Here is a 72,089-nt window from a genome sequence, read left to right as displayed (position 1 = left end):
AACACTTATGTATAACTGCGGCTTACACATGTCATATGCATGTGTAACTTCCTATTACACAAGCCTATGACATATGTAACTGCGACTTACACATGATATATGCATGTGTAACTGCCGATTACATGTAGAACAGTTTGCTTGTGTATGAACTTTTTCTAGGTTTGCTTGATACTACTGCAAGGTTAGTCCAGCATGCCTCAGTCTATATTTTGTTTTCTATTATTCGTTTTCCCGTAAATGTTGAACCTTGAACTCATAGCTTTACCGCAAAAATCAGTGGTTTGAACATTATACACTTGGTAATCATGCTTATGTTCTTGCCTTTATTTATTCGTGTGTTGAATTCCAATATGGATGTGTAACTCCTAGTTACACTAGTCAGTTGCATGGGTAACTACTAGTTTCACTACTCAGATGTATGTGAAATTGAATACACATTGTTTTTAATTTAATCTTATAAAAACTAATTGCTTGTTGTTATATTTTAGGTCTCGCTGGAACTGGAGTTGACGCTGAACACACAAGTCAGACACATGCGTAACTCTCAATTACACTAGATAGATGCATATGTAACTCTCAATTACACTAGACAGATGCGTGTGTAACTTCTAGTTACACATGCTAAGAAATTAATATAAATGAATATTAAAGTAATACGTGTATTTTTTTATGCGTTCTTTTTCATATCTATTTTTTTATATGTAACTTTGCATTACACATGTCATAAGGATGTGTAACTTCTGGATACACATGGCATATGCATGTGTAACTTCTGTTTACACATTCACACTATACTTTAATAATTTTGGGCCTAAATTTAATAATTTTGGGCTTAAATTTAAATTTTATTTAATTTGGGGCTTGACAATATATAAAAGGGCATGAAAGTCTTTTAATAACTCGGGGTCTAGATTTAAACTTCTTTTAATTAGGGGCCTCATATCATGGGTTATCCATGGGTTGGGCCTTAGCCTAATTTTCCCTTTATTTAAAGTTGTTTTTCATTTAAAAAACCCGGCCAAATTCGGGTATACCCAGATTAATTGGGGTATACCTAATGAGACAAAACTTGAGTCATTTTGAAGTAAACAAGCCACCCCTTAATCATGTATTTTCAAAATGGCTAATATACTCTTGTTTAATTAACACTAAAAAATCCGATTAGGTTAATTAATTGAGTGGATTAAAACTTTTATCTCATGAGTTCAATCAACACCTGTTCTGAAAATATGAACAGTCGGCAAGGTCGACGATTGAAGACAATGCCGACTAGCTTTGGCCGGCAAGGTCGGCGAATGAAGAAAATGACGACTAGCTTTGGCCGACAAGGTCTATGAATGAAGAAGATGCCGACTTTATTATTTTTGACACACATGAGACTGTTGTAAATGCTTCACTAGTCGGCATCTTATTGACTTTTGACCTTGCCGGCTACCTTATAGTCGGCAAGGTCGACAAAAAAATACCCTGCCGACTATAAGATTTTTGACATACAGAGAAAGGTGTTGCAAATGCATGATTAGTCGACAATGTATTATTCCATAACCTGCGGACCAAACTATAGTCGGCAAGGTATAAGGATGAATACCGTGATGACCCTGTAAATGCTAATTTCAGAGATGAAAAGTCGTCACAATATTCAACCTAGAAAGATACCGACTAATACCAGTCGGCAAGGTCGACAAAAACTACCCTGCCGACTGATGATAGAAATGTGAAATTATACAGGATTTGAGATTGGATATGATTTTGTACCCAATCTCAAACCGCGTGTGAATTTGTACTCGGTTTATTTATTTATACCCAATCTCAAATCCCGTACCCACATTTATTTATTTTCGTTTTGTTTTGATTTTGGATTTTGGATTTTTTTTAGTTTTGTTTTGATTTTCAATTTCATCACATTGAATTAGAGTTTTGAAGATAGATTTTGAAAATTATTTGGGTGATCAGTCGGCATGGTATTAATAGCAAGGATAATTTAGTCTTTTAACATCTTTCAGACACCCCTTAGCACACTACCTTGGATGGGAACAAAATGGGTATACCCCAATTAATCTGGGTATACCCCAATTTGGCCAGGTTAAGAAACTGTTTCAACTCTCCCTATATTTATTTTTGTTAGAACATAGCTCGGTCGACCTCGCATGCGTTGCTATCTCAAGCATGTTTGTCAATGTTAGTGATCAAAACTATGAGCTTGATTTCTAGCCTACATAGCTAAGTCTCGGACTAGGATAGAAAAGTGTAGTTGAGCTCAAGGACTTCATGGAGATTCATCATACAACGACGAAGATCTATACAAGCAACCGTGGAACTTCATCAACAAAAAGGTATGTGGAGACTTGAACTTATCTATCACTCAAAAGTCAATCTCTTCTATCTCCTACTTCTTATGAGACAAAAGTCGTATGCTATATAAACTAGATCATACACATTTGACATTTCGAGCTGAGCATTCATTGCTTATCTTTTTCTCGAAATCATGTGTTGGTAAAGCGTTTCGCTTTGATCAAGTTTATCTTCACCTAGTGGCGAAAGTCATGAAAAGTTTCAATCACTTTGAGAATTGCTCTGACGTGAATCGGTCTGTGAATAACGGCTACATAGCGTCCTCTGAGAATGTCTCAATGATTGAAATGAGAGTTTAGATTACATAACCATGTATTCCTTGAACCGAAGTTTTCGAACTTTGTTGATCAAGAGAAATCGGAGGGATTATGGAATTGGCTTTCCAAATCCGCGAACCCAGTCCGCAGACTCAGTCCGCGAACTGTTGGAAGTTCTCGACCGAGAATTTCTGCTGGATTTTCCAAAACTCGTTTGTATGCTAAGTCCGCGAACCCAGTCCGCGAACTGGCGGAAGTTCTCTTTCCGATAATTTCTACTGAGTTTGGAAAACTCAACCGGTTTACTTAAGTCCGCGAAATTGTTTGTGAACTTAAGAGGTTATGATCTAAAGATGTGCTCTGAACATGAAACTTAAATTACTAAGGAATGCTTTATGCAAACCGTGGCTATAATGTTCATGAGCCGATTCAATCGAATCGAATCATCTTTGTTTCAATTCTCTCTTGTGTAGTTACATAAGATCTCATAGCAATTGAACAACTCTTTAACTAGTTCATTTGAGTCACTTGAACTAGTTATGGTGAAGGAGAACAAGGTTAATATGAAATGCTCATATGGTTAACCTTTTGGATTACTATGTTGAACCAACATACACGTACACGTTTTGGCAAGGTTTTCACAAACCCAGTAAACGTCTACCCAAGTGTGTGTGACAAGCTAAGTTTTCGATCTAACGGTTGAGAAATATTAGCTTGAATCTAAATCAGGTTTTCATCTAACGGTGAATATGGATTGCTTTGTAACTAAGGCAAAACCCTGATTTGAAGACTATATAAAGGAGACATCTAGCTTTGAGCAAAACTAATCTCTACACGTCTGTGTGATACTAGTGCGCTTGCTAGAGTCGATTCTCCTTTAACCTTTGGTTTTCTTCTCTAAGACCAGGTTAACGATTTAAAGATTTCATTGGGATTGTGAAGCCAGACCGATACTACTTTTATCATAGTTTTGTGATCTAATCTTGCATCTTCTATCGTACGAGTACAATCGATTGATTGGCTTGAGATCGTGAGAGTTCTCCGATAGGCAAGATAAAGAAGTCACAAACATCTTCGTCTCACTGTTTGTGATTCCTCGACAAACCGCCTGTGTAGTCAGGAAGGATTGTAGAGAGGTGATTAATTAATCTAGGCTGTTCTTCGGGAATATAAGACCGGATTATCAATTGGTTCCTGTTCACCTTGATTTTATATCTTAAGACAGAACAAAACCTAGGGTTTATCTGTGAGAGACAGATTTATCCTTTGATAGACTTTTCTGTGTGAGACATATTTGTTTATTATCAAGTCTGCGATTTTGGGTTGCAGCAACTCTTGGGTGTGGGTGAGATCAGCTAAGGGAATCAAGTGCGCAGTATCCTGCTGGGATCAGAGGCGTAGGAGCACAACTGTACCTTGGATCGGTGGGAGACTGATTGGGGTTCAACTATAGTCCATTCTGAAGTCAGCTTGGAGTAGGCTAGTGTCTGTAGCGACTTAATACAGTGTGTATTCAATCTATACTAGGTCCCGGGGTTTTTCTGCATTTGCGGTTTCCTTGTTAACAAAATTTCTGGTGTCTGTGCTATTTCTTTTCCGCATTATATTTTATATAATTGAAATAATACAGGTTGTGCGTTCGTGATCATCAATTGAAAATCCAACCTTTGATTGTTGATTGATATTGATTGATCATTGGACTTGGTCTTTGGTACCGTGCAAGTTATTCCTTGTATTTGATAAAGACTCGCTATTGTTTTTAGCTTGAGTAAAAATCAAATCAAGAGAGAGATATTAACTCCTTGAGAGACTTTTACTTAGATTGAGTCTGACTGCCTAGTTGATTCTCTAACAAAGTATTTCGGAGTTAGTCCATAGAGATTGCTAAGCGAAATATTGGGTGGTGTTGTTAGACACCCGCTGTTTCAATTGGTATCAGAGCTGGAAAACACGTTTAAGACCTAACGAGTCTGTGTTTGTAGCGATCTTACTCTATGGACAGAGGTGTTATCTCTATTAATGTACCACCCGTCTTTGATGGCTCAAACTACTCAGCATGGAAAGTTGCAATGTGTGCTTATCTTCAAGCATGTGATTTTCAAACCTGGGTATGTATTGTTGATGGCTATAATCCTCCGGTTAATACAAAAGACGATGTATCTATACCAAAGGATGTTGGTAGTTATAGTCCTGAAGAATCTCTTGCTGCAATGCAAAATCCTTTGGAGTAAATGCTATCAGACAGGCTGTTACCCCAGATCTTCGGTACTATGTTGCTACTTGCACTAAGTCTAAAGAAGCCTGGATATCTTAGAAACTGTATTTGAAGACAAGAGATAAGTTTCTAAGAAACAAGCCATCAATGGAGGAAACAACCTCAACACTCCTTCCATGAATACCTCTTGTGGACAGGTGACAATTCGTGATCCAAATTCTGGTCAAATCTTTGCTTTCAACGCTGTTTCCGAGACAAGTAAATCCTCTAACTTATCTTGGGATGATGAGTGTTGTTCATCTGGTTATCGGTTCAATAAACCGTTGTTAACAGAAAGGATCAAGGAGTTCATAAAGAGGAGTGTTAGATGTGATAAACATCCACTGTCATCTATTGATTCTAAAGATTCTATGGAAGATAAATCTCCGTGTGTTGACGTCTTGAATATGTCTGTTGAATCTGAAGTTACAGCTCTCGCAGCAGAAACCTCCATACACCCAAAATATGATTCGGAAATTGAGTCTGACACAGAGATTTTCGACTTCTTGAACAAAGAGGTCCTTCAAGAAAATATTCAATTAAAAGCTTTATTGAAGAAACTGGAATCTTTAATCCAAGTGAAAGATCTTGAGATAGATTGTCTTAATGATCAACTCACCAGGACCATTATTCTAAAGAAAAAAGAGATTAATACTCTCAAAAATGATCTTCAACGATTATCTGGAAGTTCTGATAAAATCTCAACAATGTATTTGGTCAGAAATCCTTTGGAAACACCAATGGTTTATGATTTAAGAGCAAGACTGCATGTATCATCAACTATGTTCATAAGTGTCATGGGAAAACAAAGGCTGGCAGTTGTAATAAACAGAAGGCACTTCAACAAGACAAAGGATCGCCGGGTTGTTCGTTTTGTGGAAATGCAAATCATGTTCAAAACACGTGTTGGAGATTCAAGCAGAGGAACAAAAGAATTTCTAAACTTCAAGAGAACATGCAAAAGTTGAATCTGGATAATAAAGGTCGTGTAAAACCAATGCTTCCAAAATTAGAAGAATGAGGAAACCTGTTTTTGCAACAAGCTTTGACAAGCAAGGGGAGCATCTATCTCACTTTGTCTCTAGTTGAGCTCGAAGACGCCTGCATCCTCATTCTTAGCTTGAGAAGATTGAGGCTCTGCATCTTGTGGCTCAAGTATGTATCTTTGTTCATTAAATATCCTGCTAACAATATTGTTTTGTGGATCCTTAAACTATGGAAGACTGTGTCAAGGATTAGGGTTTGACACTTTTAGATCTTCTTCTTTTCTTCTTTCTTCCCATACGTTTTCATGGCTCTTGTAACTAGAGGCACTTCTAAAAGTAATGCAGTAAAAACAGTAAACGTATATCTATGCAAAGGAACTACTTCCTCAAGGATGATTGATGAGTGCCAAATATTGTATATATTTGCACCTTTTTATTGGCATTTAACTCATCATTTGTGCACTAACGCTCCATTTTATCCCATATTCTGTGTTTTCGTTGTTTTCAAGAATAAATACTTTTCTCAATTAATTTTGCATTTTTAGGTACTAAATAAATCCTGGTTACTCACGGAGCAAAAAGATCAAAGAAATGGCAAAGACTCCCGCAGAAAGGCAGCGAAGAATGATGTTTGCAAGAGCCGGATCAACTAGAAGTGGGCTTGAAGAGGAAGAATTGTCCTTAAATAAGATATGGGCTTGGCATACCCAAGGCCCAAAACCCTTACCCAAATCCATTTCCAATATCCATACCCATTTCCATGAGAGCCGTCAGATTGGATCCATCACATCATCCAACTTTCGCCTCATCACCGAGCATCAAATCTTGAAGCTCCTGTCAAACATCATAGTACCTAACTTCAATCTAAGCCGTCAGAATTGTTGTATCACGCATCCAATGGTCACTGCAAGCTTGTTCCATATTAGCCGTTCGATTCAATCCAGATGTGATCATCCAACGTATCATCTTCGCTGGACATCGAATTTGCTACAACCGCTCAACACTACAACACCTAACACCTATACCCAAACACTCCCTAACCCATTCTCCATCGGGTTCTTCTCCCCAAATTCCTCTCTTCCATCACCCGCAACTCCTTCACCACCATATCCTGCCACCATCTCCATCAAATCATTCCAAACATCTCCACCATCTCCCTAGCCTAGTTCTTTTACTCATCTCACAACCACTAAACCCTAGGTTTGGGGTGAATAAAACAACTCGAGTTAGGGAACAATTAGAGCATCATAGGCATCAATTGGAGCAGGGGGAGAGCAGAAAAAGCATGGTTCAAAGTGATAGAGCAGTTATCTAGCATGGGTGGTACGAATTGGTTAGGTAATTTTCGAAACCCTAGTTGTGGAAATTAGGGATTTTTTTTAGAACTCATTGTAACTATAAATTGAGTGTGTGGGTGTGAGTAGGATTCATGCCCGGATTATCCGGTGCACCAAGCAGTAGTTCATGTTTGATTTCATTATCTCCATGATGTTCTAATTTCATAGTTAGGGTTTAGATGAAACCATTAATCCATTGCTACATTTGGTTCGTGTATTGATATTGTTCTTGTTGTGCTATAATGTTTTGGATAAATATAATCTAAGCCTTCAGCATTTTGCTCTCACAATGTATGCCATGTATCCATTGTAGTTAGAGTAACACTATGTTGATTGTGCTACAACTCATGCTTAATTGATTGTTGTTCGATCCTTTGACTAGTTGTGCCCTGAAAAGACAGTTAGTACTTTGGAGAAATACCTTAGTTGCGATTAGAATATCCATATCAGGGTTGTTTAATTATCTAAGTGATTGATCTGCAGTTAGTTTGTCTTGTGAGAGGGCAGCTAATACTAGGGTTAGGAATCATCTTAGTGACACTAAACTATCCTCCTGAAACTGCCCTGGATAGGCGGAATACCACCGGTATCCATTATAAGGGACTAGAACATTGTTGAGATTGAATTGGATTGGTGTGGTTAAGAGATGGATTCGACTTCCCTAGCATCATATTTATCTGCTTGTTAGATTACTTTTGTTTTCGTTTTTGTTATCTCTGTTAATACCATCATCTCCGTCGTATCGACAAAACAAAACCCCCTTTTGTGCTACTCTTGTTTCGAATCAGTTATAGTTAAAACCATAGTTTCAAATATACACCCACCTTGTCCCTGTGGATCGGCCTGTGCTTGCCCTGTGTTACATTGTGACACTGTGCACTTGCAGTTAGACATAGTCGTAGGTACTCTTTCAAGTCCTACCAAGTTTTTGGCGCCGCTGCCGGGGACTCGGTAGCGGTGTGATTGTTTCTTTTCTTCCACTTTACTGATTTTGAATATACTGCTTGTATATATGTGTTAGATTTTTGGTTTTTCTGTTGTTAATAGTGTTAGATGTAACTAGTTTATTTGATCTGCCATTTTGTAATAGTTTAATAACATCATCATTCCACTTCATCTTAGCTGTAGTTTATCTGCCATTTTGTAGTTGTTAACTTAGCATCACTGCATTTTCATTTTCACTGCACTTTCATTTTCCCTGCATTCCACTTCATCTTGGCTTACTGTTTGTATATATATGTTATCTTAGCATGCCATGTGTTATCTTAGTATGCCATGTAACATAGTCTGCCTCATTTGCATACTTAGCAAACAATAACCTTGTGTATATATGTGTTAGCTTTCTCTTTGTTCTGTCACCTGCATACCTGCAAAGCATCACTGCATCCGTGGCTTTGCTCATTATCTGTGGCTTTGCTCATTTTGTCATTGTCTGTAGCTTTGCCCTTCCCTGTAACTGCCTGCTTCCCAGTCTTGGCCTTGCCACAACTGCATCTGTTACTGCATTTTCTTGGAGTACTTGAGCATTAAGTCTGCATATTGACCATTGGGTCATTTTTGGTTCTATAACAAGTGCAACTGTGAAGTTTAACATACTATGAATGCTTGAATGTGTTGTTGTCATCTTGAATGCCTGAAATCTGTAGCTGTGAATGTGGTGTGGTGCTGTCAACTGTGAAATTTGCTGAAATTTAATGTTGTGAATGCCTGAGTTGTATGCTGAGTTAGCAGTATCATCTTGAATGCATGAAATTTGCTGATGTGAGAACTAATTCTCTCTTTTGAAAACCACCAGGTACCTGCAACTGCTGTGCAAAACAAGGAGAAGGAGAAGCAGAACAAAACTGTTCTAGTGCCTCAAACAGGTGGTGTGGTGCTGTGAAGAAAAGAGCTGAAGAAATTCTGAATTGTGGTGCTGCATTGGTTTGCCAAAGACAAAGACCCAACTGGTTTGTGCAATGGCTAAAAAGGGGTAAGCCTAAACTTTGGGCTCAACTTCAGCCAAACTAAAGTGTAAACCCAACTGAATTGTAAACTGTGGGCTTGTTTAAATTGTATCATGGGCTTGTAATTTTGATTTAAACTGAACTGTGGGCTCTAAAACTGAATTTTGGGCATGTCCTAAACTGAATTGTGGGCCTCAAAACCCAACTAAAACTTCTCTGCTGGGCTTCGTCCAAACTGCCTAGTGGGCTGTGCATTCTCCCACCAATGTGGGCTTGCTCCTAATTTTAAAACCAAAGTTTTTCTCCCAATATTTTAAAAAAACCAAGTTTTCTCCCTCTTTAAAACCAAAAATTGCTTCCATTTAAACCAAAATTTTGCTCCCATTTTGAAACCAAATTTTAAAACCCAGTTAAACCAAAAATTCTCAAATAGGCTTTACCTTTAGAGTCTAAAACCAAAATTTTGAAACCCATAACTAAAAAGTGTGGGCCTTATTTCTCTTTTTGAATTGTGTGATTGTATGATAAACATAACATGTCTGGATTTTGGTCTGCTTCTGGGGATGAAAACAATGCTAAATGATTTTATGGCGGTTGCATACAAGCATGTATATATATTGAATCATGCTTTGGCTAGGGCTAAGTACTTTGAAATCAAATGTTTTTGTTTATATGAATAAAGGCTAGGCGGGGAGCATGTTTCATTTGGTAAAGTGATTCAAGGGATGGATACAGTATATGCAATAAAGGGTGGATCTGGGACTTACAACGGTAAACTCAGGAAGAAGGTTGTGATTGCAGACTCAGGAGAGATACCTATGAGAAAGTGGGATGAAGAAACAAGAACAGATCTGACTCTTACTACGTTACAAATGATTTGAATGTGCATGGCATTAGTGTTTAATCATCTAGCATGTGTTTCTAAATGATATGTTTAATCATCTAGCATGTGTTTCTAAATGATCTGATTTGCCTTTGTTTTCTCCAACTGCTCGTTTGGAGCGTGCATTTAATTTGTGCACTAGCACGTTAGCTGCTTACAATGTTACACAATACAGATACACTCTCGGTAGTAGTCTTGTAGATTAAACTTATCATTTTTGCATCTGCCTAATGAGAATTTACTGATTACTTTAACTATTCGCCTCTAACCAGAGATCCCAAGAATTAAAAACAAGAGGATCTGAAATCCAACTTAATCTCGTGTCAACAAAACAACCACCACCTTGCTCACCACCATCACCGCCAAGGAGACCATTCATTTGCGCTGAGAAAAAAATGGCCGGAACTACTCAGTTCCGGCAACAGGATATAATTGTACTTGCCTTCTGATAATTTGTAAGTGCCTTCTGATAAAGTTCCCTTATATTCTCAGAAGCTGTGCCATCCTATGTAGTCGATTTCGGTCATTTCGGCCGAAATTTCGGCGAAATTCCTGATTTCGGTCCAAGAAGACACGATTTTGTTAATTTCGGTCGGACGAAATCTTTGCGAAAATTTCGGCCGGAAACGCGTTTTTCGATCGGAATTGATTTGTCTTGGCCGGATTTTTTTTTTCTTTTTAAATTGAGTGGACTAATCTCACGTACAAAAATTAAAAAGATTAATTCACTCACTAGTATTATTGCTTGTTGCTGTGTTTGAATTTCTTGAGCTCAAATTATTATTTGGTGTTGATGATGAGGAAGGTGAATAACCAGATTTACTAATACTATGTTTCTTTTAAGTGATTATCGATACGAGGATATAAAATATGAAACCGAGATTTTAAAACGGAATTTCCCCGAGACAAAGTTGTACCAGTATCTCGCTGTCGACCGAGATAATCCGAAATCCGAAATTGACTACCTTGGTGCCACCTTTATTTGGCGGGATTTAATCGCGTAATTCAGTTTACTACAATCTGCAGTGTTAGTTTAAAGGTTAAATTGATAAAGAAATTTGAAGTAAATTTGTTGAGTAGAGGTGAGGGCATAAGCTTCTCTCTACCTCTTCTACTCAATCTTTCATTCATTTGGATTACTTTCTCTTTCTTTCTTTCTTTTTTATACTACGCATACATAAGAACTAATACAAAGCATGTGGAACACTCATGTGGACTCATTAAATTACTACTAATCTTAATTAGCTAAGTAAATTCACATTAACTAACAATCTCCTCCTCAATGTGATATTCTACAATTCCTAGTAATTCTCTAAAAATTTGAAACTTGCCTTTGGGAAGTGCCTTGGTGAATATGTCCGCCAATTGGTCTTCCATCTTGCAATACTTGAGTTCTATCTCGCCATCTTCAACCGCTTCTCGAATGAAGTGATACTTGAGTTTGATGTGCCTTGCTCTACAATGCTCCACCGAATTTTTGGACATAGCAATTGCCAATTTGTTGTCACAAAAGATTACGGTGCTTTCTTGTTGCTTCTCTTGAATGTCTTCCATGATTCTTCTTAGCCATACAACATGATATGTAGCTATTAATGCCGAGATGTACTCCGCTTCCGTCGTGGATTGAGCTACAGTTTCTTGCTTCTTTGATGCCCATGTAAATATTCCCGAACCAAGAGAAAAATCATACCCCGATGTACTCTTCATGTCATCAAGACATCCTCCCAAGTCGCTATCACAATAGCCAACTAATTTGACATCCAAATTTCTAGAATACATGATTCCAAAATTCAATGTTCCTTGTATGTACCTCAACAACCTCTTTGCCGCGCCAAGATGTAGATGACTAGGTTAACTCATGAACCTAGAAAGCATACTTGAAGCAAACATGATGTCGGGTCTTGTATGTGTAAGATAACAAGTTTCCAATAAGACCTCTATAGTAAGTCTCATCAACTTTTCTTCCTCCATCATCTTTCTTGAGTTTCTCATTCACTACAAGTGGTGTAGATGTGGGGTTACAACCAAGCATACGAAATTTCTTCAACACCTTTTGGGCATACTTGCTTTGAGAAATGAACACTCCATCTTCACTTTGATGAACTTCTATACTAAGGAAGTACTTGAGCAAACCCATGTCACTCATCTCAAATTTCATCATCATTTCTCCTCCTTAATCAGAACTCAAAGTGCGCAAATGCTAGACATTTTCACTTCAGTTTGATATAATTAAATCAAACTCATGTTCCAAATAGAAGATTTTGTAGATCTAATTCGATCATTGCAGTAGCGAAATGGAAAAAAAATAAGTGGCAACATAGGTTTCCAAAGAAGAAGATCCATCAAATTCGAAATTTCAAAAAACGTCAACTCGTTTTTTAGTGAAGGGGTACTTACCAGGAGTGAAAATACTGCAAATATTACGTAAATCAGGTAAATTTGTGAGTTCAAATCTTCCATTAACAAAAATAAATAAATAGAGCTCTTCAAATCATGCAGGCCAACTAACCGTTACCAGTTATCTCTTCACTTCTTACATCGATAAGTTAGCACCCAAAAAGATTTTTTCGTCTGTATTTTAAACTAAATAGAGAAGATGGAGCCATGGATCGTGAGCTGCGGAGATAACGAGAGATTATACACTAGAAGAAAAAGATAGGTACTATTGAGCGACAAAATTATGAGTACATCCTTTCCACTTTACATCTTTGGATGGCATGTAATGGGTGGGCATGCACGTGGGCACCATCTACGGATGTCAAGCTTCAACATTTTAATGCATCGTGGACCCACTATGTGAGGTTATGGACTATGAAGTATGAACTCCTAAGATGAGGGCATATCCAAGATTTTAGATTTTTTTTTGTTTTTCTTACGTAAGTCTAGGTCCAATCGTATTATATTATCACGTCTTTACTTAAACCTAGGTCCAACCGTATTATATTATCATGTTTTTACTTAAGTGTGTCTTTTAGTCGGCCTCCGGGATGACGTCATCAAGAAAGTTGGAAACTACAAATGAAGGATAATGATTGGATAAGATGAGTTTGAGGAGCTGGTGCTGTTCGTTGGAAAGCTACAAATATATTGGTGTTGTTGTTGGTCATAATGGTTGAATAATTTGTTATGCAACTATGGAATTGGTTGCATAACCTGTTATGCATCTACAAAAATTGTTGCACAACTTGTTATGCAGTCCAGATAATGGTTGTGTTACACGTTATGCATAAAATTATTTGTTAGTATTGAAAGCAGCAGTAAAAAAAGACTGCATAACTTTTCATGCACCTACAATAATATCTGCATAACATGTTATGCAGTCGCGAAAATAGAGCCATAACCTGTTATGCATCCGAAAATACGGTTGCATAATGCATTATGCATCGAAAAAATTGTTGAACAATTTTTTATGCATCGAGAAAATAGATGCATAATGCATTATGCGTCTATTTTTTATGCATCGAGAAAATACAATGGCTACATAACTTGTTATAGATGCATAACTTTGTTATGCAGATGTATAATTTGTTACGCAGTGGAGAAAATGGTTGCATAATTCGTTATGCGTCTGCATAATGCGTTATGCATCCTTTTTGGTAGTTGCATAATGGTTATGCACTCCCTCCATTCTTTTTTAATAGGGTGGTTTTGTTTTTAGAGAAAATTAAGGAAATTAAGAGAACTAATCATTGAAAGTGGTCCTCATCACACTTGTCAATAAAAGAAGTGAAGTAAAATGGTTCCCATGATACTTGTCAGCAAAAGAAGTAAATGAAATGGTCCACATGACACTTGTCATCAAAAGAAGTTAAGAGAAAAGTGGTCCCAGAAAACTAAAGTAACATTTGACTTTCCCAATTAGGAAACCAACCTATTTTTTTGAAACATCTATTTATAGAAACCAGCCTACATATTAAAAAAGAACGGAGGGAGTATCAAGTTTTCGAAAAAATTTCCTAAAATGATGACCACCTCCAATTTTTTTCGTGAGTAACAAAAATTTGATATTGTTGTTTGTACTCGTTGTGTAGCTCTCTTGAAAAGATTTCCAACGATATAAAATTTGTAAAATTCCAAGACGCAATTCTTTAGATATGTTATATCCAAGTTGCGTTGTCAATTATACCCCTGATACATAACCTGTTATGCAGACGTTTTTCAAAATTTCATATAATTATTGGTGTCACGGTACCTAAAATTAATTGTGGGCCTGAATAAAAATATTAATTGCTTGGGCCTGCGCTTAAATTTCTCATATATCAAGCCCAAGGTATCCGTGGATCTTAAAAGTTTTATGCGGTGAAACGAATGCTCCACGTACACCAGATTATAGCTTCACAGTCACGCACGAATCGAGATAATATAAAGAAGGCAGTCGCCAGTAGCCGCGATACTCGACTAAAAAGAAATTACAGTGAAGAAAGCGATCAAAGCAAACAAGTCGGAAAGAAGATGGGAATCGAGAAGGAACTATTGAGAGCAGGCAATGGTCCAAAACCCGTCGCTGGTCAGACTGTCACTGTACACTGCACTGGATTTGGTAGCATTACTAAACCCTAATTCTATCTCTTTGTTTTGTTTGTTTCTGGTTCAGATAGATTTTGATTAATTCGTACTCGGACTGTGTAGTTGTTATGGTTATTGTTTATTTGTTTGGATCCAGTTGAAATTTGTGGGATATGATCTTATTTTAGGGTTTTAAACTGTTTATGTGTCAATCGCTAGAAATCTAAAACTCAGGATTGAGAAAGGAATATGGATTTGAGGATGAAGGTGGTGTTTGTGTGTTTATGTTTTGGGTAATTAATGAATTGGGCAACATTGAAAACTAGATTGCTGAATTGAGCTCTACCCTTTGCAGCGATGCTTCGAGTATGCTGTCAAAGGTTTTTTCTGCATGCCACATTTTTAAGTTACCATGATGTCCCATCTCATATTTCCTATACCTTACATTGAGCTGATTGATGTGATCTGGGGAGAGTTTGATTTAGACATGTATGTCATGAATGGTGTATAAACCGTGGCAATCCACGATGTGCATGAGTCATTGTAAAACAGTGGTAAAGTTACTGGATGATGATACCAGTGACCTGAGTTTGAAACTCGCCAGCACCAAATATTTAAAAGAAACAAAAAAAAATCCACGATGTGCATGCATTCAACTAGTTTAGTCAATGGAGTTAATTGTTGTTGAGTTATTATCCTTTTAGGTTTGTGTTGTCTTTATGTGTGAGGCTGATTCAGGTTTTAGGGGTACTTTAACTGTTAAACCTCTTAGAGCTATCTAGTGCCAAAGGATTTATGGTCTTTATTAAGGTGGGAAAATAAATTCCACTAAAGCATCGATAGGAAAAAGCTTGGAGAAGAAGGGTTTAGTTTCTTGTAATAATCAGAAGACTCGGATGTCAAAGAGTTAGTGCATATCTGATCTTTTATTATCAAAGTCTTTCTGGTAGTAATATCCGAGGATTTAATTTCCGGTTTAGGGTCCTTGGCATCTTAATCTAAAGCATTTTTACTCCTTTTAGCTTTCTTTTTCTTTTCTGTTAGATAGCGTTTAGGCTTCTCCTTGATCGATGAATATAAAAGCATTATTGGAGCATAAAAATTATTTGCAGTAATGGGTTGTTGGGTGTTGGCTTCAGTCTCCTGCATGATGATTTTGGTCTGACAAATTGATAAGTGATTAATTAAGGGATGTGGAATTGTGGATTGAGAGTCTCTAAGAAAATCATGACATGTATGTGTATTGTGTTTTTTGGGTTTGTTAAAGCTTAACCTGTGAGGACATTTTTGGTTTCCCACCCATCTTTACTGTATGAAATGCGAGTCTTATTTTTTTTTATCTATTGCAGGTAAGAACCGCGATATGAGTGCAAAATTTTGGAGGTTAGAATTGCTACCTTTCCTGGTTTTAACTAAAGATTCATTAAGTTCTATGATATCTTTGATTTCCTAATATGACTTGGTTACTTCTTTTTATTAGCACAAAAGATCCTGGGCAAACTCCTTTCACATTTAAGATTGGCCATGGTTTGGTTATAAAAGGTAACTTTACTCTATATGTCACTTTTTTATTTTTATTTGTTTTGACATGCTAGAAAAGTGGCACATATTACTTACTGCATTCGACATACTTCATTCATTGTGCTCTGTCTGTTTCTTAATGATATCTGGTGTAGCATAGCTTTTCACATCTTGATTCTCTTTTCAGCAAACTTATATTTTTCTCAATATACTTGAATGGGTGTGAAGTGTTATTTTTTTTCAAGTTCATATGCTTGCAAATTTGCATATGCACAGTGAATCTGTTAAGATGTTTAGTTTCTCAACAAAAACAAAGTATGTCATGTTTACTTATGATGTCCACGAATTAATAAGCATTTGATTTTTTTTTACTGATAAACCTGCTGCATTTACTGTCAATGGCTATGATGATAAAAAAATGTTTGAAGGCATAAAAGATTAAGTAGGTCATTTGTTTGTGACAATGGTAGTCAAATGCAGATGAATTGGATTCTTGCGCGCATGTGTTTTGTCCCAAACCCTATTAACTGAATAATTTGCACTTTGCATGCAAAATTATTGAATAGTAGTGTTTGTCCTGGGTTATATGGCCAAGTTGGAGAATGTTAGTTGCCGGCCACAATCCATGGCCCAAATCCTACATTGTAAGTTTGTGGAACAAAAATATGAGGCGGTGGAGAGTTGAACTGGCTATATCTCTACAGTTCAATCCTGTTGGGTCATGGTCCTTGGACCAAATCTAACATTCTCCCACTATGGACAAACATCCAAACCTTTTCAAATTGGATGATTAAACTCATTAAATGGTTGTGACAAAACATGCATATCCACATTCTTTACTAACAGTCCAGTTCGCTGATGTTCCAGCATAATGTCATAATTAGGCAATTTACTAGTGAGTAGAGTGGTTGTATGAAATGGGATTGTTGAGTAATGTTAACTTTATGTGGGTGAAATCTTTATGGTAGCAGTTGTGTGTTATGGTTATAGGTAAACAGATGTTGTCATCGTATAAAAGCTGAATTGAAGTCAATATAGAAAAGAAGGAACCCTTTAGACTAATACCTAAAACAACAGTTGATGAGCTTTATGTCTTCTTCTCGACGTAACATACTGAATACTGTGATGAAACTATGGATATTCGATGGTCAGGCCCAAAGAAAATCCAAAAGCCCAACTAGGCTATCCATTACAAACTGAACACTGGAACCCAGAAAATGAACCACAATTATGTTGAAGATGGATTTTGTAAAACTGATGACACTTGATTACCTAAAAGGGAATCTCTCTATCGAGGCTTAAAAATTCGTGTGCATCGTTGATGTTATGGGATACTTAATTTTTGCGTTGAACTCTATTATTTTGATGTGTTTGGCATGCCGAAATGCTGTGTTCTTGTAGATATGTATTATGGTGTGTAAAAACAAATACTGTATGCTTGGATGCATCCATTAAAGTTGGCTCTTGTCTTCCAATGTAGGGTGGGATGAAGGTGTTATGGGTATGCAAGTAGGAGAAGTTGCTCGTCTCCAGGTAACAATTTCTGGTTTCATGCTTTTGTGAGGGAAATTTTCTCTTTGTAATTGTTTAACCAATGCCTTCTTAAATTTCCCCTGACGAGTGAATGCATGGATTTGCTTATTTCAGTGCACTCCTGATTATGCTTATGGTGCAAGTGGATTTCCAGCATGGGGAATCGAAGCCAACTCACCCCTGATTTTTGAGATTGAAGTTTTAAGCGTAAAGTAAAAGATGGGGTTGAATGTTGGTAAACGGTAACTATCCACAAAAATATTTTCGTACAATCTTAATTACAACAGTATCTTGGTAGTTTGTGGTTAAATGGTGTTTGGCTTCAGTTTTATGCTTGAAATTATGTTTCTGCCTTGGGATTTGTTGGGTGAAGCAGGATTCTGAGCTCTACAATTACACTATATAATTATCTTATTTAGTACTTGTGTTTTTCTCAGTCAGGTATGTGGTTTTTGAAACAAGGACCTTCCATTTCTTGTAGTTTGGTGGGGATGGCTGAACTTAATGTGCCCATATACACATATTTTGGCGGAACTTGATGTGCAACGTACACATTATTTTTTACGGTGATAGAACTTTATGCCTAATTTTGCACAACGTAACATTCTCTTTAAAGTGCTGCAATTAAGCTGGCCGAACCACCAAGTAGGCAAGACAATTCAAAAGAGGTAACGCTACCTAAGTTGGATGTGGATGCGGGAGCTGCATAGGACTGTAAACTAGTACTGACAACTCATTCCATTCCAAACTCAAGTGCTTCAATTCCCAACAAAAAATTTGCATCCACAAAATCTGGTGCTTAAACTACCTCAGTAATACGAAAAGCATAATTTGGTTAAAGTACACATTGTAATTTCTTGGATTTTTTTTTTAGAGGCACGCCAATATTTGAAAAATTAGTAGGAAAGACTTGGTAGCCAAAGAGTTCAAGGCTTTTTGATCAGCTGCCAAGAGGATAATTTCTAGCCAAGTTATAGGAATCATGTCCATACTTGACTAGGTTGTGTAAGGGAATGTTAACTTACAAACTTTAGAATCAACCTATTCTTTTGAATTTTGGCTAATGAAAATTTCATTTTGTTTAGATACTGGCATATTGAATAAGTCGTTTCCGTTGACTAATGACATTTCAAGGTTGACTATTTGGATGACCAAAATTAAGTCGAACTAGAATGTAGATGATTGAACTGTATAAACTATTAAGGTTACTAGAGGGGGAAAAGGGAGATCATGTGATTTTTAGCCTTCAATTTAAAGGTTGCCAACTTGGTTTTTAGCCTTCAATTTAAAGCTCGCCAACTTGGACTATTTTAAATCCCATACGACTTTGTATATGGTCAAGTTGAACTAAAGACCGAGTCAATAAAAACCCACCTTTCTCAATCCGACATGTTACTATTACCGCAGTAGCTGTGAACCTGCACCATATGCCAACTTTAGTGAGTAATTGCCAAGTTGTCAAGTGACTCAAGTTGATGAAATAAGACTACGGCTGGCAGTTTCGTCGTGTAGGAACCAAATTAGTTCCCATTATTTTAGTTAGAAACTTAGCAGTTATCCCAACCAATAGTTAACCTCTTTCTTATAAGTCGCAGCCAACCCCTGCTTTAAAAACCAAAATCCTTCCGATCTTACCCCTACAAATTGCTACAATACGATTAGTGACTTGGGGTCCCGACTCCCGACTTTGTTAACGTTAGCAATTTTAGCCCTAAAGTTAGATATTCAAGCATTTGTTAACCCACGTTAATAGTGCATGTATGAGTGTGATTTGTATTTTGTTTTTCCGAAAGAGAAGTATATATTAAAAAGAAAAAATAGAGCCAAGGATCAAACCAAGGTCTACAAATTACATACACATTAGAGTTTTCCAATTACTCCAAATAAGACTAGGATCAACATACTTGAAAGTATCACTATCGCATGACCATGAAACTATCAATTGTTTAACCAAATCAATACTTTCTTGCACACCCTTGTGACGACCTCCAAAGACTCTCCCATTCCTTTCCTTCCACAAAACCCAACAAATCGCATAGTGCAATATTTCCCAGACATGTCTTCCTTTACCACGCAATACATTAATTGTCCAAGTTTCAAATAATTAAAGCAACGTACTTGGTATAGGCCAAGCAATTCTAAAGGCTGTAATGAAATACTTCCAAATATCAAGCAATTTGTATTGATTCTATGATCTTAGTATGTATTTTGAGTGATTCTAAACTAATCGAGCAATACCCTGAATAAAATTTTAAGAGAGAATCCAATGATGTTTTGAGAAGGTGTTTTATCATTGAGTTATGTGATGTGTTAAAGTGGGATCCAATTCTCTCACACTAGAGTTTGCTCGACAAACAACATACAAACCCCTAACTTCTCGGTGTACATCTGGTTCAACAGAAGAAAACAGTGATAATATTACGTTGTCTGAGCCAGCGATGGAGCCAAAAATTAAGATTAAGGAGGGTTAGATTAAAATTTTATAAAAAAGTTGGACCTAGAGAACTAAATACTAAACACAAAGTGGACTAAATGCGGAATATAATATGAATTTTTGGGGGTTCTGATAAAACTATAAGGATTTTAGGGAGGACTAGAGCCACGATTAGTCAACCCTTCGTTCAGCCCCTGGTCTGAGCCTCTTATTACGAAGAATATTCTTTAGTTATGGGAAGGCTACATTCTTTGCTATCCTTTTGTTAGTTTCTTCTACTTGTATGTTTTGTTTGTGTTGTTTGGTTCTTCGGTAATATATCAATCTAATTGGCACAATGAAAAAAGAAAAAAAAAGGATTGAGGTTCTTCAAGTGTATCATGTGCAGAAAACTCCGAGATGCAACTTCTCCAATGATTGGTATATGTGTTTCCTAGATGGCAACACTAATAAGACATCCTCATTCACAGTAAAAAAAAATCGGGGGCAAAATATATTCATCTTCAATCGTGTTGTTTGTGAATTTTTTTTAATTAAATATGCATTTTATTTTTAATAATTTTAAGATTTATTATAGTCAAAAATAGTTATTTAATATGTTTGTGTTTGCGTCCAGAAATTACTCATGGTATAAACAATTTGAATTAATTTTAGTTAAGAAAAAGCTTACTACGATGGGTTGATTTCTTGAATGTGAATGCCTAGAACTAGACATTCACATCGAGAATGTCTACCAATAATTAATCCATGTTATCTTCACACTGATTTAAGAAATTGGGATTAGAGCAAGTCTTATGGTGGAAGAGTTTCATCTTCCATCTTCTACGCCACCTCAACATTTGGAATTGTGGATGAAAGCGCAAGTGTAGTGGTGGAACAACAAAAGTGCTAATCTTAATAGCGTTGAGCGCTAGTCAGAATAGCGCTCAAAAACGCTATTATGATTAGTGCGTTTTTTTCTCGGCCATTAGATTTTCAATGGCTCATTGTAAATCTACGGATAAAAAAAAACGCTATTCTGAATAGCGTTGAGTGCTATTTTGATTAGCGCTTTTCGTCTTCTAGTGTGCTAATCCGATTAGCGCTTTCCGTCTTCTAGTGCGCTATTCTGAATAACGTTTTACGCTAATCTGATTAGCACTATCATGGATTTCACGGACCACCCCACGAAATCATGGAACACTGCTTGGATTTTCTGTGGAATACCCCAAGTTGGAAACCACTAGACTAGACATTCCACAGTTTTTCCACATTTGGAATGGCTTGGATTCCACCATAAGATTTACTCTTAGAGCAAGGGCTATGGAATGAGTGTGTTTTGCACTCATTCACTGCCAAATCCAGTGAGAGACTGGGTGAAAGAGTGGTTTTTGCACTGTGAAATGAATAGAAAATAGGCTAAGAGGCCAATCATTAGCCGCTCAAGAAGAAGAAAATTACTCGGCATATCTTTAACCGTTTTGGGTACATTTAGAGTTTTTTATTAATAAAATTCATGTGGAACCCATTTTTTAGAGTTTTAAATAAACAAAAAAACTAAAAGAATGCTTGGGAAGGCAAATCTGTAGCCGCTCAAGGTCTTTTTTCCCAAACGGCTAAACTTCAACCGCTTAGTGAAGACTTTAGACTACTCACTTGTTTCAGTGAGTGCGTGAGTGATTTTTTTGAATGAGTGGATGTTCTCACTCCATAACAACACCTAATTTAATCAAATACAGTGAAACTCATTCATATTGAATGTGAACCCTCACTCCATAGCCCTTACTCTCACATAAATTGGATGTTTGTTTATTTTTCGTACACTTCCCATTGGAAAAGCTGTTTGCACCCATGTAACATGGATTATCAATGTGGCAGTTTTGACTGATACACGTTTAAACGTAGGTCAATAGCATCATCAGAAGTTGACCCAAACATCAGCAACTGGTCTTTAGTCAAATACTGTACACTAGAAGCCCCCAAAGACGCGTACAGTCTAGTCTAGGTTGGCTGGTTCTATGGAATCTATACACCCACTTTCCTCCGAGCGGCACTTCCCTAGTAAAACCTAAGGTCCTGTTTGGTATAGTTTTCAAAAACAGTTTTCTGTTTTTAAAAACAGAGAAAACAGAAAACAGGAGAAAACGCGTTTGGTAAGGACATTTTCAGAAAATGTTTTCTATCTGTTTTCTCTTTTTAAAAACAAAAAAATGAAAACAACAAATTATTGTTTTCTGTGTTTTCTCTTTTTTTCTTTTCTTTATTCTTTTCTTCTTTTTAGAACAAAGTAAGAGATGGGGAATGACTGCAAGTGAGTCATGGCTAATATCACTATCTCTTAGACGAATCTTTACATTTGATCTGATTTAGTTGGTTTTCCTTGTTTTCAAAAACAGTTTACCAAACAATTTTTAGAAAATGAAAACAAGGAAAAAAGGGTATGTTTTTAAAACAGTGGAAAACTATTTTTGAAAACTGTTTTTCAAAACTGTACCAAACAGGCCCTAAAATTCCACATTTCCGTTTCTTTCCTTTTCTTCTCTTCTTCTCCCACTATAAATTCGCTTCCGCTTCAACACTTCTGCAACACCACCAAAACCCTAACTTTACATGTCTCAGAGATCCAACGTTCCCCACTCTTCTTCCATAGCTTGTAATCTCCATTCTCATCTCTTGTTTTCCACCGAAATCGACGAACCCTAATTCGATTTCAGATTTTCGAATTTTCCCTTCAAATCGAAAGAAAATCAAGAATGGGTGCGAAAGGATTTGTTGAAGGAGGCATTGCTTCCATCATTGCTGGATGTTCAACTCACCCACTCGACCTAATCAAAGTCCGAATGCAGCTTCAAGGCGAATCTATCGTCCCAACAGCAACATCCCAAATCCAAGCTGCTCATCTCCGTCCAGCTTTTGCTCTGAATGCTTCATCCGCCGCCGCAACAACCGCCGTGCACGCTCCATTACCACCACCACCAGCACTCGTGGGACCCATCTCTGTAGGAATCAAAATCTTCCAGACTGAAGGAATTCCGGCACTATTCTCAGGTGTATCAGCCACGGTACTCCGCCAAACGCTCTATTCCACTACCAGAATGGGTTTGTACGACATTCTCAAACAGAAATGGACCGACCCGAATTCTGGCAACATGCCACTTTTGCGGAAAATTTCAGCCGGACTTATTGCTGGTGGAATTGGCGCGGCTGTGGGGAACCCTGCGGATGTCGCTATGGTTCGTATGCAAGCTGATGGCCGACTTCCTTTGGCTCAGCGCCGAAACTACAAAAGTGCAGTTGACGCGATAACTCAAATGACGAAACAAGAGGGAATTACTAGCTTATGGAGAGGGTCATCATTGACAGTGAATCGAGCAATGGTAGTAACAGCATCACAATTAGCATCGTATGATCAATTTAAAGAATTGATATTAGAAAAGGGTATAATGAAAGATGGACTTGGTACACATATTACAGCTAGTTTCAGTGCTGGTTTTGTTGCTGCAGTTGCATCAAATCCAATTGATGTCATTAAAACAAGGGTTATGAATATGAGAGTTGAACCTGGAGTTGCCCCTCCTTATACAGGAGCATTAGATTGTGCTGTGAAAACTATCAAGGCTGAAGGACCCATGGCTCTTTATAAGGGATTTATTCCTACTATCTCCAGACAAGGTCCATTTACTGTTGTTCTTTTTGTTACACTTGAACAAGTTCGTAAAATTCTCAAGGATTTTTGAGGATTGGTGATGATGATGATGATATTGATGCATTAGAAGAAGAATTTAGTTACTTACTGACGCATAATTACTAAAGAAGCAGATGATAATTTTATTTTTGGATAAATTTTGAAACTTTATTTTTTGGGTCTAGTTTTTAATTATTATGTGTAACACCAAATGGAGTTTTAATGTATTGAGAGAAGTAAAACAGAGGATTTCTGTTGAAAGATCCGGGGAGTTTGTGATCGGTCTTGTGGTTGACACAAACTGTGTTTTGTTTGCTTGTGTCTCTAGTTTGATTGTTGTGCGTATGGGTCCAGATTCTTATACCAAAAATCAGAATGTCGCGCTATTAAAAATGGGAGCATTCAATGAAGCATCTTTGAAAATGCGGAAGAGCAAACGAGTTGACAATCGGCTGGGGTTTTTGTGATCCGTGTGATTTTTGTAAGCGCTGAATTAAGATCACTTTTTAAACGCTAAACCATTCAGCACTTCAATCTCGCTGCTAGTTGGACTGCGAGCACATGCTAGGAAAGAGAATTAGTGTTAACTTTTAGGCCACATTTTTTTTGAATTGCAACACTTAACTGCCAATCTAGCAGCTCAATCTAGCCCATAGGACTTATCCTTAGTGGCAAATGGTGCAGTCTCATCCGTCAATGTATCTCCCCCACCAATCTAGTTGTCTCAGTGAATGGCTATCCTGGGAACTTCTTCAAACTTTCAAGGGGTCTAAGATAAGGAGATCCGCTATCTCCATCTTTTTCTCTTTTGCTTGGAAACTCTCTCGAGGAGTTTGAAACAAGTGTGAGAAATGGAAAATTTTTGAACTTTATAAAACACCATTTGAAACAAGTAAGTGGCACAATAATGCAGATCAACAACATAGGGGGATTTCATGTCTCAACTATATTCCTGAACTACGGTTTGATCTCTTTTAGTTTAGATAATCTTTTCATGTTTTAATCATTCTTCTCTAATTTTAAATCTAATGAAGATGCTATCTTCGGTTTCTTAAATTTTGGATATTGTGGAATTATCCATTTTTTTCTTTCTTTTAGAGCCAGTAGGTTCTCATACTCTTTAGTTCTTAAATACTATGTTAGTTTATAAATCTTAAAATTTTTCTAAATTTTTATTTCTTTTTCTTTTCTCTTCTCATAAATCTAATCATTTTTTTCTTCACGAGGTGGTAGCTCTCTTATGTGCAGATCTCCATCTTCGTCATTTATGGGTAATCCAGTGGTACGGAATTCGGAATGCTTGTTTCTAAACAGAAATCAGTGGTATGGAAAGCAGTGGTGCAAATCATCCTTGTTGTGATGATCTTTACTAGTAGAATAGTGATATCCAATGTCACAAGAAAAATTAATATATCCAAATATGAAGATTCTCTTGTTCATCAGGAAGAGCATCTCAAGTTTCCAAATTTCAAATTTCAAAATCATAAACTCCCTCCTATGGCAATGTCTTGTCCGTAACTTCAGCACCAATCAGTTATGTCAAACTTTCTGTTATTACTCCCACCAATCACTACCTTCTACAACAATTTCAATAAATATTCTTCCAATTACCCGCTCCAATTATATCAACAATCGGAATTACGCTTGTATCATAAATGAGAATCATACCCATGCAGATTCTAGTTATGATTTCCGTTTTTCTATCCTTTCTTACGTACACAAAATGATTTTCAGAATTATATTAGGGATTATGAACTGTCTAAAATATTCATAAACCAGTATATATACATCATTACTAGCAATATCAACTATATCCCTAGAAACTCAGTTGGGTAGAGAAAGCTAATATTTACAATGGCGTTTGGTTCCAACAGTCGAGCTAACAAAATCAATCAGCTGTCGAGACAACTTAGAAATTCGTCTTTGGATATTCCACGAGAAAGGAAAACTATAGGTACGAATCAGACAATCACTGCTGCTGTTGAGGAATAGTCTTATACTATTTTGGGAAAACTACTCTTTAAGGAGAAGATAGAAATGAAAATCATCAAGGAAGATATCAAGTCTTTATGGAGAAGATACATAAACAAACAGATCCGCATTATGGGGCATAATCTTATGTTGGTAAGATTAAACAATGAAGCAGAGCAAGATGAAGTTACTGAAAACGGTACATGGATCGTCGGTGAAGCCTTATTTGCTGTGAAGAAATTCGTTCCTGGTACAAGGGCACTGGATTATACTTTCACTCACCAAATATTTACCGTACATTTCAAGTATCTTAATCTTGAACATCTTAACAGGGAGGTTGTTGAAGAAGCTATTGGTTTTATGGGCAGGAAAATTAATGTTGTTCCTGAGAATTGTAAACCTAGATATGGTAATACAGTGAAAGCTAGGATTGAGATGGATCTCAAAAAGGCACTCCATCGAGGTGGTTGGTGGAAGACTATTTCTGGAGATGAAGTTTAGATTCGCTATCATTGGGAGCTCCAACCTAAGAACATCTGTGATAGATGTTATGTCATTGATCACCAACAAGAGAAGTGTGCTCACTGGGAGTACCTTTTATATCTAGATTGTTTGAATTCTGCAGAATATCAAGCTTTTTTTCAAGAAGAAAGTGAGAGCAAAGAAGGAAATGATGATCGTAATCAACCAAATTCTATGGTGGAAGATATGAAAGAATAAGAGAATGTCATAGATGAAGAGGATGAAAACCCTGATGCTTCTAGAAATTCCAAGAGGATGAGAAATTCAGTTCTTAATAATGAGCCACAGATGAATCCACATAATATTCATGTCAATGCTCCTAAATATTTGGATACTGATGCTTATACTAGTATGATCGACAGTCCAACTTTTGAGAGGATAAACAACAATATGGAGACAATGCAAAAATTGAACCCATAAATGATGCTCACGGGGAGACTGCCCAGGTATATCCTCATTTCCATCTCAGTTTTTCCTATTCAAGCAATTCCCTTAACTCTAAGTTCCCTTACTCTCAAAATTCTTGTTTTTCTCTTCATATTCATTGTTTTAGAATGAAGATTGTAGCTTCGAACTGTCAAGGGTTTAATGACAAAAAAACTAGAAACCATATCAAAAATCTGTCAAAAACACATAATCCTGACATTATTTTTTAGAAGAAACCAAAATAAACTCTGATAAGATTCTCAAACTCTCTAAATGTTTAGACTTCTCTAATACATTTTATGAACCTTCTATAGGTCTTTCTAGGGGTTTACTGCTCCTTTGTAAAGATGGTTTTATGCTAGATATAGTTTACACTTCAAAAAACATGATACATTGTTTAGTCAAGCATGATCCCTCTAAGACAGAGTGGCTACTCTCTTGTGTGTATGGTTCTTGTAAACCAAATGAGAAGAATGCACAATGGGATTTTATTAGAGATCTAGGCCTTGAAATCAATCAACCATGGGTGTTGATTGGTGATTTAAATGTTACTCTGGATCCTAAAGATAAAGTAGGGAGTAGTAGTACTTCTAGATCAACCTCTAAAACTGCATTGATGAAGCTGGTCTTATTGACTTAAGTTATAATGGTAAGTCCTTTACTTGGTCTAATAACAAGCATGGCACTGGAAAAATAAAAAGCATGTTAGATAGAGCTCTAACAAATGATGACTGGCTTATTAATTTCCCGGACTCAAATTTTTCCCTTTTAACTCATCTTGCTTCTGATCATACTCCTATTTGTTTAAATATGTACAAGACTGATAATGTTTCTGGTAGAAATTAGAAGTTTTTTAGTGTTTGGTTGAAAGACAGTTCATGTAAGGAACAAATCGTGAAAGCATGGAGCTATAATATTCAAGGTAGTGCTGCTCACAATATCAACCACAAGTTAAATCTTACAAGGAAGCTTCTCGGGGTTTGGAATAGAACTACCTTCGGCAATATTGATTCTAATATCAAAGATCTTTATTCTAAGATTGATAAACTTCATAATGTCGTGAGTCTTGTGGACAACTCTTCTGAAATACGTGAGATAGAAAGAGATATTGATAAATGGGAAGAAATCAAAAAGGAGTTTTGGATGCAGAAAAACTTAGAAAAATTCTTTAAGGAAGTTGACAACAACACTAAGTTTCATCATGCCAATGCTAACAGGCGTAGATCAAGGAACATGATTGATGCTCTGAAGGATATTAACGGAACTTGGTGCACTGATAAAGAAGCCTTATCACAACTACTTACAGACCACTTTCAAAGTATCAACACCACCTCTTCCCCCATACAAGACGAAGACTTTCTCCAGCATATTCAGTTTTTTATTACTCCAGAAGATAATGCAAGACTCATGGCTATTCCATTTGAAGATGAGATTCTTGACACCTTAAAGAGCATGGAACCTTGGAATGCACCGGGTCCAGACGGTTTTTTACCCGGTTTTTATCTCTCTCAATGGGATATTGTCAAAGATGATCTAGTTAGAATGATTCAAATTTTCTTCAGAAGTGGATACATCTGTAAACGTTTAAATCAAACAAGACTGATGTTAGTTCCTAAGATAAAAACACCAAATACTCCGGCTGATTATCGTCCAACAGCTCTCTGCAATACTTCATACAAGATGATTTCTAAAGTTATGGCTACAAGAATGAAGTTGATTCTTCATAAAGTTATATCTCCTCTTCAATCTGCCTATGTTCCTGGAAGACTCATTTCAGACAACATATTTCTAGCTCATGAGATTATTCATACTTTGAAAAGGAAAAGAAAAGGTGACAGTTTCTTAGCTCTAAAAATAAATATGTCGAAGGTGTTTGATCGACTAGAATAGACTTTTCTTATTGAAGTTATGAAGCGAATGGGTTTCGGAGAAGAATGGTGTTCTCTTATTTATCAATGTATCTCAACTACAAAAATCTTTGTATTATTGAATGGATCCCCTTGTAATCCATTTAAACCTACTCGTGGCATACGACAGGGAGATCCTATTTCTTCCTACCTTTTCATAATAGCAATGGAAGCGTTTTCGAGAGCTATGGTGGCTTCCGAATTTTCTAAAAGTATTAGAGGTATCAAGATTGCAAGGAGAGCCCCTCCCATTTCACATCTACTGTTCGCAGATGACTGCCTTATTTTTGTTAAGGATGATTATGAGAATATAAGAAGCCTACAAGACATTCTAGAAGCGTTCAATTCAAGATCAGGCCAGTTGTTGAATTACCAAAAATCCAGTATTACGTTCAGCAAAAATCTCTCTCCATCTATAGCTGCTTCTTTTACAAGCTTGCTTAATGTTAAAAAGATGGACCCTGAGGATAAATATCTAGGTATACCACTTTTTCTCAACAAGAGGGAAAAAATTTCTTTCAACAACCTAAAAACTAATATGGAAAGAAGGTTATCGAAGTGGAGAGGATCTACTCAATCTCAAGCTGGTAGAAGCATAATGGTAAGGAATGTCCTCAGCACTATACCCCTTCACCAGATGAGCTCTTTTAAGATCCCATAAGAAACAATAAAGAAGATGAACTCAATCCAAATGCGTTTCAGGTGGAATAAATCAGATAAGAAAGGCCTTTTTCTTACTTCTTTCTCAGGTATGTGCAAGACTGTGGATGATGGAGGTCTTAACTTTAGAGACTTACGCTGCTTTAACCATGCTTTATTGGCAAAAGAAGCTTGGAGAATATGTACTACAGATGACAGACTTCTCGTAAGTTCTATTAAATCAAAATATTTTAAAAACTCTCACCCTATTCATTCCCCTAAAAAGGCGGAATCTACTTGGTCCTGGAAGAGTATTGGTTCAGAGTTTGATTTCATAAAAAGATATAGATGCTGGTCAGTTGGTGATTTTAAGCATATTCTCATATGGAAAGATAATTGGATTCTGCATCTTGATCATCCTCCTTATCCCTCTAGTTCTGCAAGTAATACTTCATCTTTCAAATATGTTTCTGAGTTAATCGATGAAGACACTAAAAGATGGAAGATTCAGCTTATTAATCATTTGTTTGATACGAAAACTGCTCAGCAAATTCTCAGAATGTGGATATCTCAACTGTGAAGACAAGTTATGTTGGACCCTGACCAGTAATGGCAATTTTACAGTCAAGTCAGCTTATTATGCTCTTTACAATTTGAAGAATCACAATAATCAAGCCTTCTATAGACCAGAGCGAAATAACATTTGGAGGAAAGTTTGGAATATGAATTCCATTCCCAGAATCAGACTTTTCATATGGAAATGCGTTAAAGATATTGTTCCATCCAAGGAAAGACTGAATAGGAGAATGACTCAAGAAGATATTACTTGTGGAAGATGTAAATCTGCAACTGAAACTCCTCTACATATTTTATCTGAGTATTCCTATGTTAGAGCAGTCTAGTTCAGTGCTGGGTATAGACTAGACGATATTCAGTGGTCTTCTACTAAGGATTGGATTTCTTCTTGGTTTTCAGAGTTGGACAGCTCCACCATTACTAAAATGGCTACTATCTGCTGGTTCTTATGGAAAGAGAGATGTTCGTTGGTTTTTGAGAACAAATCTCAAAATCCTCTTCAGTTGGCGCGATTCATCTCCAGATTTACCCTAAATGCAGTTGAAGTCCAAAATTCCAGTACTAATATTGTTAGAACATAGTGCTGCATAAATGGCACCCTCCTGACATCAATAATATAAAACTGAATACTGATGCATTTTATTATAAAACTACAAAAACTGGTGGAGTGGGGCTAATTTTTCGTGATTTTGCAGGTACCCATGTAGCTTCGATGTGCAGGAACTTAAATGATGCATTGGGAGTTGATTACTTGGAGAGCCGATGTTTTGGAAGGACTTAAATGGGCGATACAGTTGGGATTCAGGAACATCATAATTGAGTCAGATCTTCAAAGACTTGCTCAAACTATCCAAGGAAAAGCTGTTGATACTTCATGGGAGTTAAGGAGAATAGTTGCAGACATTATATATCTTTCAGCTTCGTTTTCTATTTTCTCTTGTAAGCACATAAACAGATTAGCAAATAAATGTGTTGATAAATTAGCCAAGTATGCACGCAAAGAAAGAGTGTGTAATAGTTGGGAATGGGATCCTCCATCTTTCATGTTGAACTTTATTATGTACGATAACACTTAAATCAATAAATTTCTTTTTTGAAGAAAAAAAAAATCTCTCTAGGAGTTTGATAAATGCTAAGCAAATGGGTTTGATTTATGGTACCATACTTTGCTCCCAAGCACCTTCCATCAGCCATCTTCTGTTTGCTGATGATTGTATGGTCTTCTGCAAAGCTAACATGGATGAATGCAAGAATCTAGTTTACATCTTCAGTGATTTTAGCAACTTTTTAGGAAAAATGATAAAATTTTCTGAATCAGGGATCTTCTTCAGCAAAAATACTGCTCCAGACACTACTGCCATCATCAGTAACTTCATGCAGGTGCAAAAAATTAACATCAAGCATAAATACTTAGGTTCACCTCTCTTCACCAAAAAGAGTAAAATCCAAGCTTTCAAGCTCTGCATAGACAAGCTCAAGTTCAAATTGGCTAGGTGGAAAATTCTCTAGAACTGTTGGGAAAGCTAGTACTGTAAACTCTATCACCTTTACTTCCAACACCTATCAGATGAATTACTTCAAACTTCCCAAATCCACTTGCAAAATTCAGATTGACAAAATTCAAATGGACTTCTTATGGAGTAAGGACCCTGAAAAACCAAAAAGTCTCTACTACATTGCTTGGATTCTATCTGCAAGCCAAAAGATCTAGGTGGTTTGGAATTAAAAAATATGGATTATTTTAGTAATGCAATGGCAACTAAAATAACTTGGGTACTTATTTTTGAAAAAGACTATCTTTGATCCTTTGCCATGAAAGCTACTCATTTTAAAAAACAATAGGTGATTAGAATGAGTACTAAGACACTACTGGCTCTTGGATATGGAAAGGCATCCTAGAAGGAACGGCCAACATCCAAAAATACTGAAGATGAAAAGTAGAAAATTGGAAGAAAATTCATATATGGTGGGATCAATGAATATGCAACAAAGACAGTATTCTAGTGAACCCCCTCATATGTCATATTGATCTCATCACAACCAGTCATCTCCTAACTCCTAGCGGTGAATGGGTTAACAACTCTCTAGCTTTATGGTTCTCTCCTGAAGATCAAATAGCTATTCATGATACTCACTTCAAAAATTAATGATGAAGACACCATCCGATGGAGTGTAAATAACAAAGGGGAACTTGAAGTGAAATCTCTATACGACAAGCCAACTATCAGAAAAAATATGAAGGAAAGATTGTCAACATAACTTGGAAAAAATCTGGAATTTGGATACTTAGCTATTCATTTGTTTATTTGCAAATGTGCCCGTGTAATCCTTCCTACTAATTCCAAGAATGTCAGTATCCTACTAATGGAATTTCGGATATCAAATTTGAAGCAAGAATCTCCATGGAAAAAATATACCCATTGACAAAATATACCCATCTCCCAAAAGGTGCATTTTGGCCCAACATCCATCATGGTATTTCAGAAAATGCCATGTAAATCAAAATTTTCTTAACTCCCTTAAAGGTGCATCATTATAAAGTGAAATAAGAATACTAATATATGCAACTTCAAGAATTAAACAACCGTTTCACTGAGACGAACAAACAATTACTTATGGCATTTTAAATTTCTATTGACAATTCCCTACTTCAGCAAAGATAAACTGATTCGTTTTGCTCAGTTTTACCAAAGATTTTTTTTTCCTATTGAACTTGTATTAGTTTAGGATCAAATAATAAATTATACTCTGATGTATTTAGAACGAGTTCATAGAACTGAAAGGAATTTTAATGTATTGACATAAAAATTGATATGACTAAAGATTTTGGCAGAGTTGACTGGAGTTTTCTGATGGCTATCATGAACCAAATGGGATTCAATGGAAAATGGTGTTGTCTCATCCGTCAATGTATATCCACCACCAATATAGTTGTCTTAGTGAATTGCTATTCTGTCTTGTGTTAGAGCATTGCTCGGTCGAACTCACAAGTGTTGATATCACAAGCTTGTTGCCAAATTTAGTTGTCAAAACTATATCTTTATTTATGTTTTACTATTAGTTAAGTCTCGGATTATGATAGAAGTGTAGTTGAGAAACGGACATCACAACAATCATCATTGTGTTCTATAGTTTGAAGGCAAAGATCAACCGAAGATTTTGGAGAACTTCTTCACCAAAAGGTATATTCACATTTCTATCTTTGAGAAGTTGTCGTGAAACTAATTAGACTAACCTAAGCATATCGAATTTAGAGAACTAAACCTCTTGAAATATATATATGACTAAGCTTAATGAACATTTGTTCATACTTGATGAATTTCGGTTAAGAACAATTTATTGTTCGCAATCAAAATGATGATTCAAGATTATCATTTGAAAATAGCCCGGAACAGTGATAAGTGTCATTGATGTTATTCGGAAATGTTTCAAATCGATTTAGAGATAAATATATAAGTATTGTAAATTCGGATATAAGACAGTGTACATACCAGTCTTATAAACTAGGAAAGCTATTAAGGTCTGAAACCGCAATACATGTAGTCTGTACACGTAACGGAGTAGTTATATGTCGACAATAGACTTTTGGTACGCATACTCGTATGCACACCTTAAAAAGTCTGTGAGCTCGTGAATCCAGATCGGTATGCAAACCAGTACGCGTACTAGAAAAGAACTGTTGGTTCTGGAACCGGTTTGGTATTCATACCGGTACCGGTACACGTACAGGAAAAGTTCTGTGAACTCAGAAACTCGGTCATGTTATAAAGTATACATATGCGTACACGTACTTTGATTTAATTGTTCACGATCTGGTTAATTATTTGTACCTCGTACATCTACTTACCATGTCGATTAAATTCATATGCACATAAATTATTTCTCCGAGATAATTTGCCTTTGAATAATCTCTAGAAACATCATAAACATGTTTGATCACTTAATTGTGACTCGAGTTAAGTCTTAAGTTTTTTTATGAAAATGCTCAAGCTTATAGTTCAGTTGGATAGTTTCGACTAACCATTCATGAGCGTGGTCTTTTATACACGGTTCGGTTACGGTTCATCCTAACCAGAGTGTATATCTTGTTATGAAATCATATTCAAAGATTCATGTAACGGTGGATATTGTTTGTTTGGTTCCAAATCTATCTTAGCTTAAACCTAAAGCAACCTATGCTTTGAATTTCTATAAAAGGGGAACCTCAAAAAACTGGGATCTTTGAAACCCGAAACTACTTTCTTAGTGTGTCCTAGTTGTAAAACTAGAGTCGTCCTCTTCCTAAAACCCTTTTAGGGTTTAGCGACTACAAAGAATTTATAGGGATTCGTGAAGCCAATTCCATCTATTGTTTATCTGATCGCTCGAGTATCCTGATCTAGTTCGATTGGTGAGCTGCTCACTTGAACAAGATAGATAGTAATCTTCAAAGTTCTTTTCGTCTCAGACTTTGTTGATTCCACAAGTTTTATACTTGTGAGGTGAATAATAATATAGGCTGCACTTCGGGTTGCATAAGTTCGGATTTTGAGGTTAGCTTTACTTTATCTATTGCTATCGATTTCCAATACCTTGATCTAAGATCAAAAAGGAAATCACATACATAGGCTTATCTATGGGAGGCAGATTGGTTAAAGTATTCAATTGAGTTGAAGTAACTCTTAGGCTTTAAAGAACGTCAGTTAAGAGAATCAATTGCACCGAGTCCTGCTGGGATTCAAGAGGCATAAGGAGCGCGAATGTACCTTAATTGGTGTGTGAAAAGGCGAGGGTACCCAAATATACCTCAAGCTAAAACTTTTCCTACCTATAAGTACTTTCTCCGAAATTGATTGTCTATGGACTGAGTCAAGACAATGCAACTAATCAGTTCACACTTCGTGTGATCGTCTATGGATACGAGATCGAGACAATACAACAAAGAAGTATGTTTACTTGATAAAAAGGTTCAGACTTAACCAAACACAATAAGATTGCTTACCAAGTAAATAAGAATTAACGTTTGTGTAATTTACTTTAATTATAATAAAACAATTATAATCCGGAAAATAAAAGTAAATGACACAGCAAGATTTGTTAACAAGGAAACCGCAAATGCAGAAAAACTCCGGGACCTTGTCCAGAATTGAATACTCTCAGGATTAAGCCGTTACACAAAATTAAACCAACTTCGTATAGTCGAGACCAAGCAACTAAACCTATAGTTCACCTAGTTTCGTATGTATTCCCACGCCTCCAACTTATGAATAAGTCACGTACTTGGAACAATTCCTTTGGTTCGTATCCTAAACAGTAAAGGAACAAAAAATCTATTTGGTATCAACTCTCTTCAACCAAGTGATGTGAGTTCGACAAAGGCTCTTCTGTTTATCTCAAATAAACTCCTTCGTCAGGTTCTTAGATCTATCTTATGTTCAACTACCGAAGTAATTGTTAAGATTTTGCAATCAATACTTTTAATCACAAAGAATTGTATTGATGCCGATCTACACAACTAATCAATCCAATCTACCACAAGGATAAATCGATTATAGTTGGATCCTCTTATACCGAAATAAGTATTTTGCACACCAAAGATTATGAACCCCAAATCAGAAATCTTCAATATCTTCTTTGTCTTCAAATCTTCTTAGATCTTCAATAAACACCTGAAGACAACAACTTGAATCTCTTGTGATCAATCACGCACAGAACAGAGTCTGTTAACAATGGATTATCACAAGATCGTCTTTAGAACTAAAAACAGTCTAAATATCCATGTCGAAACTTCGATCTAGTTTGATTGAATCTTATATCAGAAGATAAGATTCTCAAGCATAAACAAACTAGGTGCAATCAAAGTTCAACCACCGTTAGTCAATCAAATCAATCGAAAACACAAGATAAACCGCAATTATATAATTTCCCACCAACGGTACTAATAGAGCTTCTCAATCCCAAAGATGACTTTAAACTGAGCGGTTGTAAGAGATTTCGCCTAATTAGGTTACTCTCCTCTCCGAATAGGCGGCTACACCAGTAACAACACAACCGAGGAAGTTTGCTGTCATGAAGGATTAGTTTGCTAGAAATGCAAACTTCAAGTATTTATAGACAAGGAAGTTTGGACCCCAAGGAATTTCCAAAACCGAAAATATTCTCAAGATATGCAATATATTCCAAATTCGGTTTCCATAATTCCTGGAAATGCTCTGTCCAAAATATTGACCGAAAGTCTCTTTGGAAAATCTATAACTATTAAATGCACATTACTAATTCTTATTTTCCTAAAATAAAATTAACAACCTTAAATAAAATATTCTTAACTTATTTATATTTCGATCCTGGGATTTTCTTCCTTTATCTATTAAGGAATAACTTTGAACAATAAAAGATAAACATTACTGTACGTGTTCAAAGTATGTCGACATCCTTACTCTGTAAGTCCTCTTTATACTTACAACCTTGAAACCGATATGCCACACTTCCAAACAAGTTTAGAATTGGTTCATCTGACTTTCAAGAACTATGTGACTGATCAAGAACACTCAATCACAAATCATGGGTTTAACGGTTCTACCAAAACAAGTTTCGGTTCTACCTCCATGTGAGTACTGTGCATAGTCACATTAGCTTTCCAAAATTCAGTTGACTAGGTACTAGGATCCGTTCCCCACATATATATAATATCTAACTTATATGTGATGCACAGGTCCATAGGATCGGTTCCCCTTTGCCTAAAAACGTGTTGCACATGTCCATAGGATCGGCTCCCCTTTCTACTACAAACTTGCTGCACCTCATACAAGGATCGATTCCCCTTTGTGATGTGTTGCACCTCTTACTAGGATCGGTTCCCCTTTACCTAGAGTCGGTCATACACAATACAAACTCGATCATACCTCTCAGGTGATTACTTAAGATCGGTTTCACTAATAAAAGTCATACCAACACATAAGTCAGGCCTTTGTGAATAGTTTTACCAAGAATACAAACAAGTCATGAGCGGTTATACTAAATCACACATATTGGTTGTTCACAAGATATGTAATGAGTAACAATCCCAATAACGCCTGGCGATTTCCTTTTCAATTCATAAACAAGTTTATGAACTTACTTCCTCAAAACACATGTAAAACATTGTTTCCTAGGATGAAATCCTCACCTCATACCCATACATAATCACAATAGAATTTAAACGATTATGTCGATGTCTTATCTACAAAGTTTAATGGTTAAGCAATAAACTTCATATTGTACTCCTTAATACTATGTCTATCTAGAGTGTTCATGCTTCGCAGTTTTGTTTTCAATATGCACGACTTGAAAGATAAGTTAGGGAATGAAACAGTTCAAGTCAAATATCACTAACCTCAAGTGGAAGGATGATGTTTTCGTTGTAGCTTCTTACTTCTTCACTTCTTCAAGTCTTCGCAATACTTGTAATGTCTCATATCCTAATACTTTCAAGCTAACCTATACGAAGTTGACTCTAGTACATAATCAATCGACTCTTAAAAAGAGTTTTGATTCACTAAAATATGACAACCAAACTTGACATACCAACGCTTGGTGGGTTCAACCGAGTTATGCTCTAACAGTGTGATACTTGGTTAGGGATCAACTACAATCCAGTCTGAAGCTAATTGGTCCAGCGTCTGTAGCGGTTTAATACAGTTTGGTGTTCAATCTGGACTGGGTCTCGGGGGTTTTCTGCATTTGCGGTTTCCTCGTTAACAAAATTTCTAGTGTATGTGTTATTTCTTTTACGCATTATATTTTTTATCTTTATAATTGAAATGTCACATGTTGTGCACTAATCAATTATAGTAGATACATCTATCATTTTTTATAGAATACGACTTGATTGATTACTTGGGAAATTGATCTTTGGAATCACCCAAGTACTCTCACACGTAAACCAGGTACACTGACAAGTCTCTGTAAACTTTATGATTGTGAGAGAAAGAGATATAACTCTAGATACTATTCCTTGATTGAGATTCATTAAGTTGAACTATTATAATGGTGTTGAGTTTGTTCATACAGATTGCCTAAGAAAAGGTTGGTGGTGTATTTTGCTACCCCCGCGTTTTCAATTGGTATCAGAGCAGGAAAACACGTTAAGACCTAATAAGTCTGTGTTTGAAGCAGTCTGACTATATGGACAAGAGCGCAATCTCGATAAACGTACTGCCAGCATTTGATGGCTCGAATTACTTATGGTGGAAAATTGATATACGTTCTTTTTTACAAGCTCGTGACTTTGATACTGGAAACTTGTAGTTATTGGATATGATGCGCCAACAGTTGTTAAAGACGGAACCACTGTTGCAAAGCCATTAGAAGAATATAGTAATACCAAGATAAGTGTTGTAAAGCATAGTTCTGACGGGTTAAACACTATTATCCACGCCAAAAGCCAAGATCTTCAGCACCATGTGACTTCGTGCACTAGGTCTAAAGATGCGTGGGATATCTTAGAAACCGTATTCGAAGGAGATATCTCAGAGAAAGAATTTAGGCTTCAAAATCTAAATTCTGACTGGGAAAATCTTCGTATGTCTGATGAAGAATCATTTGATGAGTTTAATCAAAAAGTGTCTGGAACTGTTAATGCTTGTTTTGCATTATGGAAGACCATTCCCCAAAAGGACATTGTAGTTGTAGGAAATCCTACACTACACCCCTCACAAGATTTCATTAACATTCAACTCATTTTAGATGAACAATCTTAATTTTATTGATGAATCTTTAAACAATCTTACAAGAAAAGATAAAGGAATCAAGAATAACCACTTCTCTAGGTTTTCTCTCTCCTATTTACTTGCTTCTCACCCAGAAAAAGATCTCTCCCTTTCTTTTACAACTGAACGACTATTTATAGGGAAGTACATAGTGGATGACATCTAACCTATCCTTTATTTTCGGATATGACTTGCGACATTCTCGCTACCTTACAAATGTTAATCTCGCAAACTTTCTAAATTTCACAGGAGTATCACATCTTTCTCATGATTTTAGCTGACATCATTTATTATATCGTTTCTGAAATTGTTCTGCGATGTTGTTGTGTTGTGTTGCTGATAATTTCGCTGAGATATTATCGTTGCGAGATTATGATCCTACAAACATTGTGATGAAAATTCTCCGATCTTTACCAGCAAGATACGAGTCTAATAAACATGCCATCATGGAAGGAAATAACCTTGAAACTCTTTCCAGAAATACTTTAGTTGGGAAGTTAAAAAATTTTGATCTAGAATTCAGTACAAGAGAAAGTCATTACATTTCGAAAATAAACGCTAAGAATAAATCTCCAAGTCCCAAGCAGATTGATGAAAAAGATAAGAATATCTACTTTGTCACTGTTTATACAACAAATGAAGAAAACTTTTAGACATAGAAAAGGGAAAAATTGTCAAGAATCATCAATTAAGAATAGGGATAAAAAGGTTCAGATAAACAAAGATTCTCTAATATGTTCCAAATGTTTTGGTCATGGTCATCATATTTCCTTGTGTCCCAACAAGGATTATTATGAGAAAACTAAAGCTTGGGTGACAACCTTAGACTATTGTCCCGAGGATGAATTACCTAATGCAGTTTTTCTCACATGTGTTGAAAATGAACAGGTTCATGATTCAAATAAATCTAGCCATTCCTCAATGAAAAATATGTCTTCCCCAGAAGAAAAAATTGGCCTCGTGAAGTAATTCGTTCAATAAGAGCTGAATTTCAACTGAAAAAGGACTTGTGGACTAAAAGGATTGAGAGTCTGGAATATGAACTGGATGAGTTGAAACATGAATGAAAAGAGACGTGTCCTTCGCAAGGTCCTCATGTTCATAAAAAAAAAGAAACGGTCTTTTCCGAGAAATTATTGTAAGAACAATCAACACATCTGTAGATGTTTTTAAGTCTTGAACAACTCTTCCAAACAAGAGAATTCTCATACTTGTAACAAAGAGACAACATGTAACATGTGTATCTGAGTGGTCCCTATGCGAAAAACGAAATCATGCGAAGAATAAAAGTGATTCAAAATTTAACTCTTCTATAACTACATTGTGTCTGAAACAGAAGAAAGCTCCAAATAGGGAAGAGACGGTTCGGTTACGGTTCATCCTAACCAGAGTGTATATCTTATTATGTAAATAAAATTCAAAGATTTATCTAATGGTAGACATTGTTTGCTTGGTTCCAGAGCTATCAGATTAAACCTAAAGCAACATATGCTTTGAATGTCTATAAAAGAGGAACCTCAAACAACTGGGATCTTTGAATCCCGACACTACTTTGCTTGGTATGTACTAGTTGTAAAACTAGAGTCATCCTATTACTCAAACCCTTTAAGGGTTTAACGTACAAAAACTTCATACAAATTATTGAAGTCAGGTCCAGCTATTGTTTATCTGTTAGCTCGAGTATCCTGATCTTGTTCGACTGTTGAGCTGCTCACTTGAACAAGATATATAGTAATATTCAAAGTTATCTTTGTCACCGACTTTGTTGATTCCACAAGTTTTATACTTGTAAGGTGAATAATAATCTAGGCTGTACTTCGGGTTGCATAAGTCCGGATTTTGAGGTTAGCTAGACTTTATCTGTGGCAGGCAGATTGGTTTAAAGTCGTCAATTGAGTTGAAGCAACTCAAAGGCTGTAAAGGACGTTAGATAAGGGAATCAATTGCAATGATTCTTGTTGGGATATTCAAGAGGCGTAAGGAGCGCGACTGTACCTTAATCGGTGTGATACTTGGTTATGGCTCAACTACATTCTAGTTCGAAGTTAATTGGTAGTAGCCTAGTGTCTGTAGCGCCTTACTACAGTTTGGTTTTCAATCTGGACTAGGTCGTGTGTTTTTTTTTCATTTTCGGTTTCCTCATTAACAAAATTTCTTGTATTTGTGTTATTTATTTTCCGCATTATATTGTTTATCTTTATAATTGAAATATCATAGGTTGTGTGTTAATGAATCATAGCATATACATCCATACTTGTTTGTTGGATACGACTTGATTGATTACTTGGGAAATTGATCTTTGGAATCATCCAAGTACTCTCACACGTAAATCGGGTTCACAGACTAGTCTCTGTAAACTTTCTGATTGTGAGAGAAAGAGATATAACTCTAGATACTATTCCTTGATTAAGATTCATTAATTTGAACTCTCAGAATTGTGTTGAGGTTTTCCATATAGATTGCCTAAGAAAAAGTTGGTGGTGTATTTTGGTACCCCCGCGTTTTCAAAATGTCATGTTGATCTCATCACAATCAGTCATCTCCTAACTCCTAGTGGAGAATGGGATAACAACTCTATAGCTCTATGGTTATCTCATGAAGATCAAATAGCTATTCATGATACTCAATTCAACATTAATGATGAAGACACCATCAGATGGAGCGTAAATAGGAAAGGGGAATTCACAGTGAAATATCTATACGACAAGCCAACTATTAGAAAAAATATGAAGGAAAGGTTGTTAACATATCTTGGAAAAAGATCTGGAATTTGGATACTTCTCCAACTATTTATTTTTTTGTTTGCAAACGTGCCCGTGTAATCCTTCCTACTAATGCCAAGAATGCCAGTATCCTCAGCTACATTGATCCTATATACAACATCTGCAAAAGTGCTAAGGAAGATATTACCCATGTTTTGATGCCTTGTCCTATTGCTTCTTCTATTTGGGAACATCTGTTTGGTCTACAACACCATATATTTGGATATTTCACCTCCTTCCAGCATTGGCTAAACAAGTGGTTCTCACAAATAACCTTCTCAACAACTGAAATTCTACCTCTGCCACCACCTCTTGGTATATCTGAAAAAAAAGATGTGACTTCATATTCAAGAAAATCTTTCCTTCAATTAAATCTATTGCTAATAATTTCAGACAAAACCTCTGGTTCCTTTGAAACGATTATGCATAATCAGAGTCATATCCTAAACAACCTTTACTATTAAAAGAATACTGAGGATACCAGGAAATGACTAATCATGCATCACAAATAAAAATTTGGTGTCACTATTAGCATAAGTATTCTGGATTTTCATTCCACTGATGCTAATGGTATATCATTATATACTAATTTTTCTCTTGTTGTTATGCCGTTCTCAGGGAAATTTGTGGGACCAAGAAACTTAAAAGACCATATCATTGGAGACTGCAGAGCAAAAAGATGAGCAGATCTAACGCTGAATTAGGGAAAGGAGTTGCATAAGGCTAACATCAACTTTCAAGCAGGATGATGCCACTCTAGAAGAAATAAAAGTAGCTTACAACAGAGAAGTTCAAGGAAGATTCAACCTAAGATTCCATCAGATAAAAGGCGGAAATTTTGAAGACATAAATATTATGCTAGGCAACTTGATCAAGGCTGGACATGGTCAGAACAAGACGGCAGTTAGTTTAGCTAAATTAGAAGTTAATTCTAAGTTTTTAGATAATTTAAATTGGAGAGGGCCAAACTTATTGCACCTATGTGAATCTCTTCAGTTGGTTGACCTTAGTGACATTAACAAATCATGTACTTAAATGCTTGGGATATGCATGGTGCTGGCACTAATCCGGCAGCCCAAATAGGTTATTTGGGTAGTTGTTCTTTGTAACAGTTTACTTTGTTTATCATTTAAAATGTATATATAAAATCCGGTGGGTCATGAAAAAAAAAACTTTCCCCTTTTATTGAGATGCTCTAAGAGCATCTCCAACAGAGGGTGCAAGTTTTATTTTTTTATGACACATATGATTTTAAATCCTCATTTAAATTAAATTCATCTGCAACAGTATGTCCTACAAAGTAGGAAGGGTTTCAAAATAAATACGAAGGTCTTACAGAAAGTCTTATCTAGACCTTCGAAATGACCTCCATGTTATCTTTTTAACTATTAATTTTAAATTAATTTTTCTAAACCAATAGGAAAAAAGGAATCACTTTTATCTTTATCCAAAAAAACAAATCCTAAAAATAAGACCGCACACCATTGGAGATGGTTTATAAGCAAAACATTATTATTTTTGCTACATATATGTAGACACTATGATCTACACCGAACACGTGGCGAATGGTGAAGAGCCGAAGCAAGATAACACAAAGCGACGTCGTGTATAGTAGCAGCTCTAATAGTACTTCAATGTTAAGCTAAGGTTACTTTAATAACCAACTAGATACTTTCTTGTCTAGCGATTAGGTCGAGCGAAGGGGATTCTTTACTTTCTTGTCTCTCTACCTGAAACACTCTGAGCTTCTCTATTTTGTAATTAAGTTCTATGAAATGGAATCGAATAATCATGAATCAACATTTAATCTTCTTCTATTCGTGGATGCAGGCTTAGCAGAATCACGTTAAATCCATTGTGTTAATATCTCTTTTATTTTCCTGCTCTATATCATTTGCTCATGATTTTAGTTTACATCTTGTTTTACTTACTGATTTATAATTTTAATCAATTGATTATGCTATCGGAAAATCGATAGTCACAATATAAGGATATATAACCCCAGCAGATGTTGCCACCTACCAGTTGTAATATTCCACCATTTGTTGTCGTCCTGACGACAGACATAGAGTCATGTTGATGTTTCTTCATAACACTGTCGATGTTACCTAATGCTGCTACGCGTGCAGCGCTGAAAATTACTCTAACAAGGTGATGCACAGAAAAACCTACTATTGCGCTGTGGAGCATAAAGTTTGAAAAAGCGGGGGTCTAACAACCACACCCAATATTTCGATTAGCAATCTGTATGGACTAACTCCAATATAATTTTAAGAGAATCAACTAGACAGCCAGATTCAATCTTAATAAAAGTATATCAAAGAGTTATATCTCTCTTTCTCGATTCAATACTTATTCAAGCAAATAGAAATCTCTGATCCCAGCAGGATACTATGAACTTGATTCCCTTAGCTGATCTCACCCACAACTAAGAGTTGCTACGACCCAAAGTCGAAGACTTTAATAAACAGATCTGTATCACACAGAAAAGTCTACGGTAATAGATAAATCTGTCTCTGGTGGTTCTCTAAAAGAGTCACAAAAATGATACCTGCAAGTGCACATGGTCTGTTGTAGTGAGTGTGCAAGGCAGGGTCGAACCACAGAGACTTGGGTGTGAATTGAAGTAATGAAGCAAGTGACAGTTAACAAGAAAAATCAGTGGCAGTGAATAAGAACAGTGAAACAAAGACAAACAAACCAAGGCTGTTAGCCAAGGGCAGTGATAAAGAAACAAAGGCAGGTCTTCCAACTATGTTCTTGTCCCTTGTTAGTTATCAGTCAGCTTCTAGGCTTTCTGAATAACTAGATGACAGTTGCGGTTCAAAGCCGGTTGTTCATCTAAGGGTTGGTCTAGAAAGGAGGCTAAAGGCACTAAGATGAATTCTAAACCTTGTGGTAGTCGGGGCTCTCACACTGCAACTACCCGCAGAGAAGCTTGCTTAGTTTTTTAACAACCTATAAGGATATTCAATCCTAGACAATTCAAGCACAACAAGATCAGAGCATGGATAGGATAAAAACAATTGAAGTTTACAACATCATTTAAAATAAAAACTAACCCTTGAGGCACTGGCTATTCCAGTCCTCTTGGGTGAAGCACTGGCTAGTCCAGGCATGGTTTCTACAATACCCATAACATCTATTTATACCCAAGATACAAAATTAGGATTCTTACAAGTATTCCCCAAATCCCCAAAAATTAGTGTTTTGATTTTTTTACTCACCAACTGTGATGAGACGAATCAATCGTCTACCCATGCTTCTTCTCCTTTCTCTGCTCCATCTCCATGCTCTAGCTGCTTGTCTCGATGTCCTCTGCCTATCAACCTAATTCATTGATTGCAAAACCCTAACAGAGAGAGGGTGTGTGTAATCATTGAAATAGGTAGCATAGGGTGATGGGTTTTAGTGGTTGGTGATATATGGTGGCTACGGTGGCTGGTGAAGGTGGTGGCAGAGATGAAGGTGGCGATGGCAAGGCGTGGTGGTAATGGAGATGGCAGAGTTTTCTCTGCATACGGAGTGGAGGAGAAGAACTCGATGTTTGGGAAGAAGGGTGTGTTTGGTTTAGGTCGATGTGTTCGATGGCTAGGGTGTTGAGCGAATTCATCTGAAGTTGATGCGCAACGAGGAGATCCGTTGGATAATCACTTACTAATTGAATCGAACGGCACGATGTAAACAAGCTCTGAGCGACCGTTGTATTAAGTGATACAACGAAGATGACGGCTCCAGATGGAGTTAGGTGCTGTAGTGTTAGACAGGAGCTTCAGACTTTGATGTACTGGCGATGTTGCGACTGTAGGATGCTGAAATGATCCAATCTGACGTCTAGAAAGGGAAACGGGTATGGATATAGGAAATGGATTTGGGTGAGGGTTTTGGGCCTTGGGTATGCCAAGCCCATATCTTCTTTAAGAACAATTCTTCCTCTTCAAGCCCAGTTCTAGCCTTTTGGTCTTGCGCACAACATTCTTCGCGGCTTCCTTGTGTGATTCCTCTTGGCTTCCACCACTTTTCTGCTCTTTTTGCTCCGTAATTCATCCAAGCTTTATTTAGTACCTAAAAATACAAAATTAATTAATAAAAATATTTATTCTTGAAAACAACGAAAATACAGAATATGGGATAAAATGTAGAATTAATGCACAAAAGATGAGTTAAATGCCAAGAAAAATATATAGAAATATGCACTTTTTAGCACTCATCAAATACCCCCAAACCTGAATTTTACTTGTCCTCAAGTAAAACAAAACTAAGGGCATCCTACCTTTACCACTGTCGCTGGTCTCTCGATTGCATTTAACGAATGCAATAAGCCTTTTAAACCACTAAGTGTCCCTAGTGGACGAGTGAAGTCTCGTGAAGGTTTGCTTAGAACGTACCTACAAAGTTCTAGGACAAAATATGAGCTCAGATTCCATCAAATGTGACATGTGCAAGACAGTTTAAGCTCACAACAAAATGGAGATGTCAATCTAGCTATCTAAGGCACAATCCTAGCACTGATAACAAAGAAATACATGTGATAAGAGTGTAAAGTGGATCTACACATGTGTAAAGAAAGATCGGATGTTATGACTACTAATCACCAAGAGATAGTTTCTCAGGCTAAGAACCGAGGTCGAAATCTAGCTAGCTGTCCGGACTTTACGAGAATTGTGAATGAGTTGGAGGTTTTTCACAATTACTCGCGTTGTACATCAATGGCATACACCCTTCCTTGCTTATTACAATAAAACAAAAGATGACTCTTTACAAAAGAGTATTTCTGGAAAGAGTATCAAGGTTATTTCCCTCAACAATGGCATGCTTCTTAGAGTCGTATCTAGATGGCACCGATCTGAGAATTTTCATCACAATGTCCTTTTCAGGAATGGTCTTACCCAATGCAAAAGATGCATTAACAATTTCATACACTTTGTGATTAAACCCATGAAATGTTTCTTCATCTGCCATACGAAGGTTTTCCCAATCATAATTTAGATTTTAAAGTCTAGATTCTTTCTCACTGGTATTTCCTTCAAATACGGGTTCTAAGATATCCCAGGCTTCTTTAGACTTGGTGCACGTAGTCACATGGTGCTGAAGATCTGGGATAATGGCATGTATGATAACATTTAAGTCGTCAGAATTTTGCTTTGCAGCAAGGATTTCTTCTGGACTATATCAACCAATATCCTTAGGTATAGATACATCGCCTTCTGTATTAACCGGAGGATCATAGCCATTAACAACACGTACCCATGTTTGAAAATCACGAGCTTGAAGAAAAGCACGCATAACAATTTTCCACCATAGGTAATTTGAGCCATCGAGACTGGTGGTACGTTTATGGAGATAAAATTCATGTCCATAGAGTCAGATCGCTACAAACACAGACTTATAAGGTCTTAAACGTGTTTTCCTGCTCCGATACCAATTAAAAAATCGGGGGTCTAACAACCACACCCAATATTTCGATTAGCGATATGTATTGGCTAACTCCAGTATACTTTTAAAAGAATCAACTAGACAATCAGACTCAATCTTAATAAAAGTATATCAAAGAGTTATATCTCTCTTTCTCAATTCAATACTTACTCAAGCAAATAGAAATTTGCGAGTCTAATTGAATATAATAGAAATCACTTGAACGGTACCAAAGACCAATGTTAAAGTATCAATCAGTTTCAATCAATATCCAAAGGTTGGATTTCCCAATTGATCGATTTAACGCACAACCTGTGTTATTTCAATTATATAACAAAATATAATGCAAAAAAGAAATAACACAGACACCAGAAGTTTTGTTAACGAGGAAACTACAAATGCAGAAAAACCTCGGGACCTAGTCCAGATTGAACACACACTCTATTAAGCCGCTACAGACACTAGCCTACTACAAACTAACTTCGGTCTGGACTGTAGTTGAACCCCAATCAATATCACATTTATCCAAGGTACAGTTGCACTCCTACGTCTCTGATCCCAGCAGGATACTACGCACTTGATTCCCTTAGTTGATCTCACCCACAATAAGAGTTGCTACGACCCAAAGTCGAAGACTTTAATAAACAGATCTGTATCACACAGAAAAGTCTACGCTAATATATAAATCTGTCTCCCATAGAAATACCTACGAGTTTTTGTTTCGTCTTTTGATAAATCAAGGTGAACATGAACCAGTTGATAAACCAAACTTATATTCCCGAAGAACAACTTAGTATTATCAATCACCTCACAATAATCTAAATCTTATGATGGCGAAACTAGATATTGTGGAATTACAAACGATGAGAAGAAGATGTTTGTGACTACTTTTATATCTTGCCTATCGGAGAAATCAATCTCAAGTCAATCCTTACGATTGTACTTAGTACGATAGAAACAACAAGATCAGATCACACAACTACGAGAAAATAATATCGGTCTGGCTTCACAATCCCAATGAAGTCTTCAAGTCGTTAACCTACAGGGTCTCGGTAGAAACCTAAGGTTAAAGGAGAATCGACTCTAGCTAATACAACTAGTATCACAAGGAGGTGTGGGGATTAGGTTTTCCAGTTGCTAGAGTTCTCCCTTATATAGTCTTTCAAATCAGGGTTTGCAATCAATGTTAGCTTAGTAACAAAGCATTCATATTCACTGTTAGATGAAAACTTGATTAGATTCAAGCTAATATCTTTCAACCGTTATATCGAAACTTAGCTTGTTACACACAAATGAAATGCAAGGTTTGTGTGACCGTACCCAAACATGTACATCTAGTTGGTTCGACAGTGGTTAACCAAATGGTTAGCCATATGAGCACTTTCATATCAACCATATTATTCTTTACCACAACTAGTTCAAATGAACTAGTTAGAGAGTTGTTTAATTTCTTAGATCTTTACAATAGACACAATTGAAACAAAAACGATTTGATTCACTCGAATCGATTCATGAACGTTATAGCAACGGTTTGCAAACTTGCATTCCTTAGTTTATATAAGTTTAAGTTCACAAATAATCGTTTTTAGAAAATAACCAACTTAAGTACGCGGACTGGTACGCGGACTTAAGTACCCGGAATAAGTTTGTAAATAGTTCACAAACTCCAGCAGATTTTCTCGGGAAGAGAACCTCCTACAGTACGCGGACTGGGTTCGCGGACTTTGTTCCGGTTTTCCTGATCAACAAAGTACGCATACTTTGGTTCAAGGAATAAGGACTTATACATGTATGAGTTATCACACAATGCTTATATCCAACAATGGTTATATAATCTAAACTCTCATTTCAATCATTGAAACATTCTTAGAGGACGTTATATAGTTGTTGTTCACAAACCATTTTTCGTCAAAGACATTTTCAAGTGATTGAAACTTAATATGACTTTCGTCACTAGTAAAGATGAACTTGGCCAAAGAGAAAGCTTACCAACACATATTTCGATAAATAGATAAGTGAGATAAACTCGGCTCGAAATAGAAAATGTGTATAATGAAAGTCTATATAGCAAAACGACTTTTGTCTCAAGATAGGAGATAGAGTAGATAGACTTTTGAGTGATAGATAAGTTCAAGTCTCCACATACCTTTTAGTCGATGAAGTTCCACCAGTTCCTTGAGTAGTTCATCGTCTTTGTATGATAATCGTCATGGAGTCTTGAGCTCAACTACACTTTTTATCCCAGTCCGAGACTTAGCTAATAGTAGACTAGAAATCAAGACTTATAGTTTTGATCACTAACATTGACAAACATGCTTGAGATAGCAACGCATGCGAGCTCGACCGAGCAATGCTCTAACAATCTCCTCCTTTGTCAATTTTAGTGACAAAACTATTAATACATATGAAATACAAAAATAGATAAACAAACTTTTGTAGCTTGTCTTCCACATGCCTGCTCTTCTTGGTTCTTCAACATTACTCAAAATCTTCGTCACTTCCAAGTACTCCAATGATCCCAAAGGTTGTAAGTTTAGTATCACCATTGTTGAAAATCTGTAGTCATAACAATGAGAAAACAAGAATTCTCAATCATTGTTATACAATGTCATAGTATTATTATACATCATCAAAGTTCAATTGTATCACAACTTCGACAACAATACTATGGTGATATGTATCACTCCCCCTTAGTCAATACTCCATCTCACATGGAAACCACTCCCCCTTACATAATGATCCGAAAACCATATGTATTTGTAGTGTGAACTACACATTAATTCTCCCCCTTTTTATCAATAAAATAGGCAAAGGTACGAAAACTAGTGGGATCCTAATGAAATTTCCATGGAGATATTTCATGACCAAAAGCAAGCACATATCAACTTTTTAGATGCCATCATATAGCCGAAGCTAAATGCATTCATCAAGGAGTTTATAAAGATACAAGATAACCCCTATAATATTCCACAGCCGCACTCCCCACAAAGATTTCGCAACTAAGCACAAGTTCAATTAAGAACTCTCCCCCATAAAATATCGTTCCCGAAAGAATAACAAGAGCGACCTTACTTTCACAAGAAAAGAAGGATTTCTTTGGACATAACAAATCACATACGAATATGAATTTGAATCCAAAAATACTCAATTAAATTAACCACAAGAAAACCCATGATTAATTCAATCAGAATACACAACTAAATTACCACAAGAGTGTGATCAATTCAATTGGTCATGCTCGACATAAGAGAACTTACGGAGCCGCACAGTATATACATAAAATGTGGATCAGGGAAGATCAATATTGTGGAATAGACAAGGATTCATTCTATTTCCCATCACTATTTGCACAATGACATACAATAGATATAATCCTTGTAAACAAAAGTTCATCATATCTTCCATCAATATTTGCATAATGACATAATAGGCTTAGAACTTTTGTAATGTCAAAAGCTCATTCATTCTTTTATCAATACATGCATATCGACATATGAAAGACTTGGCTTTTGACAAAGTATGGGACAATCATAGTTCACGGACGCAAACACACATATCCCATAACAAGTTGGCAATATATAAAACCATAAAGATTAATACTGCAAAAATCATCTTCCAAATAATTTTTTAGAATTTAATCAAATATATCTAAAAACAATAAAGATGAAAACATTGGACATAGCTATGTGTAATCACAATAATGGCTATTCCAAACTCTAGTTATTCTTCCTAAAAACACAAGAATAAAATTCTCATAAGAAGATTTACTAGACATTGTAGAGCTTTCTCAGAGCATCTACCGAGAATTCCTTCTCATTATTGAAAACCCATTGATAATGGGATCGTTCAATTTCTCTAAATCTTTAGAAATATCAGTCAACTCACTAAGTTCTCTTTTTAGCTCACGCAAGGTGTTCTTTGTTAGAGACAACATTTGTTCATAGTGAGTTATCTTTTCTAAAGACGAAATAATTTGAAATTTTAAATCATTTCTTTTGTTGATGAAATCATTCACCAAACCTCTAAAGTTATTATCAAGATGACAAACAGATAAGAGGAAGTTAGAGGAAGAACCTTCTCCATTATTTGTAGATTTCACTTTCTTCACCTTTGAGGAAGAGATTCCTTTGCACGGATACACATTAACTGCTTTAACTGCATCCTTGCTTGTGGTGCTTCTAGTTACATGAGCCATGAAATTATATCTTCTAGGGAGAAAAAGTAACTACGAACAGTTATAAATAGACTTATCACTTATGAACGCTCAAACCCTAGAAGAATGTAAAACAAGTCTTCCATGATTTGATGATCCAATATCTATAATATAATATTTTCTTAACAAATAATACACCACTTGAGACACAAAGACGCAAACCTCATTTTCTCAAGTTAAAGATGAGGATGTGAACGTCACTGATATTAGACAGTGATGATGTGAGCCAAATGCTCCCCTCTTTTATCAAGGTTTGTTGTATAAACAAATTTCCTACCTCTTCTGACTCTGGAAGCACTAGTTTTAGGAAAACCACGTTGATTATACAGATTCATCTCTTGCATGTTCTTTTGAAGTTTGGAAATTCTTTTGTTGTTCCTTTTGAATATCCAACATGTGCTTTGAACATGATTTGCATTTCCACAAAACGAACAAATCAATAAAGATTCTTTTTCTTGTTGAATTGCCTTCTGTTTATCACAACCATCAACCTTCATTCTTCCATGATTAATAGGAACAATGGGGTTGATTATGCCTGCAGTTTTGCCTTTAAATCCTAAACCATTTGTGTTCCCAAAGGATTTCTGACCGAATAGCATTGATGAAATTTTGTCAGAACTTCCAGATAATCTCTGTAGATCATCCTTAAGAGTATTAATCTCTTTTTCCTTTAGGGCAATGGTTCTGGTGAGCTCATCATTAAGACAATCTATCTCAAGATTTTTCACCTGGATTGATGATTCAAGTATCTTCAACGAATCTTTTAATTGAAGATTTTCTTGAAGAACCTCTTTATTCAAGAATTCAAAAATCTATATGTCAGACTCAAGTTCTGAATCAGAAATTGAGTAGGTGGATGTTTCTGCTGCAAGAGCCGAGGGTTCATTACATCCATCAGACGTATCTAAAACTTTAACACTTTGAAGAGATTTTTCTTTTATTGAATCATCTGAAGCAAAAGCTGACAACATATGTTTATCACATCTATTGTTTCTTTTTACAAATTATTTGATTCTTTATGTTATCGGTGATTTATTAAAACCAACACCATTGGAACAACATTCATCGGCCCAAGACAAGTTAGAGGCTTCACTTGTGCTGGAAACAACATTGAATGCAGATGTTCGAACAGAATCTTGATCAAGAATTTTTAACTTTCCAACAAGAGTATTTCTGGAAAGAGTATCAAGGTTATTTCCCTCAACAATGACATGCTTCTTAGAGTCGTATCTAGATGGCACCGATCTGAGAATTTTCATCACAATGTCCTTTTCAGGAATGGTCTTACCCAATGCAAAAGATGCATTAACAATTTCAGACACATTGTAATTAAACCCATCAAATGTTCATTCATCTGCCATACGAAGGTTTTCCCAATCATAATTTAGATTTTAAAGTCTAGATTCTTTCTCACTGGTATTTCCTTCAAATACGGGTTCTAAGATATCTCAGGCTTCTTTAGACTTAGTGCACGTAGTCACATGGTGCTGAAGATCTGGGATAATGGCATGTATGATAACATTTAAGTCGTCAGAATTTTGCTTTGCAGCAAGGATTTCTTCTGGACTATATCTACCAATATCCTTAGGTATAGATACATCGCCTTCTGTATTAACCGGTGGATCATAGCCATTAACAAAACGTACCCATGTTTGAAAATCACGAGCTTGAAGAAAAGCATGCATAGCAATATTCCACCATAGGTAGTTTGAGCCATCGAGGCTGGTGGTACGTTTATGGAGATATAATTCCTGTCCATAGAGTCAGATCGCTACAAACACAGACTTATAAGGTTTTTAAACGTGTTTGCCTGCTCTGATGCCAATTAAAAAAGCGGGGGTCTAACAACCACGCCCAATATTTCGATTAGAAATATGTATGGACTAACTCCAATATACTTTTAAGAGAATCAACTAGACAATCAGACTCAATCTTAATAAAAGTATATCAAAAAGTTATATCTCTCTTTCTCGATTCAATACTTACTCAAGCAAATAGAAATCTGTGAGTCTAATTGAATACAAGAAAAATCACTTGAATGGTACCAAAGACCAATGTTCAAGTACCAATCAATTTCAATCAAAAACCAAAGGTTGGATTTCCCAATTGATCGATTTAACGCACAACCTGTGATATTTGAATTATATAACAAAATATAATGCGGAAAAGAAATAACACAGACACCAGAAGTTTTGTTAACGAGGAAACCGCAAATGCAGAAAAACTCCGGGACCTAGTCCAGATTGAACTTACACTGTATTAAGCCGCTACAGACACTAGCCTACTACAAACTAACTTCGGTCTAGGCTGTAGTTGAACCCCAATCAATCTCATATTGATCCAAGGTACAGTTGTGCTCCTACATCTCTGATCTCAGCAGGATACTATGCACTTGATTCTCTTAGTTGATCTCACCCACAACTAAGAGTTTCTACGACCCAAAGTCGAAGACTTTAATAAACAGATCTATATCACACAGAAAAGTCTACGGTAATAGATAAATCTGTCTCCCACATAAATACCTATGAGTTTTTGTTCCGTCTTTTGATAAATCAAGGTGAACATGAACCAATTGATAAACCAGATTTATATTCCCTAAGAACAGCTTAGTATTATCAATCACCTCACAATAATCCAAATCGTATGATGGCGAAACTAGATATTTTGGAATCACAAACGATGAGATGAAGATGTTTGTGACTACTTTTATATCTTGCCTATCGGAGAAATCAATCTCAAGTCAATCCTTACGATTGTACTTAGTACGAAAGAAACAATAAGATCAGATCACACAACTACGAGAAAATAGTATCGGTCTGGCTTCACAATCCCAATGAAGTCTTCAAGTCGTTAACCTACAGGGTCTCGGTAGAAACCTAAGGTTAAAGGAGAATCGACTCTAGCTAATACAACTAGTATCACACAGGAGGTGTGGGGATAAGGTTTTCCAGTTGCTAGAGTTTTCCCTTATATAGTCTTTCAAATCAGGGTTTGCAATCAATGTTAGCTTAGTAACAAAGCATTCATATTCACCGTTAGATGAAAACTTGAATAGATTCAAGCTAATATCTTTCAACCGTTAGATCGAAACTTAGCTTGTTACACACAAATGAAATGCACGTTTATCTAGGTTTGTGTGACCGTACCCAAACATGTACATCTAGTTGGTTCAACAGTAGTTAACCAAATGGTTAGCCATATGAGCACTTCATATCAACCATATTCTTCTTTATCACAACTAGTTCAAATGACTCAAATGAACTAGTTAGAGAGTTGTTCAATTGCTTAGATCTTTATAATAGACACAATTGAAGCAAAACCGATTTGATTCACTTGAATCGATTCATGAACTTTATATCCACGGTTTGCAAACTTGCATTCAGTTTATATAAGTTTAAGTTCACGAATAATCGTTTTTAGAAAATAACCAACTTAAGTACGCGGACTGGTACGCGGACATAAGTACCCGGAATAAGTTTGTAAATAGTTCACAAACTCTAGCATATTTTCTCCGGAAGAGAACCTCCGACAGTCGTTGACTGGGTACGCGGACTGGGTTCACGGACTCTGTTCCGGTTTTTCTGATCAACAAAGTACGCATACTTTGGTTCAGGGAATAAGGACTTATACATGTATGAGTTATCACACAATGCTTATATCCAACAATGGTTGTATAATCTAAACTCTCATTAGAGGACGTTATATAGTTGTTGTTCAAAAACCATTTTTCGTCAAAGCCATTTTCAAGTGATTGAAACTTAACATGACTTTCATCACTAGTAAAGATGAACTTGGCCAAAGCGAAATCCTACCAACACATATTTCGAGAAATAGATAAGCGAGATAAACTCACCTCGAAATAGCAAATATGTATAATCAAAGTATATATAGCAAAACGACTTTTGTCTCAAGATAGGAGATATAATAGATAGACTTTTGAGTGATAGATAAGTTCAAGTATCCACATACCTTTTAGTCGATGAAGTTCAACCAGTTCCTTGAGTAGTTCTTCGTATTTGTATGATGATCGCCATGGAGTCTTGAGCTCAACTACACTTTCTATCCTAGTCCGAGACTTAGATAATAGTAGACTAGAAAGCAAGACTTATAGTTTTGATCACTAACATTGACAAACATGCTTGAGATAGCAACGCATGCGAGTTCGACCGAGCAGTGCTCTAACAAAGTTCTCAACATAGAGCAACCCAAGGACAGTTGGAGTTAGGAACGATTAAAGACATTAACCAAGTCACCTGACTAAGGCAAGGATAAGCAGGGTGAGTAGATTTTTCTCAAGAATCGTTTACTAACGATCCCGTCCATACAGCTGCGAACGAGGTGATGTTGTAGAAATACTCTTGTTGCGACGTACCTACTGCTTATGCGGCTGTGTGATTAAAACAACGCTTTTGCCCGGTAAAGGTGATATTGTCGTCCTGATATTGGAGTACACTCAGTAACCTTAATTCAGAGCTCATAATTAATCAAAGTAAGCTACTGATATTAATAAAAATTGAAGGACCAAAAAAAGACGATCGAAGTGACGAAATCTCAACTGCCACTAATGTTACTTGATGTCCAATCAAGATGATGAGTAGAACGAATACAAATACCTTGGATATGCAGCGTATGTAAGGAGGGAGTTAATGCTGCAACCTAACTTCTGATATATATAAGATGATACTGCAAGTGGTTGCTAAGGCAGCCACATCAAACACGTTGATATGTACCTGCATTAGACCGATGTTGATGTTACTGCCGCCAAGCCTCCATGTAACCTCAGCGTGGCCCCGACTCAATGCTATTGCATATGTGTTGATGTCGCTCCAAGCATGCCTAAATCTTCTACAGAGTGCAAACCAAACCATGAATGATCAACACTGTTGTTGGAGCATACCCGAAGTTACTGATACGTGTAAATAGATGATAAAGAAGATTAATGTTGCTTAGTGCATACATTTCACGGACATTCCAATTGCTGCAAACGACACATGAAGTTGTTGTGCACAAGCTGATGATAATGTGGTGTACAAGTTGTTTCTGCCACCGTGAACAATCCTGCTGTCGTATTGACGAAACTGTTGCGAGAATGGGGCATCGATGCACTGTTGCGTCGAGTGATTGTGTCGAACAACTTTATCGGACATACCTGTTGGTGTTGTTATCATAAACATATTGCTGCGAATAATGGACCAAATCAGATAGACTAATCAAATGAACAATATGAATGGTTCAATTGCACGATGCACACTGACATTTTCTTATACCTGCAACGCTAATGACGTTGTGCCTTGTTGCTGCTCAACTGGCGCTGCGAACAACTTTCAACTCGAAGCATGCGTGGGGAAAACCAAGTACAAGAAAGTATATCCTGACAAGAAAGAGTACGATACATTCGAACTCATTGTTTGTAGGGACGTTACAAAATTTCGGTAAAGAATAGGGGAAAGTATTAATACTTTGGCGTAGTATATTAATTCTTCACCGAAATTCCTCCACAAAGAATGCAAATGCTTTCGACATATGGTAGTTGAGACAAGACGTAGCCAAAGCATGAGATAAGCAGTTGAAGGAAAATTTTCTTAAAGATTGTTCATCAACAACCCTTAAGAAAAGCCGAAAACTGTAGACACCATAATCTACACCGAATACATAGCGAATGGTGAAGAGCCGAAACAAGATAATACAAAGCGACGCCTGTACCGTAGCAACTCTGAGAGTGCTTCAATGTTAAGCTAAGTTTACTTTAGTAACCAACCAGTTACTTTTTCCCCTTTATAATTCAAAGCTATTAGGTCGAGCCAAGGGGCTTCTTTCCTTTCTTTTCTCTCTACCTGTAACACTCTGAACTTCCCCATTTTGTAATGAAGTTGCATGAAATGGAACCGAATAATCATGAATAAACATTTAATCTTTCTTTGCCTGTGGATATAGGCTTAGCCGAACCACGTTAAGTCTCTTGTGTTAATATCTATTTTATTTTCCCGCACTATATCATTTGCTCGTGATTTTAGTTTACATCTTGTTTTAATTACTGCTTTATCATTTTTTTGTCATCAGAAAATCGATAGTCACAGTGAATATAACCCCACGAATAAGGATCTAATAAAAACCTCACTTAGGATTTTTAGCACCCACTCTTGGAGATGCTCTAAGAGCTAGCACTATGGAGAGCCCTTTCCCTTCCCTATCCCTCAAATGTAGTGAAGGGTTAGCACAAGAAAGCCAAGCTTGCTATGGTGCCCTCTCATCTCTTCCTTACACGAAACGGCTACTCAGTAGCCGTGTGAATAGTGTTAAACGGCTACTGAGTTGCCGTATACTTTTTTCCCAGTTTTTTTTTTCCAATAAGAATATATTTGTTTAGGTAAAAAAAGATATTTTAGAGTAAAAAAACGATATATAATAGGTAAAAAGAAGATATAATATGTAAAAAAAGAGTTTTGTAAAAAAAAAAGTGTGAAAAAGGAAATTTTTAGGGTAAAATTTCAAAAACCAAAAACGGAAACTCAGTAGGCGTGTAAAATGCTACGGCTACTGACTAACCGTAAAGTGTAAAAAAATACGGTAGCCGTGTGATTTCCCTTCCCTATAAATAGATCAGATGTGATCCTCCATGTAGGGATCCCTGTAAATATTCCTACATGAGCAGGGATTTGGGAGATCATATCACTTGCATTTTTGTGTTTTTAAGGGATAGTGAGGGATATGGAGGGGAAGAACCCCTCCATAGTGGCGAATTATTTATATCAACATCCTTGACAATTTTCACTTTTTACTCAAACTAAACGAGTCAAACCCCGAATACACGGAATCTATCCAATTAAAATACAAAGTGAAAAATACTATAACCCCCTACTATATGGGTTCAACACATAGAAACCCAACAAAATGGATCCTTCATTGTCAACTCCATTCTTTCACATTTTGATATTTCTAGGCCCAGAACTTTAATTTTTAGGGCTTGATAATAAAGTGACATTTTCATAATGTCAAATTTACCCTTTTCAATATATACAAGAGAAAAATCATAAGATCCATTCATTTCTTCATTTTCTTTCTCTCTCATCTCTCTCGCTCGGTTGCAGGTTGCAGAGAAAAAGTTTCAGGGTTTGCTCTCTCTCTCAGACGAAGAAACAGGCCGAGAACACGATTTCTAATCGAAATTTCCAGTGAGTAATTATTTTATAACTTAGATCTGACCTTTACAAAAAAAGATCCTGATTATCTAAACATAAATTCGAAATCAACATCAATTATTCTTCGGAGATTCAATGAAAATTCATCAGCAGGAACTGAATATGAAGATTCTCGTAGAAAATCAAATCGAACAGGAAAAATTTCAATTCAATCGGTTGATTTCGTAATCTGATTTCATTTTTTCTGCAGAGATTTCGTTCTAATTTAGTTTTCTGTTTGAAGATTCATATAAAGTTTCTAGGTTTATATTTCTTTCATTGATTTCATTTGCTTTTTTAGATCTGGAAGAATGATAGTAAATCATCTGCGTGTTTGTTATTAGAAGAAGAAGATCTGTTAGAAACGATGATAAATCGAAATTTTATTCTCGGTGTTTTGGAATTTTGGTGCATTTTTGGAGTTCATCCTGGTTATGATGTAGTTATTTAGAGATTTGAATGGATTTGATTCAATAGATAAAATAGTTGAGCATCAAATAATCTATGAATTCGAATCAGTCAAATATTATTTCAATTTTATTTTGAATCTGAAATTAAAGCTTGTGAATCTCAAGTTAAGGTTTCATCATCTCTTCTCAGTCTCCATTCAAGTCAGAAGTCTTCTATAATCTAATTAGTTATTGTTTCATCTCTTTCATTTTTTCAAGGTTTTTTTAAGTTGGGATTTCCTCTTCTTTGTTGTTTTTCATGTATGTAATGATGTTTTAAACCTTAGGACTTACTTATTGTGCAGGTTCAACAATGGAACTATGAAGATCTTCAACAACAACAGAAATAAAGAAGATAACAACTAATCGTCATTCACAGGTGATTCAAAATCTGATTCTTCTTTTGCTTTGGAAACAACTAATGAGAAGCTGTTAATAGTAATAATTTCATCTGGAGATTCGGTATCACCAACATCTGAAAATTCTGTTTTTGAGTTCTAAATGTTTGATGAATTGCTTCTGTTGTTTGGTTTTATTGATGTTGTTTAATTTTTGTAATTTAAGGATACGAAATGTAGATGAAGTATTTGGATCTGGCATTTAGTATGTTTATTTACATATTCTCAGTTTTTACTAAACAAAATTGTTACAAAATGTGAAGAAGGACACACAAAACCTTTTTTGAGATCTTTACTTCTTTCAATTGCTAATAAACCCAGTATGTCCATCCTTCCATGTAATGAAGTTTTCTACACTTCCTTGATGCAGAACAACTTTGGGTACTGGAATCTGTACCTGGAGATGTAAATCCTGAAGAGAGTGATGGAGAAGTTGAGAAGGTTTTCCAGACCTTGCAAAGTTTACCCTCAAATCCCATCAAGAAAGTAAGAGTTATTCTCCTTCATTTTGTTGTACTTATGTATACTACAGTTTTCATTTGTGCAATTGGGAAGTTGATATATACATTCTACACTACCATATATGGATCCACTGTAAAGGTGGACGACTTTTGGAGTTCATGAACTGCCAGTGAACAACACATTTGGAAGTGTTTTCTTCTTTCATGGAAAATCATACCTTCGTAAGAGAATTGACGTTAGTAGATCAACTATCTAACATGTCATATTATGTTTCTAAAACTCAGGTGGCTTGTAGATTACATGATGGAGCTTGGGTTCTTCAAATCACTTTCCCAGTGGGTTGGCAATAACCTTATGAAATCTGGGGACCATGAAACATGGGCTTTTGATCTCCAAGGTGCTGTTGATATGTTCAATTCATACAGGTATGCCCGATTATCCTCATTAATCTGCTGGTATTAGCTCCTGTTTGTGCTTTATTATGGATGTGTAACTCTCAGTTACACAAGCTAAGTGGATGTGTAACTTCTAGTTACACAAGCTAAATTATGTGTAACTTCTAGTTACACATGCTAATTAGATGTGTAACTTTTACTTACACATACTGATTGAATACAACAGCTGAAGGTTTTTAACGCTTGGAAACAACTTATTCATGATTAAACCTAGGTAGTACTTGTCATCTTGTATAAGAACTCCAATTTGAATGATTCAGGTTTCAGTTGGTGATATTGTGGTGACTCCAATTTGAATCAATCAATTTATTCCAATTTGTTCTTTTGAAGCTACTTCAGGTAACGTTTTTGTTTTGATTCAATATGATTGACTCATTTAGTAGTTCTATTTTCTTATTTAGTTTGATTAGGTTTTGATTCTTGTTTTGGTTGTTCTATTCAGGTCAGAGCAGAAAAATATAATTTTTCTGGAATCAATGAATTTTGAATCTAGGTACGTTTAGATTGTTGTTATTACTGTTGATGTTGTTGTTTTAGGTTCAATTTCTTGGTAATACTAGTTGAATCCAATCATCTAAAAACGATGAACTCTCATGATTACAATGGATTCAGTTATTGACTTGTATCTGTAGATGATAAGATGAAATCTGATTGTTAAAACATCTGTAGATGTTGGGACTTACACATGCTTGTTTAGTTAGTTGATTATACATGCTTGTTTTATGACTTTTGGAGGCTGGCAGTATTGCTTTTGCATCTAGACTAGTTTGTGTATACAATGATTAGTTTGGCTGATATTTTTATGTTTCTTTTACAGGAAAATCAACACTTGTGGTGGTGTTGATGGTGGAGGTGCAGGTTTTGGAGGAGGATGAGGAGGCAGTGGTGGTACTGGATCAGATTTGGAAGATAATTTGTATTTGGAGTTAGTGGTGGTGTTTTGGTATGAAGCTGAGAGGTTTGGTATGGATGTTAGAGCTGTGTTAGACATTGTAAGTTGGATCTACTTTACATTCTGCTTGTCTTAGTGGTGGTGTTTTGGTATGGATGTGTAATTTTTAGTTACACAAGCTAAATAGATGTGTAAATTTCAGTTACACATGCTAATTAGATGTGTAACTTCTAGTTACACAAGCTAAATAGATGTGTAATTTCTAGTTACACATGCTAATTAGATGTGTAACCTTTACTTACACATACTTTGCTTTAGGTAACTTAGGCTTGCAAGTTCATGATAAATGGCATATTCCATATGCAGGTGTAACTCCTAGTTACATAAGCCATATGCATGTGTATCTCCTAGTTACACATGTTATATGCATGTGTAACTCTCAGTTACACAATTCAGATGCATGTGTAACTACTAGTTACTCTAGTCAGATGCTTGTGAAACTGAATATACATTGTTGTATGTACTGTTCATTTTGATCTTATAAATACTGATTGCTTGTTGTTATATTTCAGGTTTCAGATAACTTCATAAAAGCTAATTGCTTAAACGTGGTAATGATCTCGCTGGAACTGGAGTTGACGTTGAATACACAAGTCAGATGCATGTATAACTCTCAATTACACTAGATAGACACATATGTAACTCTCAATTACACTAGACAGATGTGTGTAAATTCTAGTTACACATGCTAAAAAATTATTGTAAATGAATATTAAAGTAATACATGTATTTTTTTTTTGTGTTTTCTTTTTGATGTCTATTTTCTGCGTATATATACAAGTGTAACTTTGCATTACACATGTCATAAGGATGTGTAACTTTTGGTTACACTTGCCATATGCATGTGTAACTTCTATTTACACATTCGCAATGTACTTTAATAATTTCGGGCCTAGATTTAATAATTTCGGGCCTATATTTAAATTTTATTTAATTATGGACTTGACAATATACATAAGGGTATCAAGATCTTTTAATAATTCGGGACCTAGATTTAAACTTCTTTTAATTAAGGGTTTCATATTATGGGTTACCCATGGGTGGGGCCTGAGCATAATTTTCCCAAATACAAACTTGTCAAGAAATGGGAGCCCCGAAAGAGTGGCGTTGCACCGAGAAAGCCACCGTGAGCAGATCGTGCGGCAGTAAGGTGATGGTTCAAGCATCGGGATTAGAGCCGTGTAAAGTGGGGTCAGGGTTGTTGTGTCACTCGGTGCTCACGTCGGTGGATTTTCGAAGTGAGTCTAGAGTTTTCGGCCCCGAAAAGGGTAGAACAGACGTGAGACGTCTAAGCAAATAAAGTGACAACAAAATCGTCTACGTTCAATTCGCTCTCTCCCTCACTCCCTAGTCCCTACAATAAGGAAACAACAAATATCTAAACTTCTTCTTTAATGGAAAAATACAGAGAAAACTTCTTTTAATTTCTAGGGTTTAGAGAAAGAGAGAGTAATGCAGAAGGAGAAGGTTTTGATGAATGCGGGTTTGAAACCCTCTTGCATGAAAGAAAGTACTCCAAGAGAAGAACGGATTCGCGTGAATAAGAAACACCTACAGAAGTTGCTTGAAGAATGTCATAGAAAGCTTGCGTTACTCAAAACCACCACCACCACTACGAACCCAAACGATGATGACGAGGATGCAGAGAAATTTTCATCCGAATGTGCCGATTTTCAGGTAAAAAAGTAGGGATTTTGATGGAAAATTTGTTCAAATTAGGGAAAATTGTAATCAATTTTTTTTGGAATTTGATGATTTGGGTTTTATGTCTGGAATCTGGATATAGTTAGTTGCTACTTGTTGTGGGTATCTTTCGGATTCTTTTCATTTGTGCTAAAAACTCTTTTCTCTGACTAAAAATAGAATAAAAACGGGTATTTCATATTTGATTTCTCTGTTTCTGTAGATTTAGATTTGTTGAGTGCTCACAAGTATATATTTATTTAGCACTCAGTAGTAATCGGTTAGATTTACTGTGAAGTGGGGGTTAAAACCTTCAAGTCACTCTATGATGCTGCTTACGTAGTAGTGCAAACTGTGGAGCTGCATGTACACTTACATTGCAAGATTTTGCTTTGGATATGCGGGCACTGTCGCCATTGCATGCATTTGTTAGGATATCATGTGGTGTTAGGAGACTATGATGTGTAACGGTTGTAGCTGAAGAATTATTTAATTAAATGCAGCTATGCGATCTTATAAAATCAACAATTGAGTCTCCCAATTTCATAGAAAAGCTGGGAAGTGTTCATGTGTCAGCTCAAGAAAGCATAAACGGTAGGTCTTGAAAGTTAACCTTCTCCTTGGTATTATGTTTCTTCTTGTTTCCAACAATCTACAGGTAGTAATGTCGCTCTTAATTATCTTTTCTTGTGATGCAAGAGGAAGGTAATTCTTGGGATGTGATTAATGACAATGATTTATGGGAAGATGGTAACATCGATGGAGATGTTGAGTCAGATCAAAATAGTTATGTTTTTGTAAGGCAAGAAGACATAATGGAGGGGATCGCTTGCTTTATGGCTACATATTTGCCGTCCTTACAGCAAACAAGAGTATGTGGACATTCTCTTAATTCTAACATGCAGTTCAATTGTATTTATAATCGCTGAAATTCTTGTTTTATAGTAAATGCTATACCATGAGTGTTCTAGTGCTTGGCAAACGAGGGTGGAGATTGTACGCTAGGGTGCTCTTTGCCACATTACCCCGTGTATTAAGGATCTCATCCCTTCTTTTGCCAGCACTGAAACGAGGTATGAATAGCATGGTTGTTGTTTTTTAGTCATGACAGATGATCATGCCCTTTGATTGGTCGAGTCTTAAACCAGCTAAGATATTGTATTATGGTTTCTGCATTGGTGAGTTTGATAAGGTTTACCTGATTCTGCAGGAACTAAGTCCCAATGAACTCCAAGAAGGTGACTGCAATTTCATTTGCTTTTAATACTTTACATTTTGGGAACACCCTTTTAAACTCTTTTCAAAAAGTCTTCGGAGTTGGTAATGTGTTAGCATTGTGAAGTTCTAATGTCTTGTTGCTTTTAACAGTTCTGAGCAAAACATTCTCCATAAAAAAGAAAAAGGGAAAACTTCAGAAGGCATGGGATGGAAGTAAAGTGATATATAACCTAGCTTCATGGGGAGCAACTGCTGCCGGGTTAGTTATTCCATTTCTATTTTTCCTTATATTCTACAATAATATGTTTGGATCATGTTACAGACATTGATTTAGTTGTGTTAATTGTCAAACAGGATTTACCAAAACCCTGCATTGTTTAAGGCAGCTTCTGTGGCCTTCTGGAGTTCTTGCCGCGTTTTATCAGAGCTTTTCTGAGCACTACTGCACCTACTGTGTTAAGCTCTCGTAGTTGGGGTTCTTCCTAAAGCTGAAATCATAAAAGATCTACAAAATTAAGCTGTGCTGAGTGCCTTGGACTTGATCTGCAGGAGAAATTGCAGGGTTACTTCTATACTACTGTTCCGGTGCTTGATTACCCTTGCCCCTTCATTTTATTTGTAAATGGTGCAAAATCACCTGTCAGTAACTCCTTGTACAGTCAGTCCAAGTGCTTGTATTATGTCTTGGTCACTGAGGTCAAATGATATCAAGCTCCAGCACATAGTGCCGGAATTGCTACATCATGAAGGGAATAAAAGAAACTCATTAACTCAAGAGAAATGATGGGCTGTCAGCCACGTCAAAATATTTCCAACCTTCCAACTTCCTGCAATAAAGAGTACAGTAGTAAGCAAAGGATCTCCCACAGAGAGTAGGGAATTTCTTTGTTGTCAATTTCTTAGAGCAAGTCTTATGCTGGAATCCAATCTATTCCAAGTGTGATAAATTGTGAAATGTCAAGTTTAGTGGCTTTTAAGTTGTTGCTTTCTACAGTTTTTCCAAGCAATGTTCCATGTGGAATCCATGGAAACGCTATACATAGTGCACTAAATGACGAAAAGTGCCAATCAGAATCGCGCTGAAGGCTAATCAGAATAGCATAAGTCAAGCACTATTCAGAATGGCATTCAGTGTTGTTTGTTTGCGCTATTATGAATAGCGTTACGCGCTGTTTTAAATCGCGCAATTTCTATTTATTTTAGTTATACTCTTCTCACATCACAAAAATGAATTGTCTGTTTTTTGGTTCATATTTTTTAAAAATACAACTTAAAAAATTCAAAACAAAATTTATAGATTTGAAATTAAATATTTAAATTAGCTAATTTGAACTAACAACATTACATGAACTGAACGGAATTTCATTTCATAGATTAAATTACATTGATTGAAGTAACTAAAAGTTAGAATTACACATGATCCAATTTTCATTCTGAAGATTTAAGAATTTAATAGACTTGATCATATGCAAATTCCCTTCTATAAGCTCAAAATAGAGAGTTTTGGCATACGCCTCCTACAAAATAAATAAATATAACCTCTCGTATTTAGAAGATCAATGATTTAAAAATATGTACGTAACTGAAAATAAGAGGTCTGATTGAATAATACTTACAATTTCTTCTAACGTCCATCCTCCCATAGGCATACTGTTATAAATTGATTGTATGATGCCCATATAAATTTCGGTTTCCTTTTTCATCACTGCAAACCTATTTTGTATACTATTCCTTGTTCTTCCATTTTCATTTCCACAATCTTCTACAAAGGCTTGAAACACCCTCTCCCAAAAGTTGTTGACTGTATCATGTCCAAAATTGGATTGAGGCTAAATCTCGACCAAGCTCTTGTGACGGCCAAATCTTCATTTGTATTGTATGCCATACTTGCAATGAATTGAAAGAAGGTTTGAAATAACAAAAAAAATAAAAGAGATAGAAAACAAAGAAAATCTTGAAATTTTGGGATGGTTTGGTTTGAGCTGAAGAAGCCAATTTATAGAGAAGTTTTAAAAAACTAGTCGTTGAAACGCTATTCTTATTAGCGTTTTTCTACGACCTGTTGATCAGAAGGAGTCGTTGGAAATCCTATGGATTATAAAGAAACGCTATTCTCAATAGAGTTTGGTGCTATTCTTAATAATGCTAAACGCCATTCAGAATAGCGTTTTCCTTAAAAATTATACAGAAAACTACTCGAGTTTTCCAATTCTATACTTTAGTTTTTCCTTTTCTAGTCTTTCTCATTTTTTCCTCTTCAAGAAATAAGTTTTTGGATTCATCCCAATATTGAAATCAAATTGAAAGAAATATATAACGAATTCATCTCAAAATTGAAAGAAATATATAATAAATAAAACTTGATTGATTCAAATACCTCAACTACATTGATTCCAATATATAATCAGAAATTTAGGTGTATACAATTCACAAAGCAACACTTGTTTGCAGATAATACATGGTCAGTTTATTAGTTTGTTGTCCTTAGGTTCTATTTTCATATTCTGATAAGTTTATCATGTTGTATGTCTTTCAGTTATATGGGGCTATAAATACTGAATGAATAAGATCCCGGTTTAATTTATTATCTTTGTTTAGGAACTTGACTATCTTGTTGAAGCTCTCATTGAAGATGAGAGTAATTGAGTATTTGTTGGAGAAAGTTGATATCTTCTTTTTAGGTGAAAGAATGATCTCCACATTTAACAAGGCCAATGGCTTACCTGTCAGATCATACCCTGTCGAGGAAAACATGATTGATGCTGCAAAGTTAATTATCAAGAAGGCTAAGGTCAAGGAAGTTGTTCTTCATTTACCAGTTGACGTTGTGATTGCTGACAAGTGTGCTCCTGATGCAAACAACAAGGTTTGTTTCTTGACACACTTTTATACTAATATATCTGATTATAAGCCCGGGCGTATGGTTCCACTTACATTGTTAATGGATGCATTTTATTGACTTGGAGTTGTTTGGTGCATGCTGTAGTATCATATGGTCCTGATGATGTAGTTTTAAAGTGTGGTAAGAAAATGATCGTTCGCTCGAAGAATTTGAAGATTCGGTTCTAAGATTAACAAAATAAAATACTAAAGAAAACTAATTTTGTTGACCAAAGAGAAAGAGGTCTATGGTTTTAGATTCCACTACTTCTAACGGTTGTAAACTCAATAATTAATTTGTCTAAATTACTTTCAAAACTACACAAGGAAATATTGAACCCAATCTCATGCCTTGGAATATTTATCATTAATGAACTAAAAATTCGACTCAAGTCGATAAATCTAAAGCCTAATTTTCTTTCGCTTATAAAATATTGATAGCTTAAAAACTATCCAAGACAATTAAAATTAAGCATATAAGAAGAGAAAATTTTGAAGCAATTAAAACTTAGTTGGAGAGTTATAATTAAAGAAAATTAAATAGAAAAACTTGCATGTTAAAAGTAGTTTCCTCCTCCACCCTAGCGGAGAAATTACTCCATTATTACAAAAGCGAATTTAAAAGAATGAAATAAAAACTCTACTTTTTTTTGCTTAGACTCCCAGACTCCCCTTTTTCTTGTATCCACAACGTATTTGTAGATTTCAAAGGAAAACAATTTACTTTTCTATTTCTCACTACCACATCATCGCCCAATGAGAATATGCCACATGTCAATGCAATGCAAATCCCTCCAATAAGATAGCGCCATGCGTCAAATAATATAATTCTCATGCAGTTTTATTTGAGAATTATTTATTCTTTATTAACTCCAACCATAAAGAATATTATTCTTTCCATACTCTTCATATAATTAACTCCCTTCAATTACTCCATGTAGATTTCTTACCTAACACCTTTGTTTCTTCATTATAATACAATATCTCCAGATATCATTTTTACATCTTGTAATTAATGATGTCGACATAACAGGCTCCACATTTTATGCATACACACTGGCTTGTTTACCACACTCCCATATCCAAATGATTGGACCAATAAAACAATTCTCCATGTTTTTCCGTTTGGGCCTATCCCATGAAATTATAAATCATTCATTTCCTTCATTTTACGAGCGGAATTCCAAGTTTTAGTCCATCGAGCTTTATTTCTCAAAAACACCTACAAAAACATAACATAATCAAATAAGTACAAAATCGAGCACTAACAATACATGTAATTGAGATCAAAATAGACACATAAATGCGTCTATCACCTGACAAGTGTGTTCCTGATGTGAACTACAAGGTTTGTTTCTTGACACACTTTTAAACTGTGCATCATATCTGATTATATGCCCGGGTGTATGGTTCCACTTACGTTGACTTGGATGTTGTTTGGTGCATGCTGTAGCAGCATGTGGTATCCCAGATGGTGGGATGAATTTGATATTGGAAATTCATGCCATTGGGGATTAACTGGAAGCAGCAAAGCATGATGTGATTCAGTATTGCATTGGTTAACCGGACACTCATGTTTATCTCTGCGGTTGGTATTGCATTGGTATACTCGTCTCTATCTGTTCGGTCGGTTGGTTGTCAGTAACTTAACTTAGATACTAGAAAGTGAGCCGATCCTGAGATCTTCATGAGTAGTCCAAACATGGAGGTTGTGCTTAAAATGAGGCATACTTCACCTGTTGCATATGTACCTTTACTAGTCAACCTAGATTAGGAAGTTCTAGTCTGCAAGAGAGGGTCTGTTGGTTCAGATGAGACCTCCTCATTCCTTGTATCTCCTTTAAAAGTTATGTGACAATCATATTATTAGCTCACTGATTCTGAATTTGATCTTTGTTCCAGATAAAGACCTCTCTAACTTGAGGAAATCCAAAGGAAGACATGCTCAGCTGTGTAATGGGATGAATTGCAGACTATTCATGAAGCATGCTTTTGAAGGTCAGTTCTTTGATAATTAGGTGTTTTGCTTAATATAAATATATAAACTGGTAGTCTTGCTTATTATTGATCAAGTTCGGTTATTTGTTGATAGTATACATATTGTGGTTTGTAGAATGGATATTCCATAGTTGTTAGAGATTTGTATGGCACTAACTTTGACCTTGTGCAAACAGTTACTATTAATATTTTGATCATCTGAATTTGTGGTTGTGGATGTGACTTGGTATTTTCTGTTATGTTTCGACAATCTTAGCAGGTAAAATTTTCTTATTAAATGATGTGATGTTGCATGCATTTGTGAATGAGACTGTTGAACTTGCTGAAAAAGATGTAAGTTTTCGATATGTTTTATTCTAAAATTTGAGATATCAACATTTCAAAGAACTTGTCTCTTGTGTAGAATGAGTATGATTGGGACAAGGTATAATTGTTTAACTGTATTGATTGTAGTTACTTTTTTGTCTATATAAGTTCTTGTGAAACCTGATTGTTTTGAATGAAATTCGTTGACACGACTTTATATCTCGATTCTGCAGGTATCAAATCTTTCATATGTTGACCAGCCTACTGGAGCTAGTTTTAGTTACAGTTCTGATGATCGTGACCTCCTGCATGTGAATTAACAATAAATCTTTGTGATGAGGGTAAGTTTACTTGTTTCTGATATTGTCAATTCTACCTTCTACATGGTGGTAAGCTTTTTTATTGGATGTTCCATGTAGGTAGGGGAGGTTTTGGTTAACTAATGTTGGAACCTTTTATTTATTGCAGGTATGCCGTTCTGAAGTATTGGCTCAGTTCACCATCCTGCAGTATTTTTATTTCTGGTTTGCAGTTGTTATTGAACCTTAAAACTTGGATATGAGTTGCATTATGAATGTAGAAAATTTAGGATTTAATTACCTTTTTTTTGACCCAAGTGTAGATTTAATTGAGTTAAAATTTGTGTAATACAACGAATTTTTTATATGAATGGCCATTTGAATATATAAATCCAAGTACCATTTCACAGTGATTTGAGTTTCAATCAGATTTATTTCAGCCCAGTCAGAAACACTGCAGTCAGCTGTCAGTTTTAGAATTCAGCTGAATTTATCTATTTTTTTAATAATATAAAATTAACTCAATGACACTAATAGAATATCGTATATAGAGATTACTTCAAAGTATCGTAAATCAGATTTATTCTAAGTCAGCTTGAAAGTGTCGTTCCAAAAAAAGACACTAAATCTACGACACTTTATGACTATCTTAAAACGAATTTTTTTCCACTAGTAATTTAGAAATCATAGTATTGCAACCAAGTTACTAGCATATCGAAAGTTCATTCGAAATCTTACGAGAAAAAAACAACGAGTAAAGCTATTCTTGTGGGTAAACATCGGTTGTATCGATTTCACCATTCGATCCGTCAAGATTATCTGGTGGCGGAGGAGGAGATTCTGGTAGCATTTCACCATCTCTGATACCTAATCCATGTTGTGTCAAAATGTGTTATACAAGATCATTGCGGATTTGGAGATATGCCTCATCATTCCGAATCCATGTCGTGTCCAAGTGTCTAGCTTTGGATATGAACATATGATCATTCCATTTTCAACTTAAACAAGCAAGTCTTCAATCATATACTGGTGATATTAATAGTAGTTATCAAATGGAAAAAATATCATTAACATTAAAATTAACTAGTCAGATCGATTTACATGTTTAGGACTTCAACTGCATCCCTAACCAATAAGAAAATTATCTAGTCATGGGTTTATTAAAACCCATGAAAAACATACAAAGAAGATGAATAAAAATGGTTCCCCCCTAAGGGAAAAGTCTTAGGTTTAAGATGTAAAAGATGTGATACGAGAGGTATAAGATGATGTAAAAGAGATGATAAAAAAAATCCTCTTGTTTAAGCGTTATATGCCTTATTATATATCTCTTGGCTTAGGGTATCCTCCAATTAATTGACAATGGAAAAACTTGTAAATTTGTGTGTGAATCTATGTCAGAGACACATAGTCTATGCTTATAAGATCCGTGAATGGCCATGAGAGTTATGTACTGATCCTTATGACCTGTCTATGAATATATATGTGCTAGGGCTTCACCCGGCTGAAATCTCAGTGTACTACATGTATTTACGGAGTATCTTAGTATTTATATTGCAATCACTCCTATATCCAATCTATATTGATTCAGCTCCTAGATGGATTGATCACTAACACTGAACCTGTTCCAAGTTGCAATAATTCCACAGTTGAATTCCTTAAACTCATTCCATATATCAATATTTAGACTCTCATAAAGTAATATTGAACTTGTCTCAGGTCGCAGAATTTCCACCACTAAATTCCTTGAACTTATTCGATATTATTTTATGTTCAAATTTTTACCCGAACAATATTAATATCCTACTATCGTCATGAAAATGAAAATTAAACATAAAAGAGACATCCATGTTCACTCTCAAACGGTGAAACAATAACCAATGAAATGTGGTGATGGTCGAGTGCCCAAGTCAAGCCTCGTGCTGAAAAGCGACATGTGTTGCACCACGAGCATCATGCCCAGCGCCACATGAATGATGCACGACACCAGCCTATGTCAATACCAAGAGGTGCACGGTAACGGTAATGGTCGAAGTATACATGCCATCATGGACAGACCAGCCTTACCATGTGCCAACGCCAACTCTACCACGTTACTAGCACATGTGTCAGTGTCGATTCTCCACGGCCAGACCACGCTCCCACGACCAGACCAGCCCTACCATGACATTGGAATTCCAACACCAACTGTACCACGACACCAACACAAGTGGTAGTGCAAACTCTACACTTCCAGGCCATGGCTCCACGATGCTGAGCAATCCCTAGTTCCAACTCATGCTCCCCACGGCCACGGCGAACTCCTTGGACAGGGAAAACTCTAGATTGAACGATGCTCAGCTGTGCCCAATTCCAGACTTACTATGCATGCATACCGCGGGCGTTCCTAGATATGCCAAGTGTGACTGACCAGAAAATTTCACTTGGCAACGCCCAACCGCGTAAGTTATAACTCCCCGATGTGTTACGCTGATGCTAGTGAGAGTGCCTTAATATTACCTTCTAACTTCGCAAATGCACGCTCATTTTCCTTTGCAAGCATGCTTGACAAGCATGATATAACTTCCACACCGTTCTAACTTACACTTGTTCTTCGAAGGGTATAAATCCATAAAGGATAATGCCGATGTATTCTTGCATGCATCACTTACTTCCGAGTATTTTCCAGGCATAAGGCATGCCTTGGACTTGCGCATAGGCCATTTCAGGCCTATTTCCGCTTTCTTAGGTATTGAGCTGAATGCATGCACTTATCTTGCTTATGCCAAGGGTGCATAATTCAGGCTTATGTCGTACTTTCTTTGCATCATCCTTGTGATTCCCATGTCTTATGCAAGATTCCCTAACTTGCATACCGATTTAGCTTACTTTCCTGGCTATGCCAATGCGCAATTGGTGCATGCCTACATAGAACGACCTGATAGGAAGTATGAGCATCCAAGGAATATAATGTAACTTACCTCATCAAGTATGGAAACAAT

General features: G+C 36.1%; 3 protein-coding genes and 3 long non-coding RNA genes across 8 annotated transcripts; all 6 read left to right on the top strand.

Moving 5' to 3' along the window:
- Positions 1 to 14,328: 14,328 nt before the first annotated feature.
- Positions 14,329 to 18,015, top strand: LOC113296914 (peptidyl-prolyl cis-trans isomerase FKBP12-like). The gene is made up of 5 exons (XM_026545278.1): positions 14,329 to 14,555; positions 15,871 to 15,904; positions 16,002 to 16,063; positions 17,523 to 17,575; positions 17,690 to 18,015. The coding sequence occupies exons 1-5, from the start codon at positions 14,468 to 14,470 to the stop codon at positions 17,789 to 17,791; spliced, it is 339 nt and encodes a 112-aa protein (XP_026401063.1). The 5' UTR covers positions 14,329 to 14,467; the 3' UTR covers positions 17,792 to 18,015.
- A 4,572-nt stretch (positions 18,016 to 22,587) lies between these two features.
- On the top strand, positions 22,588 to 23,985 carry LOC113296904 (mitochondrial uncoupling protein 5-like). Its single transcript, XM_026545267.1, has one exon. It carries the CDS (start codon positions 22,742 to 22,744, stop codon positions 23,723 to 23,725), a length of 984 nt encoding a protein of 327 aa, XP_026401052.1. The 5' UTR covers positions 22,588 to 22,741; the 3' UTR covers positions 23,726 to 23,985.
- Positions 23,986 to 57,918: 33,933 nt separating this feature from the next.
- Positions 57,919 to 59,323, top strand: LOC113332004. Its single transcript, XR_003351285.1, has 3 exons — positions 57,919 to 58,002; positions 58,763 to 58,836; positions 59,226 to 59,323. It is a non-coding gene; the product is annotated as an uncharacterized LOC113332004 (long non-coding RNA).
- A 215-nt stretch (positions 59,324 to 59,538) lies between these two features.
- LOC113331994 lies at positions 59,539 to 61,298 on the top strand. 2 transcript variants are annotated; one of them, XR_003351283.1, is made up of 5 exons: positions 59,539 to 59,742; positions 60,033 to 60,111; positions 60,215 to 60,265; positions 60,590 to 60,764; positions 61,237 to 61,298. It is a non-coding gene; the product is annotated as an uncharacterized LOC113331994 (long non-coding RNA). The 2 variants fall into 2 exon arrangements; XR_003351282.1 differs by lacking the exon at positions 60,215 to 60,265 and having other exon boundaries at positions 59,541 to 59,742.
- A 721-nt stretch (positions 61,299 to 62,019) lies between these two features.
- Positions 62,020 to 64,556, top strand: LOC113296889. 2 transcript variants are annotated; one of them, XM_026545260.1, is made up of 6 exons: positions 62,020 to 62,401; positions 62,911 to 63,001; positions 63,113 to 63,279; positions 63,618 to 63,645; positions 63,776 to 63,884; positions 63,980 to 64,556. In XM_026545260.1, exons 1-6 carry the CDS (start codon positions 62,177 to 62,179, stop codon positions 64,059 to 64,061), a joined length of 702 nt encoding a protein of 233 aa, XP_026401045.1. In that variant the 5' UTR covers positions 62,020 to 62,176; the 3' UTR covers positions 64,062 to 64,556. The 2 variants fall into 2 exon arrangements, with proteins under 2 accessions (XP_026401045.1, XP_026401037.1); XM_026545252.1 differs by having other exon boundaries at positions 62,023 to 62,401; positions 63,107 to 63,279.
- A 4,265-nt stretch (positions 64,557 to 68,821) lies between these two features.
- Positions 68,822 to 69,350, top strand: LOC113331991. Its single transcript, XR_003351281.1, has 3 exons — positions 68,822 to 68,927; positions 69,043 to 69,150; positions 69,278 to 69,350. It is a non-coding gene; the product is annotated as an uncharacterized LOC113331991 (long non-coding RNA).
- The last annotated feature ends 2,739 nt before the right edge of the window (positions 69,351 to 72,089 follow it).

Source organism: Papaver somniferum, chromosome 1, assembly GCF_003573695.1.
Source record: "Papaver somniferum cultivar HN1 chromosome 1, ASM357369v1, whole genome shotgun sequence".
NCBI lineage: Eukaryota > Viridiplantae > Streptophyta > Magnoliopsida > Ranunculales > Papaveraceae > Papaver > Papaver somniferum.
Note: the sequence above shows the minus strand (reverse complement) of the source record. Positions and strands in the feature narration are given on the sequence as shown.

Excerpts from the sequence above, each read along its gene's own strand:
- LOC113296914 (XM_026545278.1), top strand. The coding sequence starts at position 14,468 with ATGGGAATCGAGAAGGAACTATTGAGAGCAGGCAATGGTCCAAAACCC. Across the intron at positions 14,556-15,870 it reads TGTACACTGCACTGGATTTG|GTAAGAACCGCGATATGAGT; the intron begins GTAGCATTACTA and ends TATCTATTGCAG. Across the intron at positions 17,576-17,689 it reads GAGAAGTTGCTCGTCTCCAG|TGCACTCCTGATTATGCTTA; the intron begins GTAACAATTTCT and ends TGCTTATTTCAG.
- LOC113296904 (XM_026545267.1), top strand. The coding sequence starts at position 22,742 with ATGGGTGCGAAAGGATTTGTTGAAGGAGGCATTGCTTCCATCATTGCT.
- LOC113296889 (XM_026545252.1), top strand. The coding sequence starts at position 62,177 with ATGCAGAAGGAGAAGGTTTTGATGAATGCGGGTTTGAAACCCTCTTGC. Across the intron at positions 63,280-63,617 it reads CGTCCTTACAGCAAACAAGA|GAACTAAGTCCCAATGAACT; the intron begins GTATGTGGACAT and ends CTGATTCTGCAG. Across the intron at positions 63,646-63,775 it reads TCCCAATGAACTCCAAGAAG|TTCTGAGCAAAACATTCTCC; the intron begins GTGACTGCAATT and ends TGCTTTTAACAG.